Source organism: Amia ocellicauda, chromosome 15 (assembly GCF_036373705.1).
Source record: "Amia ocellicauda isolate fAmiCal2 chromosome 15, fAmiCal2.hap1, whole genome shotgun sequence".
Classification (NCBI taxonomy): Eukaryota; Metazoa; Chordata; class Actinopteri; order Amiiformes; family Amiidae; genus Amia; species Amia ocellicauda.
The window spans coordinates 4,294,643-4,358,770 of NC_089864.1; the positions used below are offsets into that span (position 1 = coordinate 4,294,643).

Consider the following 64,128-nt stretch of genomic DNA (forward strand, 5'->3'; position numbering starts at 1 on the left):
AGAGCCTCTCTGATGGGAAAACATATGAGTGTTTCTGTGAGGGAGAGGGGGTTCTGCAATATATTTTTCTCACTGTCGCAGGTAAGTTTCATATTTTTATTCCCCCATCTCAGGAAAATCTTACACAGTGCTGGTCACTGTGACAGGTAGGACAGGGGTCGGCTCTACTGGAGATCAGGGCTGTGATGAGAGACAGGACTCGGGCTGATGGTCTCCTGTTTCATCCTCTCAGCTCACAGAGACGCCCTCACCCTGCCGTCTGGAGCCTCGCTGTCTCTCCCGCTCTACTCTCCTGGGCCGGTGGAGGTGCTGTTTGCTGCTGCAGGAGAGGGGGCCTCTGTCTCAGTGTGCGCTGTGGAGAGGGGCGCAGCGAGCCGCCCTGGCCCCGGGTACGAGCACAGAGTGTCAGTGCAGAGCGGCTCTCTGACCCTGCGCTCATTCACAGCAGCTGACCAGGGAAACTACACACTGAGGGAGTCAGGGAACAACTGCACCATCAGCTCCGTCTCTGTGTCTGTCTCTGTGGGAGGTGAGAAGGACTTTGTGTTTTAGTGCTGCTGTAATAATGTTTCATTCTTTCAGGCTAATGAATCTAAACCTGATTTGATAATTAATTGTCAATATATCAAAACAACAGGGCTTGTTCAGTCTGAGAAATAAGGCTCTCAAATATGTTTAGGTTTTTTAGATACATTTTGAAACATTGATCCAGACTTGCAAGTAAAGAAACTCAAAACGCCATTCTTGGTCAGTTAATTGTGATGTTTCAATAAAAATGGCATTTAGTTATATATAATTAATGAGGTGTGTGACTGCATGAATGTCTCACTGCTTATGATATTGATAAGTCTTTCAGTGATGACTTGGTGGGTCAGCTTGGTTGATTTCTCAGCCCCTTCTCTCTTCTGGACCAGAGTCTGCACTGTCCACCGGTGCAGTGCTGTGATTGTAATGAATTAATACACATAGCTCTTTACTATAAATACAGCAGTAAGGTAAACTAAAGTAAATATTCAATTTGGCACTAAGAAACATAGTAAGATTTGATCAATAACATTACTGATGAAAAGGAGGAAGAGAACTCCTCATGAACAGATAGAAGGGATAGAAAAACTGCTGCCATCGCCCCTCAGTCCCTGACATGTCTGAATTGAATGACTCTCCAGCTCTACCTTCATAGGCTATCAGGGCTTCTGCTGTGGATAATCATCATTTTATATATTTACTAAGTGTTTATTTAAATTGTGTTTTATACCTCGACAAACAACCTTTCTAAGGAAATGGTCAATATACTGGAGACAACAAAGAGCAGGAACTCTGTGATACTGCTGGGCAAAAATACACGTCCTCTAAATGCAAAGAACAGATATTAAACACAAGCCCCAATGCTCTTCAATGGAAGAGGTACAGGGGGTGCAAAGAGCTGCCATTCATGTCTGCTGTGCAGTCAAGGACAATCGTCAGTTGTGTTGATGAGGAGTGCGCTGTAATGCAGGCTGGAGTTCACTGGACTTGACAGACTGACTATCTTTATTGGGCCACTATGTGGAGCCAGATGTTACTAAAATATACCTATCAGAGTCTAAGGATTCTCAGGGTGGGATCTCCAGATGTTCCACATGAACACTTTGTGAAGAGCAACACATGAGCCCCTGACCTCAGGACCATCTGACACCTGTGTCTGGTGTCACTGAGCAGTCAGGAAAATGTACACTTATCTGTTAAATAAATATAAATAATATGTACCCTGCAGCAGAGGTCAGGGCTCTGGAGAGGTGGGTGACACACTGCTGCTGTGCCTTGGAGCAAGACACTGCACCTGGATATCTACAGTAAAAGACAGCTGTATAAATAGGTTATTTAGGTTAATAGGTTAATGGTGTCTGACAAGAAAAATAATAAAATAATGACTTGAAGATTTAAAGAGAACAGATTTCACAAAGTCACAAAATCAGTGTGTTTAGATACAAGTGCAATGTGTTGTTTGTCAATAAAGACGTGACTGGCCAGTCTGACCTCCCTTTCAGTGATGCCTGTAGGTTTACTTTTTAAAGGGAGGGAGGTGGAGATGCTCTGAATTCATATTGATGGTTCACCACTGATTAAAATACCTGGGTGTCTATTACTGCAAACTGTGTTCATGAAAGCAAATGTGTATAAATAAAATACCATCACAAATCTGGCTAATCTTTGTGGTAATGTGAAAAAAGCAGGTAATTTTTTATTTTTGTTTTATCAATAAAGCATTAATACAGACACATCTCTCCTATATTCAAGCTCCATGTATTCCTAATACTGCAACTTCATTGAATACTTCTGCCTCCCTAGGTGCTCGTATTTGCAGACCAGTAGACGACCCACACACAGAAAACCACACTGAACATCCTGCACATCAACACAGCAAACAGCTCACACACAAAGTCAATCCAGCCACAACACAGACATATGAACACATAGATGTATGAACATACACACACACGCGCACACAAGAAACTTGCTGCTGTGTCCAGTGAACTGAAGGGTGTCCAGCCCTTCTCCACAGGTGTCTTCAGTCAGACTTTGATCCTCTACCCCGATTATCACACTGAGTGGATCAGTTGGGAAGAAAACAGCCGGAGACCCTGCTGTGCTGTGCTGTGCTGTACTGTTGATCTCTTGGACTCTGCATTATTACAGGATCCACTAGATGGTGCTGCAGTTGTAGTTTTAATATCATCTGTCACCTCTGCTGTACTGTATCTCTCCAGTACCAGGGCTGGAGTCCCCTTCAGTCACCTACAGCACAGGACAGACCTGAGTCCTGCCAGACAGTGTCACACTGAGTCACCCTGGACTGTCTCTGTGGGAGTGTGGCCCCTGGGGACAGACTGCACTGCTCCACACTGCTGATTAGAGACGACAGTAAAAGGGGCACTAGGGAGTCCACTGCAAATCTCTCTCTCCCAAAATAATTTTCATAATTAATCAAGTTGATCAATTATGAAAGGACATGCAGGCCCATCCAGCTCATTAACTCTTCTTTGAATCTGTACTGGTCAGCTAAGAATAAGGTTCTCTGTTCTGCATTTTTAGTATTAGTGTAGTGTAATGAGGCAGTTGTGGCATTTCTTGTAGGTGGGGTCCTCAGGGAACTCCTGATCTAGTACATTTCCCTGCAGTTTCAAAGTCAATATTATTAATTATTTTTAATCTAAAAGGCGATTAGTATTTTTTCAGTGAATATCCAGTAAGCATCGTTTACACTGCTGTGCTGTAGAAATATGAACACTTGGAAAATTACTCCCTTAATGAGTTAACAGATCAGAATCTAGGTGAGCAATTTATATTAGGATGTTTTATTCTGCTGCATAAAATTGCATGTTTGCTTTACTTTTGTCAGTCAATCAAGTGTGATCTGGATCCATGCTGTTCCACAATTAAACTGCATTGAACCTGAACTGGGATTACGCCTGAACTATTGATAACCCTACACGCTGTTCTGCACAAACACCAAAACTGTTGCACTGTGGTGTGAGTGCTTGGCATTCATATGACATTCCTTTTTCCTCAAAACATACCTATAAATAGTAAAACCAGAGTAATATAATTTTACAGTGGTCTCTTAATTTTTCCAGAGCTGTGTTTTGAGTAGAATTCCAGCTACTTAATGTAATTTAAAATACATCTGCATACATTTAACAGTTTGAATCAACTATCTGAGATGTAGAACCCTAATAATCTGTATTCATCTGAAAGAATATCATCATGATTATCATAATCATAATAATACATTCACAGATATAACAAATAAAACAGATGTTCCACAGTCTACAAGATATTGCATAGTGGGAGATTATATACTTACACGAAGTGTATCATAATGTTAATTAGTACGTGCTTAACTGAATTATTTTATAAAGGAAAATTAGACTAACTAGATTGCAGGTTTTAGAATTAATCTTATTGATTGTTTAAGGCTAGAACAAAACAAAAATAAAACAACTCAACAGTTTATTACAGCTACATTTATTTATGTATTTTGTGTCTATTCTTCAGTGTATTAAAGTGTAGGCCTATCAGACGCAGCCGCAGGAATGTAACACAATCTAGAAAGGTTTACTAAAAAGGTTGAATTTTTTTGGTGTTTTTAAGTGAAATTACTGACACCGTTGACATATAATTCCGCATTTGGTTTTAAGATATTTACAGCACGATTATCACAAAAGTCACGATAAGCAGCTGATCACAACAGAATATTGACGTTGAATCAAGTTCATGTCTACTTCTTTTTCTTTTTAAAATGTTGTACTGTTAACAATTATTATGTAACACTGTAAACATGTAAACCGATTAAGAAAAAATCAATTGTATTATAAATATTGTTAAACAATCTGTGAAGATGCTGTTAAGGATGATAGGTATCTGACTGAAGCGACAGTAATATTGATTGTGTTCACTGTTCAGTAAAATGTTATCCGGCAGTCGCAGTACTCACAGAGGAAGAGGAGCAGAGCCGCCCTGCTGTCCAGCCCGTCCATCTCAGCAGACACTGACTGCACTGGAGAGACTGGGGCTCTAGGGCGGATGAGCAGCTTCCGCACTGGGGGGTGAGAGATATTGTGGTTGGGGGTGAAGCATGCCTCTACCGTACTGTTAATTTAATTTAGTGTGAAGCAGCTTCATTAATCAATGATTTAGACCCAATGATTGGTTGAGAAATTTGTACACCAGAGGTGGTACCATTCTAAAAGGAACCTGCGTTGTCATTACGGCAGCTGCTTGATGAAGCGCTCGCCCTGTCTGTGAAGGGTAGTCCTTGTTGCTGCGAGTTTAACGCTATGGTCTCATTGTTTTAAAGTGTAGAGTTGCTGTTGCTGAAACGCCCCCCCTATAGGCTCCTGTCCCTGGTCCCTGTTTGCCATCTCCCCAGTCTGCGTGTCGGTACAGCGGCGCAGTCACAGAATGACTGAGAACTGTAACCCAAAGAGACACATCCTGTTGGTGTGTGCATTGGAGGGAATGACGTTTGCAACACTTTAGTTGTCTTTTGTCTTTTTTACTTAGGGGATCACAATCCAACAGAACTATTAAAGCCAATTGCAGTGCTCTTTAGCACCCCTGCCTGGAGAGTGGTGGTACTGCAGACACAAGCTGCATTCAGAATTGGCTAAAGAGCCAGAGCGTCTACACAAGAGTCAGTGGGTTCGGGCGGTGGCTCATGGTTCATGGGGTGTTTCAGAGCCTAAATATGTATCCCCTGTATTTGACAGTTTATTTTAATGGTTTTAACACTGTCCCACCGAGGATTTGAACCCACACTCGTCCAGTCATGAGTCCAGAGCCCTAACCAATACTACACTAATTACACACAGGGGCTAATGTCACAAACCTGGGAGGATATACAGTTACTCAGCTTTTAATTTGACCGTTGATATAGTCCTTCCTTGACCAGCACTTTTAGAAGCTTATTTATAACAAATACTACAAATCAACTGGAGATACAACTCCCGGATTAACCATATGGGCAATTGGGCAACTGCCCAGGGGCACCAAGACTTTAGGTTGACACCAACTTAATCACCAATACAAAATTCAAATTCTGTAAATTTACGTAAGCATTATTTCTTTAAGACTTGAATCACGCATCTGCGCCGAGTGACACGTTACAACGCGATTGCGCGAAAATTTGAATCTTGGGCAGGGCGCCAATATAGGTAATGGATAAGTGGCAGTGCCAAACGAAAAATAAAAAAAGATAAATAAAGAATACAGTTAGCAAATTTACAAACAAATCCTCAAAAATGTGGTTTCTTTACTCGTTCTAACACCGAGGCCGAGTACGAGCAGCCGGGGGGATGCACTGAAATCAAAATCGCTAGCAGCACTAACGATGGCACAAATATGAGCTCTGCTAAACAATCCAGTAGCAACAGTGATGATGACGCCTCTGAGCAGAGAAGCAGCAGTGCAACCAGAGGAGACAGTGCCAGTAAACCAATGGCTAGACTCGAGCTCCACCCAGGTGGGGTATGAAGGCGAGCATCAGTACATTGTTCCTGCTGACCCGGCTTTATGGGGGCCCATTACAGAGGCTATACAACGTGGGCCTGCAGCCTATCAGAACCGGGCTGCCAAATATCCAGCATCTGTACGAGACTCGGGAATCGGGGGAAGAACACGTTTAATAAAACAATTCAGTCAGAATAATAAGAAATGTAATGTTTTAAATATACAATTTTGATTGACAAAATGAAATTATAATTTTAAAATTGAAACTAAAACCGCCAGTAGGTGGCATTTTTTATTGTGTGCTGGGGGGTGGTTTTATTTTATTAGTTTTATTATTTTGCAGTCAGCATTTGTGTAGGAGTATATTACCAATTTTGGGATATCAGAGCTGACAGATCACGTCTACTGCCTGTCATGTATTCTCCACCGAATCCCCCATTGACTAATTAGTCTACTGTTAGACTAATATATTAGTAAATATACGCGTTTGTATGTATTAAAAAATGTAAACCACAGTAAACATTATTGACATTTAAATATACTATAAATACTGTATTAAAAGTGAGGTTTATTTTTAGTAACGATATATATATATATATATATATATATATATATATATATATATATATATATATATGATATAAACACCATAGTCACTTCAGCAGTAACTGAAGTAACAGTAACTCAGGCGCGTTTGACTTTGAATGTGAATTTACATAACCAAAGCTCAGCCTCCTCATCCAATCAGAAAGCCGGGCTGGCCCATTGATCTTATTAGCAGGGCTGGCTCCTGCACATATCAGCCAAATGCTCGTTATGAGAAAACCATATATATTTTTTCAACTTTTCGGCCCACCAAACTACAAAATAGTAATAGTAATCATTTGCCAGAATTGCCAGATGGCCAGACCGCCTCTGTCTTATACAATAGGCTCCTGTACTTAATGCCGCTATATAATCCATCCAATTTTTTGTTGCCTTTCAGTTGTTGTTGTTGTTGTTTCATCACATATATTCATCACTTTGAACAGTTTCTCAGGGCTGAATTTCTAGGTGCACCTGCATTAACACTTTGTGAAAATCAGACATATCTGCCCACATGATCAGCTGCAGTGTCAGTATCTGCAGTGAGGAGAGTGAGCGCCTCACACCTGGGCTCTGAGCAGCTCACACCTGTAGCAGCAGGGCTGTGTGTGTCAGAGCCATGGTTGAGGCTCACAGACAGGCGCTCTGCTCTCTCCTCGGAAGGTGTGAAGCTGCAGGTGCTGCGGAGACAGAATGGACATCAGCAGAGCAAACAGCTGCACACAGAGCCGGAGAGAGGAGTCGGGGGAGCGTCTCTGGACTGAAACAATGGGCTTCAATTGACAACATAATAATTAACATTTTCCAGTCAATAAAAAGATCATTGATTCCGTAAATATTTGCTTGTTTTCTCTTTAAAAAGCTGAAAGGATTGCTAAGAATGTTCGGGTCACACATTTTAAAACTATTTTTATTTAATTACTTTAAGGCTATATGCACACACATAAACCAATGCATTATCTCATCAGTGGTATTTTATTCTCTAAACAGATTTTAATTGAAGAACCGATTAACTATAAAAAAAACATATGTTCCAAGCATTTGAGAAAAAGTTATAATGTTCTGAATATTACATTTGAGGAAATAAGTGATGTATATATACTTTTTTATTGTTTTAATTATTCTTTTCAGAAATCGTTTCATTCAGACACAACTCTCCCCAATGGATGAACTACCACAACATTGGCACCACTGGACACTGAATAAACCCACAAAGGTCTAATATAGCAAAGCTGAATATAGTGGATGATTCTGGAGACCTCCGTGACCACAAGGACTGTGGACGTTTGACACCTTTAGATAGCTGCACGCCCCCAGAACCACAACGTACATCCTGCCAGTGAATACTGACGCACAATAGATCAAACACAAACACATTCTGAAACCACATTAGACTATGGTCAGGAAAGTGGGACAGACGCCCACAGCAGTGTGCTCACTGAAATACAGAGCTGCTGCACATGCACGCTGCTCCAGGAATACATCGATATGTATACAGTATGTATTAGAACTGTCTTTCTCTAGTCTGTCATATTAATCCCTATTCCTGTGGCCAATCAGACCAATATCACACATTTAATGAGGTGCCAGGGTGTGTGAATTAGTGATGGAATTATTAACTAGACTGTCACTGTAGGAAGGGACAATATAAAACATAATAAATAGTGGGTACATGTTCCACAGCCATTGAAATCCACACCAACAGAGAACACTGTGGTGAAAAGTTATTTTGGAGATTGTATTTTATGTATTCACCATAAATCAGTTTATACACACATAGACATACACATAAATGGTCAGGGAGCCCCAGTGCCTCAGACTCCACTGCTGTCTTGAGTCAGAGGCTGGAGACACTGATTATCACACTGACTGGATCAGTTGTGTTATTAACAGCTGGGCTGGGAAGAAAACAACTGGAGACCCTGCTGTACTGTGCTGTGGCTCCCCAGTCACACATAGGACAGTACAGTATAATCACCCTGTACAGGATCTGCGTCTCGTTGCCACTGCACAGTCTATACACAGCCCTCACCAGGACAAGGGTTCAATGATTTTATTACATAATAAAGTTCAGAGGTACAGAGGTCTTTCTTCAGGGTGGTGTAGTTCATCTCTCTGTCTGCCTCCTATGAGAACAAAGACAGGTGTTAGTGATTGTGAATTATACATGGTTCAGTACATCATTGACAGTCATCTGTCACTCCTCTGCTTTTCCAAAATCAGTATAATTCATTTATTCATATAATGAGATATTTTCTTGTTTTTCTTTGAAAGAGAAGATCCTGTAAGCATCATTCACGGTACAGTGCTGTAGAAATACAGTATAACCCCCATTCGCAAATCCTTAATCAGGACCTTGCTTTGCTCTGCAGGACTATGTTGCCTATGCTGTGAGTGTTGCCCAGTGCAGCCCTGCACACACTGCACTGTCCCTGAACTGGGATTACACCTAAGCTATTGTTAACCCTACACACTCTGTTCTGCACAAACAACAAAACTGTGTTGCACTGTAGTGTGAGTCATAAGAGACTGTGGTGTTCATCACAGAGACAAACTAACTGTGTGCTCCTCTCTCCACAGTGTGTTGAGCAGCTCCCCTGTGTGCTCCTCTCTCTACAGGACTGTACACAATACCTGCGCTGCTCCTTCACTCCTGCTCTGCCCTGGGCTCCTCTGCACCCCAACACACTGAATACCACCTGGACACAGAGACACAGAGACACAAACACAAAGTTAAGGGGTCATGCCCACTGAAGTCAGGACAGCAGAGTTCCTGACCACCTTCCAGTTATTACTCAAGAGACATATTTTCACATCAGACATGCATGTAGTAGCTCTGAGAGAGGACAGTCTCACCTCTCCTGCTCCAGAGGCAGCAGAGACAGCCGGAGAGCAGGAGGCAGCCTGCAGACACACAGCCCAGCAGCGCCCAGCTCAGCACACAGGGGGCAGGGGGAGAGGGAGAGGAAGAGAGAGAGGAGGAGGGAGAGGGAGATGGAGAGAGAGAGGAGGAGGAGGAAGAATTGAAGAGAGAGGCTGTTGGTGAGGATGAATGTATAGTGGAAGAGTTCTGATCACCTGTAAACATCAGGGTCAAACAAGTACAAACATCAGCAATTAATGTTTCAAGGTAGAGAAAAATAATCACAGTAAGTAGGCCTACTATGCATTTTTTAAACTGTTTTACTTATTAGCAATCAGGCCCGTTTCAAGGAAGAGATACAATGAGCAAGTACTATACAAATTGGTCTCATTAGGAGCTTAGTAGCAATGCAAAGGATTTCAAGTTTGGTAAGGATATACATTAATGTAGGCTAATTCATCATTTGAGATGGATAAATAAAATAACAATGGGCAGTTGAAATACAAAACATGAACATTTAAGATATTAACATATAGGATACACAATTTATACGTAGAATTCAGCGTTGATACACACCATTGATTCACATCCCTCACCTCCATATACAAGCCTGGTCGCATTTCCAAATACCAGCCGTGTACCATCTATTTCCATGCAGTAGTACAGCGCCAGGTCTGTGTCAGTGATGCTCTGGATCTTCAGGCTGATGGAGCTGCTGCTGTTGTTCCACAGCACAGAGAAGCGCTGATCGTCTGTCTCATCTGCAATAGCTTCATTGTGATTCCCAGCTCTTCTGCTGCCGGCGATCTTCTGAACCGGAGCCTCCTCGCCTCGCTGCACAAACCAGCGAGTTTTTTGACTGTGTTTGACACCGCAGTCCAGGGTGACGGTGTCCCCGGCTCTGACAGTCCGCCGCTCGGCCGCTTCACACAGACTCTCCCGCTGGACCAGAACTACAGCAGCGGGACACAGAGGAGCGGCTCAGGACAGACACCACTACAGCAGCGGGACACAGAGGAGCGGCTCAGGACAGACACCACTACAGCAGCGGGACACAGAGGAGCGGCTCAGGACAGACACCACTACAGCAGCGGGACACAGAGGAGCGGCTCAGGACAGACACCACTACAGCAGCGGGACACAGAGGAGCGGCTCAGGACAGACACCACTACAGCAGCGGGACACAGAGGAGCGGCTCAGGACAGACACCACTACGTGTAAGGGGTTAGAATAATCCACTTACTTTAATTTATGGTATTTCAAATAAATAATAACAATAATGTCTAATCACTATTAACCTCGGAAGGAGTGCTGGGCGCAGTGAAGGGTTCGAGAAGATGCGCAGATGAGCGCGGGCTGTGAAATTGTTGCGAGCGCATACAAATATTTTGTTTATCAAGAAAATTTGAGTAAACGTGTGTTTTGTGTGTGTTTGCAGGCGTGGAACGAGTTTCTGCTCTTGTAAATAGTGATACTAAAAATAATTTTAAAAACTTTTCACAATACGTTTTTGAGTTAACAGATATCCTGTGTTGGAAATAACCAGAGATTTTTGGAGGAATTTCGGTGAGAAGTCGTGGTCCAGGATGTGTGTTTTTGGAGGGGAGTTTGCGGGATCGGTCCACGGAGGCCGTCTTGTTCGCCACTGTTCTCTGTGGAAATTAATGGATCTATAACTTTATAGAGTAATGTGACTGACCCTGACTTTAAACACTGACATTGAGTTTTGTAACAAGCTTGCATTTAATGTCTGTATCATTTATCATTTTAAATGAATGTAAATAATTTAATTCACACAGTTAGGCGTATTCGTTTTTCTAAATAAGAATTCTTGCAGTTGTTGGCAGCCCGAGGGACGAAGGGAACTGGCAATGAAGAAAGATACACCTCCCCGCCATTTATTGCAAATCCACAACATAATTTGATTTAACACAAGTCTGAATTGAAATAATGTTGCACTGTGTTGATGTAAACACTTTAGATGGAAAACGATGAGATAATTATCTTATGTCAGTAGCATACACGTACAATAATAGCCTCTATCAGAAGTAGGCTCTATGTAAGAGTGGCGTCATGGCAAAATGATTTGCTTCTTCATGTTTTATATCAAACATGAAACATTTCAGTGAATATGATTTATCGTATGATGCCTCACCACTTCAACTATAATGTGCAATTTAGCGCCAGACCCTTAATCAGCGCTTTCGGGAAATTGTATTTTATATTTTTATTGTAGTTGTTTTTAGTTAATATGCGATATTCTTAAAACCATATTTAAGGAAATAAAAATATAGTCGTTGTTTTTTCTTTGCACTGTTTTATAAGGCAGTGACAGCATGTGTCTATAAACGTCTTTTTACAAAAATATTGGATTTAAGGAAATAGTTAATACATTCCATGTTTTTGTGTAACTGCGTGTTGTACAGCATAAATTGCTGTCAAACATTTTAATTTTGGTATTTAATTATTATTTAAGTTATTTTCAGACATTCAGTATTGGACTGAATAGTAAAAATATATCCAGCATATTTGCATATTTGTTCATAATCATTCATACCACAAACATTCAAATAGCCTATAATACAATTTGGATTGACATGTTTGCGATATGTAACACTGATCGTCTTAGTGTTTTATATTTGCATGTATATATAAATAAATAAATAAACAAATAAATAAATAAAAACCTCAATGTACACTTTTTTGTTTTTGTATAATAAGAACAGAGAAGTTAAATAGTGCCAAAAGACCGACTGTGAGGAGATGAATATATAAGAATGGGTCGGTCTCACACAACCAGTGTTAAATGTCTACCCTTACACTTTGTTTGGAACCAAGCGAAGACATTTTAACAGTAACTGATATCAGAAATACCAGTGGCTAGAATACAAGACAAACAGCGGAGCAATACTATTGTAGGCAGTACATTAATGTACACTTGCGTTTAAAATAACACAGGTTACCCTATAGTATAAACAGTACAAAGCATTAAATACCAACCATTTGTAACAATCGTAATTTGTCTTCCGACTCTGTCCCCCAAAACATTTAGCTGCATGACGAGGCTGGTAACGCAATGTACAAGTGTAACGTGAGACAGCCTGTGTATTGCCAAGAACAAGACAAGAACGATGATAGAAACATTTAGCCTGTGCTTTAAACCCCTTGCTATAAATAACCGATTCATAGCATTGCAACAAAATATTAAAAAACATGTTTTTAATTGGGATTTCACTGAAGATATAGGAAAAGTTAATATTGCCATGAAAATGGGCTGACAGAGTATGAAACCTGCGGCAGTCGCAGTACTCACAGAGGAAGAGGAGCAGAGCCGCCCTGCTGTCCAGCCCGTCCATCTCAGCAGACACTGACTGCACTGGAGAGACTGGGGCTCTCGGTCTGTCTTCCTGTGTGAGACTGTGCGCTCTTATCTACTGTCTGATTTGAATGTCACCAATGGGGAGCATCAGCATGACTGTGATTGTAATTTGTAGCAGCACACTTCATTTCACTTCATCAGACCACGAACCGTCCAAATATCTCTGTCTTCACTGGCCCTTCCTCAGAAATGAAGTGTGCTGCTACAAATTACAATCACAGTCATGCTGATGCTCCCCATTGGTGACATTCAAATCAGACAGTAGATAAGAGCGCACAGTCTCACACAGGAAGACAGACCGAGAGCCCCAGTCTCTCCAGTGCAGTCAGTGTCTGCTGAGATGGACGGGCTGGACAGCAGGGCGGCTCTGCTCCTCTTCCTCTGTGAGTACTGGGACTGCCGCAGGTTTCATACTCTGCCAGTCCGTCTAAATTGATTATTGATATCTTTAACACGTTGGAATGCATTGCATGCTATTTTCGATTTAGTCAGATACCCTCCCTCCTTAAAAAAAGCTACGAACAAGGCTACAACGTGCCCCTGTGAGAACTGACAATCAGCGTGCTGGAATAAACCAGTGGTAGGTAGTCATCAATGTTTTACATCAAGTTGAAATTGTCGTCGTCTCCTAAAAATAATATAGCCATACCTACACATAAGAACTAAAAATAAAGGAAACATTACTAAGGCACATCTATAAATCAGATTGTATGCTGAGAAGAAGCACTCCTGAAGTATAAGAACACATTATTCTGAGGTAAAAGATCAGTATACAGTAGCCTGCTTAACTGTACTTCTGTTGATTAAGATTTAACATTTGTTGTCATGTTTTCAGTTTAGGTAAAGAGTCGGCAGCTACATGTTGGTGTAAACCCTGGGTGAATATGGGCCAAAATTGGGTCTAAAATTAAATAAACTCACACATTATCCTAAAGTAACTGTGACAGTCAATGAGCTTTATTGAATGCAACCTTTAAAAGAATTCCGTTGTAGGATCATTGTTAAGCAATGGAGGCAACGGAAAGCTATTCTGCTTTCATCAGCCCTCGAAATACTATGCGATTAACTCCACAAATTAACCGTATGAAGCACAAAATGCAGAAAAACAATATCGTTTATTTTTTTCTTGAATAAACTTTAGTATTTATGTTGAAAATATTTTCAATGTAGCGTATTTGTTTAATGATACATTTTATACATATAATATAAATATAAATATAATGTAATTAACACAAGCTCCAGTAAAATGCGTCTGGTACTCAGACTAAATATTATACATATATACTTAAACATAATAATAATAATAATAATAATAATAATAATAATAATAATAATGTTGTAATAAATAAATATGGGGGGGGATTGGTGGACTAGCGTATATGAATGTTACTTATATAGAGAAAAAGGATATAGACGTTACAAAAACTCAGTTTCAGTTTTAAAGGAAAGGGTCACTCACATTACTTTATTTAAAATGCGACGACTCTGTGTCCCGCTGCTGTAGTGGTGTCTGTCCTGAGCCGCTCCTCTGTGTCCCGCTGCTGTAGTGGTGTCTGTCCTGAGCCGCTCCTCTGTGTCCCGCTGCTGTAGTGGTGTCTGTCCTGAGCCGCTCCTCTGTGTCCCGCTGCTGTAGTGGTGTCTGTCCTGAGCCGCTCCTCTGTGTCCCGCTGCTGTAGTGGTGTCTGTCCTGAGCCGCTCCTCTGTGTCCCGCTGCTGTAGTGGTGTCTGTCCTGAGCCGCTCCTCTGTGTCCCGCTGCTGTAGTGGTGTCTGTCCTGAGCCGCTCCTCTGTGTCCCGCTGCTGTAGTGGTGTCTGTCCTGAGCCGCTCCTCCGTGTCCCGCTGCTGTAGTGGTGTCTGTCCTGAGCCGCTCCTCTGTGTCCCGCTGCTGTAGTGGTGTCTGTCCTGAGCCGCTCCTCTGTGTCCCGCTGCTGTAGTGGTGTCTGTCCTGAGCCGCTCCTCTGTGTCCCGCTGCTGTAGTGGTGTCTGTCCTGAGCCGCTCCTCTGTGTCCCGCTGCTGTAGTGGTGTCTGTCCTGAGCCGCTCCTCTGTGTCCCGCTGCTGTAGTGCTGTCTGTCCTGAGCCGCTCCTCTGTGTCCCGCTGCTGTAGTGGTGTCTGTCCTGAGCCGCTCCTCTGTGTCCCGCTGCTGTAGTGGTGTCTGTCCTGAGCCGCTCCTCTGTGTCCCGCTGCTGTAGTGGTGTCTGTCCTGAGCCGCTCCTCTGTGTCCCGCTGCTGTAGTGGTGTCTGTCCTGAGCCGCTCCTCTGTGTCCCGCTGCTGTAGTGGTGTCTGTCCTGAGCCGCTCCTCTGTGTCCCGCTGCTGTAGTGGTGTCTGTCCTGAGCCGCTCCTCTGTGTCCCGCTGCTGTAGTGGTGTCTGTCCTGAGCCGCTCCTCTGTGTCCCGCTGCTGTAGTTCTGGTCCAGCGGGAGAGTCTGTGTGAAGCGGCCGAGCGGCGGACTGTCAGAGCCGGGGACACCGTCACCCTGGACTGCGGTGTCAAACACAGTCAAAAAACTCGCTGGTTTGTGCAGCGAGGCGAGGAGGCTCCGGTTCAGAAGATCGCCGGCAGCAGAAGAGCTGGGAATCACAATGAAGCTATTGCAGATGAGACAGACGATCAGCGCTTCTCTGTGCTGTGGAACAACAGCAGCAGCTCCATCAGCCTGAAGATCCAGAGCATCACTGACACAGACCTGGCGCTGTACTACTGCATGGAAATAGATGGTACACGGCTGGTATTTGGAAATGCGACCAGGCTTGTATATGGAGGTGAGGGATGTGAATCAATAGTGTGTATCAACGCTGAATTCTACGTATAAATTGTGTATCCTATATGTTAATATCTTAAATGTCTTAAATGTTCATGTTTTGTACTTCAACTGCCCATTGTTATTTATCCATCTCAAATGATGAATTAGCGTGCATTCATTTATATCTGTACCGAACTTGAAATCCTTTGCATTGCTAATAAGTAAAACAGTTTAAAAAATGCATAGTAGGCCTACTTACTGTGATTATTTTTCTCTACCTTGAAACATTAATTGCTGACGTTTGTACTTGTTTGACCCTGATGTTTACAGGTGATCAGAACTCTTCCACTATACATTCATCCTCACCAACAGCCTCTCTCTTCAATTCTTCCTCCTCCTCTCTCTCTCCATCTCCCTCTCCCTCCTCCTCTCTCTTTCCATCTCCCTCTCCCTGTGCCCCCTGTGTGCTGAGCTGGGCGCTGCTGGGCTGTGTGTCTGCAGGCTGCCTCCTGCTCTCCGGCTGTCTCTGCTGCCTCTGGAGCAGGAGAGGTGAGACTGTCCTCTCTCAGAGCTACTACAGTGTCATAGTGTTTCCATGACATTAATGGGTTATATCAAGTTGGGCCACTGATGTCTCTGTGTTTTCCTGACAAGAGATAAGTTCTCTTCCAGGGTGTATTGAGGCCTGTCCAAACCTCTTCCCAGTGGCAAAACGGCAGGGAAACATGCCACATATGCCACCCACCCAGCTTCTTATTCACTCTGTTGTGCACATTTACCATTACAAGTTGCATATTTAGCAATTGCTTTTATGAGTTAAATCACTTTGGGACCCTGATGTCTCTGTGGATTCTTCACCAGGGACAATTTCTCTACCAGGTACAAATGTATTTAGCCCGGCCCAATGTGGCTTTCATTGGCAAAACAGCAGGTAAAATGCCACATATGCCAACCTATTTATACAAGTCATTTATTTAGCAATTTAAGTAACGGGTTAATTTGCATTGGGCCACTGTTTTCTCTTGGAACAAATGGAAGCTGCGTGAATAAGAAGCTGCAAATAAGAAGCCAACTTCAGCTTTGTGTTAGTCCCGTACTTAGTCTCCTCTAGAGGCAGCAGCAGTGATTTTGGGGTTTGTTGCAATGGAGACACTGTTTATTTAATTCTGCTGAAGAAACTACAATATTATTATTATTATAGTTGTTTTGTGATCTACATATTAGACAGAAGTAGAGAATTTTGCTGTCTGACCCCTAACTCTGTCTCTCTCTGTGTTTCTCTGCGTCCAGGTGGTGTTCAGTGTGTCGGGGCGCAGAGGAGTCCAGGGCAGAGCAGGAGTGAAGGAGCAGCGCAGGTATTGTGTACAGTCCTGATGGACACACTGTAGAGAGAGGAGCACACAGGGGAGCCGCTCGACACACTGTAGAGAGAGGAGCACACAGGGGAGCCCCTCGACACACTGTAGAGAGAGGAGCACACAGGGGAGCCGCTCGACACACACTGTAGAGAGAGGAGCACACAGGGGAGCCGCTCGACACACACTGTAGAGAGAGGAGCACACAGGGGAAATGAATCCATCAGTTGTTTGTTAGCTCTGATGTCTAGCAAGTGTGAAGAATGTGTATTCATTGGGTCATTATCACTGAGCTGTAATGACAGTAAAGGAGTGTAATGTTTGCCATTTTAAATGTTCTATCCACTCAATGTTAAAACAACTTGAATTTCTGTGTAGACATTCAAATAAACATGTCATTCCAAAGGCTCTTGAGGGGGTGAAATTCAAGCTGCTGATATATCTCCATCCATCAGCCTTTATCAATCCACTACAGGATGAGGCTGGCGAGTGTCTCTCTCACACACACACAACTGCAGTATATACAGCTCTGGGAAAAATTATTTTTTTCCAGAGCTGTATGTGTGTGTGTGTGTGTGTGTGTGTGTATATATATATATATATATATATATATATATATATATATATATATACACTCACCTAAACGATTATTAGGAACACCTGTCCAATTTCTCATTAATGCAATTATCTAACCAACCAATCACATGGCAGTTGCTTCAATGCATTTAGGGGTGTGGTCCTGGTCAAGACAATCGCCTGAACTCCAAACTGAATGTCTGAATGGGAAAGAAAGGTGATTTAAGCAGTTTTGAGCGTGGCATGGTTGTTGGTGCCAGATGGGCCGGTCTGAGTATTTCACAATCTGCTCAGTTACTGGGATTTTCACGCACAACCATTTCTAGGGTTTACAAAGACAGGTGTGAAAAGGGAAAAACATCCAGTATGCGGCAGTCCTGTGGGCGAAAATGCCTTGTTGATGCTAGAGGTCAGAGGAGAATGGGCCGACTGATTCAAGCTGATAGAAGAGCAACTTTGACTGAAATAACCACTCGTTACAACCGAGGTATGCAGCAAAGCATTTGTGAAGCCACAACACGTACAACCTTAAGGCGGATGGGCTACAACAGCAGAAGACCCCACCGGGTACCACTCATCTCCACTACAAATAGGAAAAAGAGGCTACAATTTGCACAAGCTCACCAAAATTGGACAGTTGAAGACTGGAAAAATGTTGCCTGGTCTGATGAGTCTCGATTTCTGTTGACACATTCAGATGGTAGAGTCAGAATTTGGCGTAAACAGAATGAGAACATGGATCCATCATGCCTTGTTACCACTGTGCAGGCTGGTGGTGGTGGTGTAATGGTGTGGGGGATGTTTTCTTGGCCCCTTAGTGCCAATCGGGCATCGTTTAAATGCCACGGCCTACCTGAGCATTGTTTCTGACCATGTCCATCCCTTTATGACCACCATGTACCCATCCTCTGATGGCTACTTCCAGCAGGATAATGCACCATGTCACAAAGGTCGAATCATTTCAAATTGGTTTCTTGAACATGACAATGAGTTCACTGTACTAAACTGGCCCCCACAGTCACCAGATCTCAACCCAATTGAGCATCTTTGGGATGTGGTGGAACGGGAGCTTCGTGCCCTGGATGTGCATCCCACAAATCTCCATCAACTGCAAGATGCTATCCTATCAATATGGGCCAACATTTCAAAAGAATGCTTTCAGCACCTTGTTGAATCAATGCCACGTAGAATTAAGGCAGTTCTGAAGGCGAAAGGGGGTCAAACACAGTATTAGTATGGTGTTCCTAATAATCCTTTAGGTGAGTGTATACACACACACACAGACACGCACACACATATATATGTATATATTTAAAACAAAGACAAATATACAGCAAACAAGTGTGAATGTTTGATGTTAATTCTGTAATGAAGTTAATTCTTGTCACTGTCATTGTAGTGGGTTTCATTGTGTACATGAGCTAATTACATGTCTCATTACATGAGCTTGTTACAGTTACGCATTCTCTTTGAAGTCTGTGTGTGTGAATCTCACACATCAGCAGAAATGGTTTGTCACTCTGCTGGGTGGCGCTGTGTGTGGAGTGCTTGGAGCTGCACCTGAGAGATAGCATGGTATGAATTTGAACAGGGGACTGCACCGTCTACACCAAAGCAAAACAACATGTCCTTTAAGATACTGATATCTCCTAAAACTGTACCTGAGAAAATGCTTGTATATTGTTTTAAAATCAACACTTGATCTGTCTGGGTATTTATTTATCATATATACATAAACTATCTCTGTATTATATACACTACCATTCAAAAGTTTGGGGTCACTTTGAAATGTACTTGTTGTGTCCTTTACAATAACATCAAATTGATCAGAAATACAGTGTAGACATTGTTAATGTTGTAAATGACTATTGTAGCTGGAAATGGCTGATTTGTAATGGAATATCTACACAGGTGTACAGAGCCCCATTATCAGCAATCATCAGTCCTGTGTTCCAATGGCACGTTGTGTTTGCTAATCCAAGTTTATCATTTTAAAAGCCTAACATTAGAAAACCCATTTGCAATTATGTTAGCACAGCTGAAACTGTTGTGCTGATTAAAGAAGCAATAAAACTGGCTTTCATTACACTAGTTGAGTATCTGGAGCATCAGCAATTGTGGGTTCGATTACAGGTTCAAAATGGCCAGAAACAAAGACCTTTCTGCTGAAACTCATCAGTCTATTCTTGCTCTAATCAGAATAGAAAGAGGAGTGGAGGCCCCGGTGCACAACTGAGCAAGAGGACAAATACATTAGAGTGTCTAATTTGAGAAACAGATGCCTCACAGGTCTTCAACTGGCAGCTTCATTAAATAATGCCCGCAAAACACCAGTCTCAACGTCAACAGTGAAGAGGCGACTCCAGGATGATTAAAAATCATTATTTCTAACCTTGTCAAAGACTATATTTCCTATTAATTTTGTTATATGTCGTATTCAAACTCATTTCATGTATGTTTTCATGGAAAACAAGAACATTTCTATGTGACCCCAAACTTTTGAACGGTAGTGTCAAATGTGTCAGATTAACAGATATAGTCTTGTGGTTTTACAGAATAGTCCACACCAAATTGCTGCATGAAAGCAGTGGGAATGGGTGAGACTAGTGTTTGTATTTCTGTAGTGTTGTGATGATGATGTGTATAGGCCCTTATATTTCATAAGAATTCACATTTTTAAACTGCAAAAGGATGTGATTGACAACTGTGAAGTATGGACTTGTCATTTTTTATTGAAACCAACATTGTTTATTTATATTTATTTACCTCTCAGGTGGAAGACAGAGATGTGAATTATGCCTCTCTGGAGATCCGTACAGAGCCCCAACGCCCCAGGACTCGACCAGAGGAGAAGGAAGACCTCTGTACTTACTCTGACATTAATCACTGTAGGAGGACATGAAAGCCTTTGCCCTGGGGAATGCTGTGTGTATATGGTGCAGTGGCACACCTGTGTGGTGAGACTGAGCAGTGATGATGATGATGATGATGATTATTAATATTTATAATACATTTTAATAATTAGTACCTTTTTTCAAAGCAGCTCCTCCTAAAAATGGTAGCTTATTATTGTACATCATTATTATTATTATTATTATTAAACAACTGTACAGCACAGCAGGAGCTCTTGAGACAGAATTGGAGTTTACTCAGAGTAAGAGATCAATTTCAGTTCAAGTCTTGAATTAATAATGAATTGGAATTGAGAGACATGGAATTTCCATGTCCATTCCGCTAAACAACAGCAATAATATAGAACTATTATTATAATTTACATACATGTTTAAGGAATAGTATTTTCAGTTTAGTCTGGCTGAAAATTAAGCACATATGGACATAGGCGTAGTTTTAGAGGGTGACACGTCCCCCCCAATGTTGAGAGAACCTTAACTTGTGCCCCCCAACATTGTATGCCTGGCTCTATAGGCGTCTGGAACACATCCCCCCAATAATGACAGTGTCCTGTTCTGAAACTAAACCTACACCCCTGCATATGGATATAACATTAACAACAGGTGCCATCTGGTTTCCATGGGCCAGAGGAGCCTGAGCTGCTCCATGTGTTGCACCTATTGTTGTTAAATTGCCTGTTGTCATTTGAATCTGCTCTCTATTGAAAATCAATGTTAATGTGTATTTTAACTAATCAACTTGAATTGAATTGAAGGAATTGAAGGAATTCCTGTACAGGGGATTGAATTGGAGTTGAATTTGTAGAATTGCAATTCTATCTGAACTGAATGAATTAGTCTAGAGAGGGACGTGAACTGAACAAACTGATGTGGACAATGAACTGAATTAACATTGAATTCATGCACTGAGCCCAATCCTGACTGGAGAGCTCCAGTGCCACACAGTCAGAGCCCCCAGCCCTTTAATCAGGCCAGATGAACATGATCCCCTGCTAAACCTTTATACATTAAATCATTCCAATACACTTTGTAAAACAATGTGCCGTTATGCATAATGAGGGTGTCTGTTAATGTAGAGCATGTTTATTTTGTTTTGTATCATTTGATTGCTTTATAATAATTAGGTTGTTTATATGGCAGTTCAAGATAAACAACTTACAGGATATGACACTTGGTTTTCTAATTTTAACAGGATAGAACATACAACATTTAAATGAACTGTTCTGTATCTGTGTGTCTTTTATTGAGTCACTTGCATGTTAAACTTATAAGTATGATGTTAGATCATCTTTCTATATAAGCTAAAGGTTGCAGCATACACATTGTTTTTTCTGTTTTTTATAGGTGTTAAACATCTGCAGTGTACATGCAGGTATGCTAGTAGTTTGAATGTAGGAGTTGTATTTAACATTTTTTACAAAACATTGTAATGTATTTAAAGAAATGCATGCATTGAGCACTCTCTTATTGCATCTTATAGTCTTTAAAAGAGAAAACACTTTTCTCAAGAGATTGCAAAGCACTTTCCTTTATTATGTTCATTAGTGAAATAGAAAATGAAGTCCACTGTGTTAGTGCAACAGAGAGATACTCCTCTCCAGCTCTGTGGCTGCAGGCCATTGGCTGTCCTTCAGAGGAGAGAGCAGAGCGCCTGTCTGTGAGCCTCAGCCACGGCTCTGACACACACAGCCCTGCTGCTACAGGTGTGAGCTGCTCAGAGCCCAGGTGTGAGGCGCTCACTCTCCTCACTGCAGATACTGACACTGCAGCTGATCATGTGGGCAGATATGTGTTTGTACTTCTGCAGAAAGTTGCAGGTGCAGTTAATGAAGATGCAGCTGGAAATGCAGGCACAGAATAATAATACTGCCTGTTGACACACCCTTTTATTTTGGAAAGGGAGACAAAGATAGACATTTTGACAGTTTGATTGCGTAAATACTCTACATCAACTAAATATAGGTGCCTATTGCATGGAGGAGAAAAACAGAAAAGATGTATTTGTTTGATTTCTATAATTCAAAGCAAATAATATCGATAAATACAATTATAAAATTCCATATATACAGCTCTGGAAAAAATTAAGAAACCAGTCCAAGTTCAGAAATCAATGTTAAGTGGTCTCTTAATTTTTTCCAGAGCTGTATATATAATGCAGTTATGTAGTGTCTGCATTACTCTGCGTGCACACACCCAGACACACACAAAGATATATACACACACACACAGAATCACACACACATACTGAAAACAGACAGAAGAAAAGTTACTAAAAATAGAAAAGCAGTAGCAATACATTCAATTGCATGCATTTTTTTGAAGTTGCTGAGTTGTGATCATGACCAGCCCCCAACTTTAAGGAAGTCAGTTTCTCAAGTTTAAAACATGTAGTGTTTCTAAAGTTTTCAAAAAAAATAATTGAATAATGTAGCTTCATACATTTTGTTAAACTATATTTATAAAATATCTCTATTTCCTTTGTCTTCAGGATGTTGTTTTTATTATGAATTGTACTAACTAACTGTGGGACCGCCCAGAGACAGGTGTAGTTAACCTGAAGTCATGTGACACACCTTAATTGCACAGAGGTGGACTCCATTCACCTAATTACATGATTTCTAAAGACAATGGGTTTCACCACAGCTCACTCAGGTGTGTCATAGCAAAGGGGATGATTACTTATGCCTTCAATTATTTTTTGTTTTGCATTTGTAATTAATTTAGAACAATTTGCAGATTATATTTTTCACTTTGACATTATGGACATTTTCTGTGTTGATCAGTGGCAAAAACTGCTGATTAAATCCATTCTGATTTCATGTTGTAACACAATGAAATGTGGAAAAGTCCAAGGGGGGTGAATATATTGGAGAGCCACTGTATACTGAAATATTGCAAGATACAGCAAGTATATTAAAGTAATAATCAGAGAGACCTAAAGACCTAAAGTTTGACTTTCTCAAAATAATGTAATCACACCGGAAGCCTATTTACAGAACTTGAATTTGAAGTTAAATTAGGTGAAGGATACAGAGCATTTATTGTCAGAAGCCACTTTCTCTAAATTACAAATTAAAAGATTTCTGAAATGACTTTGGGAGATCTGTATTGGAAGATATTCTGGAATGCACTTTAAGATACTGTAAGATATTATACTAAATTTCCAGTAAGTCCACAGCAGTTAACGACCAATGCTTTTGCAACTTAATACGGGGAGTCAGGGGGAACTGCCTCTAATAAATGACAACACCTTTGTAATACAGTTGTAGTGTGAAATGTTGAGCTGCTCCATTGACTCATGTAGTGTAATAGTAGTGTTCACTGCACTAGACTAATCGATTATATACTTCTGATCTGAATATAGTGTAGAGAAGCAGCCCTGAATTTACATCCCCCCCCTCCCCGCTCAACCAACTGCAATCAAGAGTGTTAATGAGGTTCCATCAGTGTTCAGCAAACTCTGAAAAAACACGGTTTACAAATCTAGCTCAATCAGATGTTGGTTTTAAACGTGTGAAATGAGGTTTATGAAAATAAATGAGTCAAACTCATTTCTCTCTCATTCAGGGGGGTCAAACTTGGCTCTTGAGGGAAGGGGCGGGGGGGCTGGAAGGCATTGCCTCTAATAAATGACATCACCTTGTGGGGTTACTAAATTAATGGAGGTCAAAGGTCAGCACCGCTGCTGCAGGCTTGCTCTGGTCAGCCCTGTCCAGGACTCAATGTGTCCAGACCCCTCTTTTCTGTCCGGCTCTGCAATGTCGTTCTACTCTGCTGTTGGGGGGACAGAGCTGACGGGGTTAAACTCTCTCTTCTTCATGTAATACACAATGGCTCCGGCCAGCAGCACCAGCAGCACCAGCAGTGCGATCACCAGCCCGATCACCAGCCCTGTGGAGTCACGAGAGTCTGCAGACAACAATATTAATAATAACAGTTAATTTTAATTAGTAATAATAATTAGTAATACTGAGGCATGTTTTACACTGGTGGACATTGAAGGTAAAGGTAAAGTTAACTACAAATATATTAATTTAACAGTTATGTGATTTAATGGAAATATTAACACTGTATTAGTGACTGTCACTGCTGTCGGGGCGGCTGGCTGTGTCCCTCTCCGCAGCATACTGAGCTGATCATCATACAGCTCAGCCAAGTTAGAGGCAAATTTACACTGCGATTTCTGATCCGAATCAAGTGCATTGGTAGCATTTGATCAGGATCAGAAATGGCAGTGTAAACGCTCGGTGATCGGATCAAATGTACTTCGGTTGCAATGGTGCGTTGGTTTACAATGAGATAAAATTACAGTTTTTGATATAGCCGTGTTCTAAAGGGCTAATTTAATATATTCATATAATTAAGTTTGGACTTGCATGCTAGTGCTAGTTTTAAATTTAAGTCTTTTGTTAAGCCGACCCTGCACCAGGCTTAAATGGGAAAATCTCTTGCTATAGAAACTGACATGAAACCAACATGGCAGCACATATGCCAGGTCATTCTGAATGATTAAATTAAAGGGTATTTAATCGAGAGAGGATATTTAAGGACAGGCAAAACCGTTCTCATATAAATAATTCAGAAATAACACAGGAGAACGCAAAAGCTCTATAAAAATGTTTAAATGCTTAATTACATACAAAGTAATGGAAGTTTGACTAATAATGCTTGCAACTAATTTGACACCGAAATGTTTAATTTAATTAATAAAAACATTTAGGTGAACTAGTACAATACAAATTCAAATCTATTATCTAGTATCTATTATAAATAATGACAAATGAATTAACAACCAACAACTCTTAACAAATACAATAATAATTTTCTCCTTCACCTTTTAACTCGAATTGCCATTTTTAACTTTTATATTTTGATTTCTAGATAAAGTCTTTCCCTTCACAACAATATAGTTCCCTTCTGGAGTTACAAAAATTAAATGTAAAGGTCCTCACTTTGAACTTATTCTTTTTTTAGTTTGAATTGGGCCTACATCTTCAGAATCTGCAATTAAATAAGTAAATGTCCTGTTATGTAGTCGGTAAGACAGCTGTAAAAACAAGCAATGTACACCAATCAGCCATAACATTATGACCACCTGCCTAATATTGTGTAGATCCCCCTTTTGCCCCAAAACAGCCCTGACCCGTCGAGGCATGGACTCCACTAGACCTCTGAAGGTGTGCTGTGGTATCACCAAGATGTTAGCAGCAGATCCTTTAAGTCCTGTAAGTTGAGAGGTGGGGCCTCCATGGATCGGACTTGTTTGTCCAGCACATCCCACAGATGCTCGATTGGATTGAGATCTGGGGAATTTGGAGGCCAAGTCAACACCTTGACCTCCTGATTCATCAGACCAGGCCACCTTCCTCCATTGCTCCGTGGTCCAGTTCTGATTCTCACGTGCCCATTGTAGGCGCTTTCGGCAGTGGACAGGGGTCAGCATGGGCACCCTGACTGGTCTGCGGCTACGCAGCCCCATACGCAACAAACTGCGATGCACTGTGTGTTCAAACACCTTTCTATCAGAACCAGCATTCACTTTTTCAGCAATTTGAGCTACAGTAGCTCGTCTGTTGGATCGGACCACACGGGCCAGCCTTCGCTCCCCACGTGCATCAATGAGCCTTGGCCACCCATGACTCTGTGGCCGGTTCACCGCTTTTCCTTCCTTGCACCACTTTTGATAGGTACTGACCACTGCAGACCGGGAACACCCCACAAGAGCTGCAGTTTTGGAGATGCTCTGACCAAGTCGTCTAGCCATCACAATTTGGCCCTTTGTCAAAGTCCCTCAGATCCTTACGCTTGCCCATTTTTCCTGCTTCTAACACATCAACTTTGAGAACAAAATGTTCACTTGTTGCCTAATATATCCCACCCACTGACAGGTGCCATGATAACGAGATTATCAGTGTTATTCACTTCACCTCTCAGTGGTCATAATGTTATGGCTGATCGATGTTTATTAATAATTGTAACTATACAAATAGGCCTATGTCGCTGAGCACGCTGTCGCTTTTAAAGAAACCCTGCTGCAGTTGCACAGAATCGTCAGTATAGCACAGCGTGGTTTCCCTGCTCGTTTCTATAAAAATGTAGTATACACTTTCTGTTATTGATTGTACTGTATTCAAACTTAAGTAAAAATAAGTGGTTTAGAATACAAATTTAAAATTACACTGACAGCGCACACTACAGCGGGGTTGATGGCATTTGCGTTTTGTGTTATTTCATTTCAGGCTTATATTTTTGTATGGATTTTCCCACAGAATTACCAGTTTTCTTATGATTAGTTTTTCATCTTCGGTGCAATTGATATTTTTTTAACTTTATATGCTGCCATTTCTTTTTTTCCGTTCTTCACAAAAAAGACCAGACTTTGTTGCTTAGCAAGAACAGGTAAGCCAGGGCTAACACGGGACCTGCAAGGTTTTCTTTTGTGCAACGGTCTTATCGCGAGGTCTTACATAAGTCCAGTGTCACAGGACTTAGACTAAGGCTAAGACTTAAAGTAAGACCTTTTTAGTGCAACCAGCCCCAGATCTCCAGTAGAGCCCGGCCCCTGTCCTACCTGTCACAGTGACGTTCACAGTGCTGATGGTCTTTCTGCTCTGGGAGTCCAGCACTATGTAGGTGCCCTGGTCAGTGGAGGTCAGTGCAGACAGTGTGACCTCCTGCTCCTGCCCTGAGACTCGGGTCCCATAGGCAGGGTCAGGGGTCACGGTGCCGCCCTCTACAACACACACTGGGAGAGAGGCGCCAGCGCCCGCAGGGTTAAACCGCACTGTCACAGCTGCCCTGCTGTACAGACGGAGGCTCAGGGGCTGCCCATAGGAGACAGAGGTGTTCTCCTCACGGCCTGCGGAGGGAACAGGACACAGCTGTAAATGAAAGTGAGTTTACAGATTTTATTAGAATTAAAAGCTGACACTCTTGCCTATGACAAAGACGTAATAAATAGGAATTTTGGCAGGTAGCATAAATAGAGATATTTATGCACATCAATTAGGATTCTTGCAGCAGCAAAGAAAACAAAGAAACATGAACACATCACTCCAGTGTTGGCTTCTCTTCACTGGCTGCCCATGCGCTACAGGATAGATTTCAGAGTTCTCTTATTAGCATTGAAAGCACTAAAGGGACTGGCACCTCCCTACCTAAAAGATCTCCTTATAGAATACACTCCAGGAAAACAAAGGAGATCCCAGAAAACAAAAAATACACAAGAAAACCACAGGTGGCAGAGCATTTTGTTATAGGACCCTGAAACTGTGGAACGATCTTCCAGACTATGCAAGAGATGCCCCCTCTGTCTCAGCCTTTAAATCACTCCAGAAAACTCATCTCATCCTTTTAGTCTCTGTTTTTCTAGTCACCATAACCCATAGTGCCACCGTTGCACCATGGACATGCAATGTACAATGTATTCTGTCATCTCCTGCATTTTACTATTAGTAGCTGAACACAATTTCCTCTTTCTTGTCTTTCAGAAATAGCCCCCTCTGAGGGGCTGACGAGGCACCCTGTCCCCCACTCCAGAGTGCTGATGTGGCACCCACATCCCTGACCAGTCATCCCCACTGATGATGTTCCGAGACAGAGATTAGTTTTCTCTTATAACAGTCTGCAATCCTATAGGAGTTTGTTATTCTCTCCTGAATGCCTAATGACTTTTAATGTATTTTAATTGTTCATTGTTTATTTATTTGTTGATCTTGTTTTGTTTGTGTATCTGTGAAGCATTCTGTAGTTACCCTGCGAAGGGCACTAAACTAAATGAAAATTGAATGGTTATTTTAATAGACACATTTCAGACTCTTACCTGTGACAATAAGGTGAACACTTCCAATAACAATCAGTTGTTTTCTCTCTCCCTCACTGCGACACTCATACGTCCCTCCATCAGAGAACAGTGTGTGCTGGAGGTTCAGAGAGAAGTTTCCCTGTCTGATCCTCTCCAGGGGAACCTCAGTCCTGTTCTCAAACCCTAGGCCAGGAAACAGTTTACCTAAACTAAACTCACAGATACGCTGATTTACTGTCTCCCACTTGATGTAGATGTGATCTATAGGAGTCCCTCTGTAGGCTGATCCATCACAGGGCAGAGTGACAGAGTCCCCGACTCTCACTGAGACAGGAGCTGAGGAGACTGAGACACAGTGAAGAGACAGACTGAGACACTGCAACACAAATTCACTGCAGACATGTAAAATCTCAGGTTGAGACTTCTGTTTTGTTTTTTATACATCACAAAGATTTTATATATTAGGGAAAAATACACATTCTCAGTTTCCCGGCATCTCTATGTGATGCAGGTCATTATGGATTTCAAAGGAATTCAATCAATGTAAAGAAGCAAAAACTAGGAAAGGAAACAAGTGTCTCAGAGCCCCTACCTCCCACCAGTGTCACAGCCAGGAGCAGCCCAGGAATCCTGTGGACAGGAGAAACAGGTCACTGCACAGCACACAGCCTGCTGGGACTAGACATGTGACATTACCATAGATGTGGTGCAAAAGTGGGGCAAAATGGCAAACGATGACTTTGGGGTGTGTGCAATTCGTCCATGTCCTGACCTGATTGGTCAGGTAACCATATAAAGGCAGTAAGCAGATGGGGACAGAGACGGAGACACCTGGGAGTGAGCTGCAGCAAAGGAGAATTTGCATTTGTTTTATTTGGTTTGTGCCATCAGCAGGCTGTGCTCTCTGGCTTGTGTACAGAAGGTCACCTTTTGTCAGGTAGAGCTCCACACACAGAGGGAGAGAGAGAGGTTCCTTTGAGGAGAGTTGGATCTGAATCCATCCAAGGAGCCAAAATACAGTATTTTTTTATTTTTGTATTATATCACACTCTGTTGGTGTGATCCAGCAGTGATGGATGGAGCTCATGGGAGTGGCCCTTGTCACTCTGGCTGAACTGTGCTGCCAGGACATCAGTCAGCGCTTCATGTACACTACCGGTCAAATGTTTCAGAACACCTACTTACAGTTTTTATTTACATTTATGCAGTTTAATGTCTCAATGTGCTCTAAAATTAAATAAATTAAACAAATAAACAATTGGAGATAAAAAAATAAATGGAATTGTTTTGTTTAACAAAATGTAACCCCTTGAGCTGACAAACCCCTACGGTACCCTTAAAAGAGCACCAAATCCGTGTGCTTTTTTAATCCCATGTGTACTCTTCAGTGCTGTGTTGTTTGCCAAGTCTTTGGTATCCTATGAAAGCTGAGACTCTCAGTAGGAATACAAAATCTCAGAAAATATTGACAATTATGATAATTCTGGAACCAGACAGTCTACCGATCAAACCAATACCATCCATATTTTGGTAGAAACAACACACACCCATAGAGAGATGTCAAGATGGAAAACTCAGTTTACATTTTACATAATTGGATCTGAACTTCTCTGTGTTTGACAGACCATCAAATAATATATACTGGATTAATCGTTAGGTTGTTCTGAACAAACACTGAGTGATCTGTGACTGTCTGAATGAGAACCACGCCAGCAGACTGCGTGTTTACCCCCCGGGCTCTGAATGATGGCAGGCGACACAGAAACTGTAAATCGGATGTGTCTGAGAATGAAACACGCTGGTAGCCAAGATAATTAGCTTTGAAATGATGTGCGCATTGTAGGAATACAGTGTCATTTCTATACACAGGCAGTTTACCGCTTACCTTTGTACCATTTCAGGTTATTCACAGGACTTGAACTGCGTAGATTTCAATAAAAACTGGAAAGATGGGGTTGTTGTAAAGCTTTTGACTGGTAGTGTACACAGTTGCATACAGGATAATTATGTGTGGTCTTGTCATCCTGAGTGTTCCCCTCCTGGTATGTGTGCCTGCGTCTGTCCACCCTGTGACAATCAGTCACAGTCTGCTGACCCTTTCCACTGTGTTTCTGTGCCAAGCAGGGGCTGAGCCAGGGGGTCGGCCACAGGGGTACTGGCCCATGGTGAAATTTGATTGCCCCCCCCGAGTGCCCGCACCCCTGTCACTGCAAAATGTTCTTGCAATACATTGTGGTTTCCTGTGTCCCTATTCTGGACAATGTGATTCGTTAGTTTATTATCAAAGTTGTAAGTTTTGTGTGTGTACCGCCCGGCAAAAGTCAATGCGGGAGAGAGGAGTTATTATTTTTTTACAACATATGCGTTGCTGTCGATGCACTCTGCTCTTAGCGCATGCGCACAGCCACAGCCACAAAAGACGCTAGTTTCAAGAGTTTATGGAGACAACTACCATACCCAGAATGCACCACTCTGTCGGCGTGTTCATCTGGCGCACACTTTCCTTATTCTGCACAGTATCTGACCATTTAGCCCATGAAGACTCAGACTTTCCTCATTCTGTGCAGAATTTTGCAAGAAATCACAAGTGTACACTGAGTTTATACAAATAATTGCCATGCATTGAAAATGTACGACTATCACTGAATAGTCAAGGTCTCATTCAATAATTATTATTATTCACATAAATTAAAGCCTTATTGTGTCAATGCACAGCCCTTACCACCGGGTCTGGGAGGTTTATGGTGACTACTGTGAAATAGTCCTATCTTTCTTTTCATACGTGTTCCTACTTTTCAGTTTTCAGGCTTAAAACTATTGATTGGCTGCAGTAAATCGATTAATAAAAAAGGTGTGTATCGGATTTGATAGGCGAATATAAAGCTGTGGGTGTCAAGGAGACGGTGCACAGCACAGAGATTAATACTGAAACAAATGAAGAAACACTGCAGGATGTAAACCCTCCGCCACCAGTCAGGGGTAACAAACACAGCACATGAGGCAGACAGGAGGGACAATCAGTCTTCAAAATGAGCAAGAACTACATGTATCAGTCAGCGGAAGTGGAATTATTGGATTCATGGAGGATATTTTAATGTGGATAAGAAAGCGAAACCGAAACAAACTCCTGCCTAAAGAAATCCCTTAAACACGTCCTCCTGTGGGAAAATCGCAGCAACGAAAAACAGCTCGATGCTTCAGTCTGTGTGACTGTGTGGCAGACAGCCGTATAACAGGTATATTAGTCACTACGTACCACTGGATACACATGTGTCCGCCGCTGTCTCTCAGCACCGCTCGGACAGGCGCAGGACGTGGTCACGCTGGGTGACGTTGCACGTCGGATTGGACGTAAAGGGCAGAAGGGCTGGCATGAGTGCGACTCCGGAGTCTGGAGCCCGGAGAGTGGAGCTGGACTCGGGCTCCTCCGCTGCGGTACCGGGGGTCTCAGGTCATCAGAGCAGTTTAACACCAGTATCCAGGACATGTGAAACACAGGAGCGGATAGAGCTCACCTGCCTTTCTTCTGTTAAATCATCTTTTTATTACAATGATAGATCTATTTGTAGGACACTATACACTCACCTAAAGGATTATTAGGAACACCTGTTCAATTTCTTATTAATGCAATTATCTAACCAACCAATCACATGGCAGTTGCTTCAATGCATTTAGGGGTGTGGTCCTGGTCAAGACAATCTCCTGAACTCCAAACTGAATGTCTGAATGGGAAAGAAAGGTGATTTAAGCAATTTTGAGCGTGGCATGGTTGTTGGTGCCAGACGGGCCGGTCTGAGTATTTCACAATCTGCTCAGTTACTGGGATTTTCACGCACAACCATTTCTAGGGTTTACAAAGAATGGTGTGAAAAGGGAAAAACATCCAGTATGCGGCAGTCCTGTGCGCGAAAATGCCTTGTTGATGCTAGAGGTCAGAGGAGAATGGGCCGACTGATTCAAGCTGATAGAAGAGCAACTTTGACTGAAATAACCACTCGTTACAACCGAGGTATGCAGCAAAGCATTTGTGAAGCCACAACACGTACAACCTTGAGGCGGATGGGCTACAACAGCAGAAGACCCCACCGGGTACCACTCATCTCCACTACAAATAGGAAAAAGAGGCTACAATTTGCACAAGCTCACCAAAATTGGACAGTTGAAGACTGGAAAAATGTTGCCTGGTCTGATGAGTCTCGATTTCTGTTGAGACATTCAGATGGTAGAGTCAGAATTTGGCGTAAACAGAATGAGAACATGGATCCATCATGCCTTGTTACCACTGTGCAGGCTGGTGGTGGTGGTGTAATGGTGTGGGGGATGTTTTCTTGGCACACTTTAGGCCCCTTAGTGCCAATTGGGCATCGTTTAAATGCCACGGCCTACCTGAGCATTGTTTCTGACCATGTCCATCCCTTTATGACCACCATGTACCCATCCTCTGATGGCTACTTCCAGCAGGATAATGCACCATGTCACAAAGGTCGAATCATTTCAAATTGGTTTCTTGAACATGACAATGAGTTCACTGTACTAAACTGGCCCCCACAGTCACCAGATATCAACCCAATAGAGCATCTTTGGGATGTGGTGGAACGGGAGCTTCGTGCCCTGGATGTGCATCCCACAAATCTCCATCAACTGCAAGATGCTATCCTATCAATATGGGCCAACATTTCTAAAGAATGCTTTCAGCACCTTGTTGAATCAATGCCACGTAGAATTAAGGCAGTTCTGAAGGCAAAAGGGGGTCAAACACAGTATTAGTATGGTGTTCCTAATAATCCTTTAGGTGAGTTTACATTATGCCAGAGTATTTATAAAGACTTCATAAATGTAACATTTTTTAAGATATTTCATGAATTAAAAGCACACTAGTGTAGAAACAGACCTCAAGGGGTTAAAACTATAAAGGCCTTTGCCAGGAGAGCTAAACAACAACAACCACAAACTGCACAGGTTAAAAAACAAGTCACCATAAGTAAAAAAGAAACAAACAAAAACACCTTTCTGCACCACTTTCCTTTCCCCTCTTTTTGCCCTGTTGTCCCAATGTAGAGATGTTTTCTGCCCAAAGCTGACACTTTACTATGACTTTACAACATCTTTACTACAGTAGGTGGACAAAGTGTAAATGCCACATTAATAGAACAAGAATAAGAAATGTAATGCAGTACCTGAGTCTGAGGACAGATGAACACAACAGTGCGATGTGACCACAGGATCCAGGACAGCACTTCTCTTCAGCACTTCAAGTCAGTCCACTGCCAACAGCACACTGCGGAGTTCAGCTTGGGGGCGTGACAGGCTGACACTGCAACTCTGGAGACTGAAGCCGGGAGAATATGGTTCCTACTACTATCTAAACTAATTCAGATATTCCTGGAGATCAGTTCTACATTATTTTGGCCCTGAAGTGTAAAACACAATTGCAAAAAGAAAAAGAAAAAGAAAAAGAAAAACAGAATTGCAATTCCGCTTATATTTTGTAAGTCGCCCTGGATAATAAAAAATAATATGTATATAGTGTGTATATAATCGTTGTAGTTTATTTATATAAAAATCATGTTTCTACATTTATTTTCATTTTGTATTTATTTAGTTATATAATTATGTATTTCGAATTTTATTTATTTAGGTTTTAATTTTGTCACACATTATCCAGCTGGCATTCCAACTGGGACCTTCAAATCTGGGCTATCCTGCAAGATAAGCTATGCAATTTTCAGAAAATTGTCTGTATCAAATCACTATAAACACTTGGAATTCAGAGGGGGGGGCTCAATTTCTCTCGTTCCTTTCCTTTTTCTCTCTTTTCCCCCTTTTTTATTCTCTCTAGCCCTAGATCCGGTAAGCAAAGCTATTGTTAATTAATTTTTAGATTTCTGAAATGACTTTGGGAGATCTGTAAGTGTTTGAAGATATTGTGAAATACACTTTAAGATACTGTAAGATAATTTACTAAATTACAATTCATCTTCATGTAAGTCCACAGCAGCTAAAGAGTGATGCTTTCACGGCTTAATATAGTCACTCATGATGGGGCCCAGAAAGGCTTGACGGTTATGATTATTTCTGCTCTGTCACAGGGACAGTTGCTATCTGCTCTCACACTTCGTTCCCTGACACTCTGCTCTGCCATCTGCCATCCTCAGATAACACACACTGCCTCAGAGCTGTAAATCAGCCAGTGCTGCTGTGCTTAATACTACATATTAATAACATCATAACAATTATCATCAATAATATTATAATTTCTGTCTTCCCCTCCATTATGGCAGAACATTTTGAGATGGGTCAGGACAGGTAATCTTTGGTCCTACATTTACTTCTAGTAGTCATTCAATAATATATTTAACGAAGTCACCAAAATGCACAGAATAACCTAGATGCAGGGCCGGTGCTACCTATAGGCAGAGTAAGCAATTGCCTAGGGCCTCGGGCTCCCTATACGCGAGTGTAACAGGACTCATTCGTGTCATAATGAACCCGTTACAAAGTGACGTAACCATTGCCGCTGCAGTGCAGAGCGCCAGTGGTACGTGCCTCGAATCCCAGGCGAGGAGCCCCGACCCGCATCGGGCACACCAGTCCACCAATCAAGAGGGGCGCCTCCTACAAAAATGTTGCCTAGGGCCTCCAAATGTCTAGAACCGGCCCTGCCTAGATGAACAGCAGATATGGAAGAGACTGAATTAGTCAACGAAGAGGCAGACAGGGTGGCCAACAGACAAGGAGACACCCAGGTTCAAGTTCATTACATGTATTTAGAAAATCTGTACAATATATGTGTATTTGAAAAATTTCTCCCCCGCCTCTTCTAGTGGCTAAAGGGAGCAATCTTCCAACAAAGCTTGCCTTATAAGAATAGATTTGATCTATTCACATAGTTGTAGTGCGTTTCTTTTTCCTGAATGTGTTGACACTACACCGACAATGAAAAATGACTGACTTACCTTGATGAGAGATCCATCATCCTCGCCAAGGTAGAGGCAAAGTGCCTTGATGATCACTTCTCTTTTGAGATTGACATCTCGTCTGTACAGATTGATACAAATAATTGGATAGCAAATTTAACAACAGATTGACTTTAAACATAGAAGCACCAGTGTTCAGTGTTGGCATAACTAAGGAAATATTCACAGCAAATCCATTAAATAAAATCACAAATTTCAGAATATCTCTGTGACCAATGGTGCCCTGAAAACTTTAGTGATTTTGCTTTAGAAATTATGCTATATATATTTTACGTTTTCCTCTCTCTCTTTGAGAATATCATATTGTTGTTATGCATTGAAATTCAGCTCCTATCTGTTATACATAGATGAAAAAGACAATCGAAGACAAAAGCATATTGTCAAGAAAGCAGTCCCCCATCTCTCCCTTCTCCACTCATCCCCATCTCTCTCCTGCTTCTTCCCCCACACCCCCAGCTTAAGATCCCTCTCACCTTCGCACTTGACCTCTTAAGGAGAGCGTCAACAATAATACAACACTGTATACCCTGAGAGAGTGCAAAGGCCTGGGGTGGAAAAAGAAATAAAAAATCTAAGTATGATCTTACCTCATCTATTTGGAAAAGTGCAGGCCACCTGGTTTTGAAGTCTCCTAGCACTAGACTTACCAACTCTCTTCTTCTGTAGGAGAATGTTTTTGACATCTTCTATTTTAAGAGAGATGCACCATTTCGCTGTCTGACATCATTCAGTAGCTCAAGTCTCACCTTTTCTAAGCTTTCATCCATTTCTCCAGTAAGGTGGGCAGGACAATAGTTCACTTCAGCCTTTTTAGGTTTCTTCAAATTTTTGGCTGGGAGGTATTCATCACTTGACTTGTTATTCAAAGCATTAAGAGTCACTTCTGGACAATCAATGTTTTGCATTTGGAAAAAAAATTCAGCCAACTTTTGTAAGATGTCAGACTTCAGCCCTGGACTAACCCTCAGACTAGTGCCAATTTCCTTGAAGGTCTCATTTACGTTTAGGTGCCGAGAAAGATCCTATCATTACTTGTTACCACAATTTCAGGGAGCAGAGCTAAGTGTAGCAGTAGCTCAGAAACTGCAACATTGCTCAGAGACTGAGTTAACCCAACTGGGCTAGTAGCAGATTTCTTTCCTTTATGCTTTTTCTTGTACCTTGTTTTACTCTTACTCCACTTAGGATTTTCTTTCTTTTTTTTATTGTAAGCCTGGGTGTCTTGGGTTCCATCCTTGGGAGGTTCTTTCCTTCTTTGAATCTCTGTCCCCTCTAACTCCAGTGGAGAAATAGAGCACCTTGCCAGTACTTGGGTGCTTGAATCTTTACGATCAGAAGCGCTATTGTACTTGCTTTCCCAAGCTTTCTGTGCCATTTTACGAATTTCGGCTATGTTCATATATGTTGCGTCTGCATGTAATATGATCATTTCCTTAATCGTTGGGAACAAATTAGCAACAAACAACCCTTTAAAGCTCACCTCTTCCTTGGCCCCGGGTCGATCTTGACCCGCAAAATAGGTTTTCCTAAGCTTTTCATAGTAATCGCAGGGGGACTCATGCTTACCCTGTTTGATCTGGTGTGCGGCCGTCACTGCTGCCACTGGATCAATGAACCTGGAATAGTCCCTAATTAATGCTCTGCACAAGCGTTGAAAACTATCGCAGACCATGGACCCTTGCCTCCCCATCCAAGAATGGACTTGGCGAGAGGTAGTTTTGCGGATTAGGAGAACCTTTTCCTTCTCTGTAGCCTCAGGATAGAAACGCAAAGCATACTTAATGTCCTTAATATACGCTTCCACATTTCCTTCCTTGTCTGCTGGGTTAAAGGTTTCACAATCTTTAGCCAGTTCTCTCAACTGGCGCATGTTAACCTTTCGGTCAGGACTCTCGGGAGAGGAAGTTCGTCTGTGCAACGAGCTTCTTACCCTGAGTGGAGAAAGACTACAGGGAGGGGTACGATCAGGACGAGGCAACTCGGGGCCTAAATGTGGAGACGGTGTGCGACTCCGTGCATTGGGCGGTTCCAGCTGTTCCTTTTTGCTGTCAGGTGTCAGCTTTGCAGCCCACCGAGAGGCAGCTTGCAGGGCCCCTATTTGTTGCTTGAGACGCTCATTTTCAACTTCAGTTGATTTGAGTTCTCCCCTAAGCACCTGATTTACTCTCCTCATTTCTTCACTGTCCCTTTTTAAATGTATGACCTCGCCTTCGAGTATCTCAATTTTTACAGTGCCCAAATCTTTCTCCCTGACTGTTTTGCAAAGACGCATTTCCAAAACATCCCGGTCCTTCAAAACTATCCTTTCATTTTCAACCGCTTTACATCTGTCATTTTACAGACCTTTTACTTGGATCAGAGTTGTTTCCAATTCATCTTGACATTGTCTTAAATCATTTCCTAATTGCTCTCTCTGTTCAATTAAGTCCTCTTTTTCAGCATTCAACACAATGACTTGTTTTCCACAAGTATCTAGCTTTCCTTCAAATTCTAAATCCATTCCATGCAGTTTGTCTCTTTCTTCTTTCGCTTTCACATACTTTTCTCCTAGCTTTTTCAGTTTTTCAAACTTGCTTATGCTCCAGTTCACTAACCTTGAGCTCACAAGTGCTAAGCTAGCCATAACTTTCACCACCTCTATCGACTCTTTTTCGAGTTGCGTCGTAGTGTCGTTTAACAACTGTGTTCGACGCGACTCTACTTCAAAGTCCAAACTGCCTAGGCATCCAAGGAATTCAGGAATCTCTGTTCCTGGTACCTTTACAATCAATGCTTCACATGGGGACATTTGGGTAATCATTGTTTTGGCTATTCAACAACCCAACAGAACAGTACTCGATTAATCACCTAATGACTCTAATGCCAATGCACCATACACATACCACGTGGGCAGTTGTAGAGCGCCCTCTAGAGTACAAACAGTGTATCGTGCCTACAAAAGTTTTCTTGTTTCAAAACTTTGGATTCTGGATTTCTGGACAAAGCTATCCAATAACTATTACAGAAACTAGTTCTTTTCAGTCTAAGATCCCTCACACGAGGCACCAATTATGTAGCGTAAAGTACACTTATAAATTTCAAATTAAGAAGTGAATTTATAGTATCACCTTATCATGAATCCTGGAATCTTGTAGAACTCAATTTCTGTAATAATTGGACGCAGACACCAATTCCAAAGATATAAATTGTCAAATTTATTCAAAAATAAAGACTAAATGTAGCACTACACTAATTATACAAAAGGGAAAAACTAATTAAAATTCAACTCTAGATCAACAAATCAAAGACAAATCACTTCCGTGACCAAATCAAAGACCATGGGATCGCATATGATATCACACAAATCGTTAAACAAAAAAGGTTATAAACACATTGACTACAATACCGGTTAGTAAGACGAAGGTGAGTCTCTCATTAGTATTGTTAGTCAGACATTAAATAACTACGCAGGTTAGTATTTATGTCAGGTAACTTCTCGTTATATATATATATATATATATATATATATATATATATCAGTCTCATTTACGTTTAGGTGCCGAGAAAGATCCTATCATTACTTGTTACAACAATTTCCTTTAACTGATTATTATTCAATGATTAAGGATAGGCAGGGCCACCAATAATCTAATGTCTATTAATGTGTGTCAATTTCAGACTGTTTAAATTCAACAGTTAAACAGGAATGAGAAGATATCTCTCGGTGTTGACAGATTTTATTTCTAAAATTATCAACAAAACAGTTTAATGCAACACACATTTATATTTAAGAAAACTAAATGATATTACACATTCTAGAGTTATGAGTCACAGATTAACATTTCTAATTGATTTCTCAAATGTCATGAATCATGAACTCCAAACTGTTAAACTTATCTGAACTTCGTCGCAGAGAGGCCTCTCTGGCTTCGGGCTCAGATAACAGCACACGGCACGAGGTCCGTGTGGTTTGGAACAAAGGCAGTCCGGTTCGGCTTTGTCCAAGAACTTCCACTCAGTCGATGCACCTGGAAGTTGGGGTTTCGCGAATGTAGAGTCGTTTCCAAACAGATTTTCCACTGGTTTGAAGACTCCAAGGTTGTGCACAAAATCTTCTTTGTAAGCAGGGGTTCCACCGTAGTTACTTGAAGACAAAGTCTTTGAGGAAAGCAGGGCCCTGTTTGTTTCCAAGGGTCAAGTTTCTTAAGACTCAAATAGCTATTTAAATGACTGACACTTTCGTATACAGTCGACTTGTCAATTGTCCAGCTGTATTCACTCCACTGATCAGGTGGGCACAGGCGGGCAGCGCAGTCTGTAAAGTTCTTTATTTAATAAAGTCCTTTAAAAGAATTCTTCGTACGGCTCAATCTCCTTCTCCCAGTTTAACTCTTCTGTTGCCGGCAAAGACTTGGTTGGTTTCTGGTTCCGGTTCGGGCAACAGAGCTACAGGTTGAGCTGTGGCAGCAAGTTACTGGTTCAGGTGAGAGAGAGAAAGAGACCGTGCGCTGTTCTTTATACGTCTGTCAGATCAATAGGTGATTGGTTCTTGAGTTTTGAGATTGAATTTCGGTTTCAGCCCCCAGTGTCCTATTGGAGGGGGGTTTGATTTATGACTGATGTCAATCCATGCCATCTTTTGGAAATGCCGGTTGGCCCGGGTTCGTATATCTGTGTCTGGATTTCGGGTCTCGTCCATTTCAAAGAGTTTTTATTACCTACAGGCCCCCTTCCCCAGACATTTCACCGCAGGATTCCAAACTATTTGGCCTCTTCTCGGTGCCGTCCTCCCAGACTGTCACTTTGATGTCAACCAGTCCCACGCTTTAAGGAAATCTGATAACTTTGGGGGGAGAGGTCTTCTTTGGATCAGTGCTTCAGCTCAGAGCTAAAATGCTCTTATCAAAATAACCCATCATAACGCTACAACTGTATATGAAAGTCTCTATCAATTCCAAATGTTTTGCGAATTATATGGCACAACTCCTCAATAGTTTCTGGTATCCAGTCTTCTGAAGTCATCATCTTCAAACAATGACTTTGAGCTTCGCATGTTAAGAGACAGAATAAATATTATTAAATCAGTAGGTGGGAATGTTGCCATATTTTTTACAATGAACTGCAGAAGGGCAGGTACTGACAACCACACAGCTTGTTTTATAGTTGTCTTTAAAATACTACTCATTACCACCTCTCTCTTATTTTTTAATTGAGGAATACTCATTAAATAACCTGTTCAAGTAAGGACAATAGGAAAACAAAATGTTAATAATTATTGTGTGGTAGGCACTCCTTCCAACTTTCAACTTGAAGCATCTCAAAAGTCTTATGGTAGGCACAAATGTACATCTAATATTTTTAAAGTGCATCCAAACATACAGCACAAGAACAAAGCATGAATTATCATAACCCTACCTCTAGCTGTATGAATCTTTTAAGTGTCACCATTCGCCTGCCTCCAATCTTGTAATCAGCCAAGGGGTACTGGTCTACCAAGACATCAAGCTTAATGAGAGAAACTTGCAATGTAGGACACAACTCAAAAGCCCTGAAATGCTCCCTATACCATGCATATGAACAATATAAAAGGGGAGGCATTTGACTCAATGTCTTACAGACATATTTACAAATCTCTGGGATAAATTCTGAATCTAATGCAGTTCCAGGGAACAGTGCAGTGGATGTAGTTTTAACAAGTAGCATATAATTACTGAGTTTTTAACAAATTAAAATCGAGATTTCTAATGGTTTACATTCAAAGACACAGCACTTCTCTGAAATAGCTCTTAATATCACTTATGGGTCATTTGACTGACAAGTTAATTAACATAAGTAGCAGATTTTCATAAGCATAAGCATAATAATAATAATAATAATAATAATAGTAGGTTAAACTCCCTTCATGGTACAGGCCTCTGCAATAAGAAATGTCATTGAGTACCTGGGTGCCACTGAGCCGAGAGCCGCAGGATCCACGTCCATGTGTTGTTTTCATAATGGACAATAATTATATAATACAGAAACGGTTTGCGATCTGTCTTTTTTAATGTAGTCTACACTCAGTTCAAGGCAGTGTGTGTAACTTTTCTATAAATTGAAACTTTTCTTTGTCTAATTATGACAGATTTACCACCAAGGCCTGGTGAGGAAGTCGCCTTATCTCCACCTGTCCCAGCACAGATGTCACCGCAGGTTCCTGTTGTGTAATGCCTGCTGGTAGTTGACAAGAGACAAGTAGCGTTTGAGTAAACTGGAGACGGATATGAGGCTAGAGAAGGGGACTGGATAGCGGCTGAACGTCTTGTGTAGTGCGTGCAGTTACTTGTGGTAGGAAAAGTAAATGTGACCGAGGATTTCTTAAACGGCCGCCAGGATAACCTGGTGTCCTTCTATGCCTTTGTTGGAGGAGCCGCATGTGTCTTTATTATTATTATTATTTATTTCTTATCAGACGCCCTTATCCAGGGCGACTTACAAAATTTAAGCGCAATAAAAAGTGCAAAAATGCAGTGCAGTACAAGGCATAACATATTACAAATTCCAATTCACAAACTACAGTGCAATTCAAAGCATAATACATTACTTTACTGGTCTCCCATCATTAGGATGCAGTAGGTTTGTTTGTTTGTTTGTTTGTTTCTGTGGGGAGCAGGGAGGCGTGTATTGCATGCATATATACCTCACATTTATACAACTCCCCGCATGGTATCGCAATATCTATAATATCCTTTATGTAAAAAAAGGGCCCAGTCATTTAAAGAGGAAATGTCAAACCAAATCATATATATAACAAAATATTGGGTTATGGAAACAAGGAAAGGAACAAGAGCTTTACGGTGACTGATTTGCACTTACAGACTTGGCTTGAATTTGCAGATTTCGGACTGGATCGGTTGCTGGTCTGTTTGCATTACACGCTTAGAGAGGGACTCCTTGACCGTTTAGTGAGGCTCAAAGAGGAGTTGGGTTTATTTGGTGTTCGTATGCTTTCAAATTAACTGAGTTAGAGTTGTAATCCTTGCCCAAGGCTGGAGACAAAGTACAGTATGCATATGCATCACATATTGAGTAAATTAGTGTCATTGCAGCTAAACTCCACTAGATGACACTGTAGCTTAAGTTTTAATGCTTGTCAAACTTCTCTGTCCATTACAATACCATCCTCTTTGAATCATGTTTGTGTGTGTGATTGTGAGTGGATATTCCTGTTTGATTATGTCTAGATGTATGTGTGTCTGTCTGTATATGCTTTGCCCTGTATGGAAGGTGGTGGATATTTTAATAAAACTTAAATTAGGTAAGAAACGATTACATGTATTTTGTTAATCATTAGTTAACACAATCAGTTAATCCACATTTACTTTTCTAATGTTACCATTTACAATTAATTAATAAAAAAAGCCTTCTAGAAGGTGGATTTAAAACAAAAGTGTGATGTGAATATGGATATAAATCTAATCTTGTACAGCTGCATTAATGTGAAATAAATGCCACAGACAATAAAACATAGCATAGGAAACTTGTTGAGAAACAACTAACCAGAATAGAACAAAGAATAAAATGGGGAAACCACAGAAAACGTCCGGTGAGCACAGGCGACAAAGTGGGCACATCGATCACAAAAATCTCAGACCACACCCACTTGACCCCTAAACAAACATGTTAAATACAGCAGTCACCTTCTGTAGAGACACATTACAAGACACAGTTTCACAACAGATTGTAGCCAATAAATAACAATTAATACAAACGGTGCTGTGATAAAGACTGCAAAAAAAAAAACCTTGTTCTCCATCTGTGGTGGTTTTCAATCCAGTGGAAGCATGACAGTAATTTTCCTCAGTTTAAAAACAATTTATTTTTGCCCTTGACTGCTCTGTGATCTGGTGAAGATACACAGTTCTGTCTGTGGCGTAGGTGTGGCTTGTGTGAATCTGTATGTTGGCGTAATCTGACTCCACCTCTGCCCCCTGTAAAGGATGAACAACACAAACACTCAGGTTTACAATCATTCACGTTGTTTCTATAGTGATACCTGTCTGGGCCTAATAGTCCACCCAGGGCCAGCTCAAATCTCATCATCAAGGGAGAGTGGAGCCAATGCTGTCTATTAATAATAGTAATAGTAATAATATTATTATTATTATTATTATTATTATTAATAATAATAATAATAATAATAATATCTAGACTGTATGGCCCAGATTGGACTTCGACACCCCATCACTGACACAGCTGTCAGTTTATGAACAAGCAGCTGCCCTGAGCAGCAGGACTGTACAGAATACCTGCACTGCTCCTTTTCCTCTGCACTGCTCCCCTCCACACCGATCGCCACCTGGACACAGAGAAAGACAGGGGAAGATATTGCATACAATCATCATACCACCGTCATATTCTGAAACATGGTGTGATGCCACCATCCACTTTACTCTGTCACATATACAAGGCACCTTGAGATGTATAGGTTGCATAGGTGTAGGTTTAAGGGTGGGGGGGACGGACATTGAGAGAACGTTATATTGTCCATCACCAACATTGTATATGTTTGTGTGTGTGTGTGTGTGTGTGTGTGTGTGTGTGGTGTCTCTCTCAGGCTGTGTAACACTTTTGACAGAAATGCAAGTATGTCCCTCCTCCATTGGCCCATGCTATGATTTTACTGCATATCACAATGCATACCACAGGATGACTCTTCCTGTCAGTCAGTCCCATTGTGACTATATTGCTACTGTAGTAGCTCTGAGAGAGGACAGTCTCACCTCTCCTGCTCCAGAGGCAGCAGAGACAGCCGGAGAGCAGGAGGCAGCCTGCAGACACACAGCCCAGCAGCGCCCAGCTCAGCACACAGGGGGCTGGGTGCTGGTTACTGGTTTCTGTAAACACAATCATCCTGACCATTATAATCAAAATTATAACCGACACCTAAAGCACAGTCAGCATCGATCCAGATCACAGTTTAATATCATAAGAAAGTTCGAATAAAAGCCGAACAAATCAGTAGGCAACTATCACCAGAGCCCGGTTCTGTCCCCCACTGTAACGCTTTGTTGTGAACGTTATAATTAGAAACACAATGTCAATCATATCAATTGATCACATCAGTAACGAAAGACAGAAAGGCTGAATACAGGAGTCCTCTCTCACCGTAGACGAGCCGGGTCCCATTCCCCAACACAAGCCCTCCCTCTCCTCTCTCCACGCAGTAGTACAGCGCCAGGTCCGCCTCGGTGATGCTCTGGATGCGCAGACTGGCGGAGCCGCGGGGGTCTTTATCCGACTCCCACACCACAGTGAAGCGGGGGTCGTCGCCTCTGGAGAACCGTGAGAAGAGTTCGTCTACTGCCGTTTTTTTTGTTGCTAAAATGCTCAGGAATGGCGTCTCCGCGTCGCGCTGCCCAAACCACAGAGTCTCTTGCTTAAATCCGATGTCGCAGTCCAGGGTGACGGTGTCCCCGGCTCTGACAGTCCGCCGCTCGGCCGCTTCACACAGACTCTCCCGCTGGACCAGAACTACAGCAGCGGGACACAGAGGAGCGGCTCAGGACAGACACCACTACAGCAGCGGGACACAGAGGAGCGGCTCAGGACAGACACCACTACAGCAGCGGGACACAGAGGAGCGGCTCAGGACAGACACCACTACAGCAGCGGGACACAGAGGAGCGGCTCAGGACAGACACCACTACAGCAGCGGGACACAGAGGAGCGGCTCAGGACAGACACCACTACAGCAGCGGGACACAGAGGAGCGGCTCAGGACAGACACCACTACAGCAGCGGGACACAGAGGAGCGGCTCAGGACAGACACCACTACAGCAGCGGGACACAGAGGAGCGGCTCAGGACAGACACCACTACAGCAGCGGGACACAGAGGAGCGGCTCAGGACAGACACCACTACAGCAGCGGGACACAGAGGAGCGGCTCAGGACAGACACCACTACAGCAGCGGGACACAGAGGAGCGGCTCAGGACAGACACCACTACAGCAGCGGGACACAGAGGAGCGGCTCAGGACAGACACCACTACAGCAGCGGGACACAGAGGAGCGGCTCAGGACAGACACCACTACATCTTTACTAGGATAGTCTAATATGAAATTGTACCATGGTTAGCATCACTGAGTTTGTAGTCGATTGATTGATTGCTCAGTATTCTGCAGCCTGGAGCCACAGCCGAGTTCTTGCATCTCTTGCAGTCGCACACGGATGTGTTAAACCCAGTGTACCAGGACGATATACAATAATAACAATACTTCACCTGTAATGTTGAATAGGCGACATTTGCCTCCACCGTTCACCGGATCTGTACTATTTACCACTGCGCACTGTACGAGGATCCAATGGAACTATTCTTTATCAGATCATAAAACTTCATTTTGAACTGATAATGAAAGAAAAGCAAAGGTAAGTGTCTCAGGCGCCGCTAGTAATAGACAAGGTGAGAGACAGAGAGAGCAGCAGTGGAGTAAGTGCCGGTACTCACGGAGGAGGGAGAGGAGCAGCGGCGCTGCCATAGCGCTGTCCAGCAGCTCACTGGTGTGGAAACCAGGCTCTCTGTATGACCAGTAGGGCGAGGGGGTCTTTGCCTTACCTTTACAGAGAGGAAATGACTGATGGCAGAGAGCAACGCCCACAGCAGCCCCTTCATTGTGTAACACCTCAATCCGAAAACGAGGGCTATAGAAATCAAGTTATCTATACGTGTTCTAACACCAACCCATCAAAATAGTCTGTGACAGTGGGTTTGCAATTTCCTCACAATGAACCCAAGACACAAATACAGAAGCCTTCTTTATCGTTAAAAGTCACAACCATGCAAAAGGCTGGCGGTGTGGCTGTGCTCTCCCAAATAAATAAAACATACATCACACACAAAACCTCACAACTCAAAATAACCAAGTAAAACACAAGTCAGTAAATACACCTCAATAGTTATATGAATGAATTGTATAAACAAAGCAGCAATGCCAGCCCCCACCACTAAATAGGTGGATCTTTAGAGATAAATTAGGTTTAAAATAGTCTGTTGTGCTAAAAGTAGATATAAAAAAAGTGTATTAAAAATTCAAAAACAATTATCCTTATTACACTACGCAAATAACAGTAAATAATTCTTCAGGGAGACCGAGTGAGGAACTACGAGGACAGCGACATACAGACAGATAACAAACAGCTCTGCCGCCCTGCCGCGAATTGGTTAATCCAAGCACTTTACAAAATATAGTGATACGAAATGTAGTTTTCCACTAATGCTTCGTGCAAAATAGCAACTTAGATGGTTGGTCTTTCTACTTCAACCACCAGTACCGTTACCATATCATTCAGAAACGGAATCAATACTCGCACTTCCTTTGCACAAACGTCAGCTGATCCGCAGCCCGCTGGTCCTTGCCGGCCCTCTCTCCTGCACACATTGCAAAGCGCCCCGACCTGCTTCTCTCTCTGTAACACGGAACATAGAAACCAGAACCAAACAAAGAAATGAGCCCCTTAGTTGCCTGCATTCCTTCTGCAATTGTGAATAATTAGGAAGCAGAATACCATTCAGGTGTTGCAATTAATCAGTTTTAAAACTTTAGACAGCTATGGCATTCACATCAGTTTGACAGGCAGTTAATAAATTGTTAATACAATTGTTAATATATATTAAAAAAAAAAAAAAAACACATTCGCAGCTGGGCCCAGTGCACGCAGTTCAGGTTAAAACTGTATTAGTATCAGATTTCTGGCTGTATCAGATTTCTGACCCTGGTAATGTTCATGGTAGTCTTCCTCTGAAGAGGTGTGGGATCCAAAGAACGGATGTCTTCCTTTGATACACTAGGAAAGTTCCGATCCCATGGATCTTATTTAACAACTGTCAATCGCTCATTAACAAAAACAGTTACTGCCTATCTGGAGAAAAGATTAAGTCCATAGACTTTTAACAAAGAACTGTGGGCCCTCTCTCTCTCTCTGCAGTTTGATCTTTTCTTTTATTGACAGGAATGTCTAGAGGGGATGCCCTGAACAACTTGCAAAATGGTTGTTGCTACCATAATACATTTACTTTGCTTGGTCTGCATATTATTATTAATATAAAACATAATACAGTTTATATAAAACATTAATAATGGCTCTTCAGTACTGCTAATATAAATACATCAATTTCTGATATCAAATATTTGTTGCACATATTTTGATATAATCAATGCAGAGATTCTGCCGTCTAGGTGTGGTTTGCCTGGATGGGTGATTTCAGATGGTATTGCTTTCCCTCTGAGGTTTCCTCTCTCCAGCTGAAATGAAAGTGAAAATGTAATGTCAGTGTTAGTTTTTGTTTTGTTCTGATCAGAATCAAAATATATTTATAATTATTGGCTGTATTCAGGTCCTGCTCTGTTGGATTACAGTGTGTGCTGACAGACGTCCTGTTGTCCAGCTATCTCCTCTGCATCTCTTAGCACCCTAATGAGGAAGCTGAGACTACATGTGACATAAGAGTTGATTTTGAATTGAACGAACAGATAGTTAAGTCACACATGATAGAGGGGATAGTTAGAGAAACATGATGCGACACTGTGCTCATTGTTGTACAGGAAACCACAACATCCTGGCAGCTTGTTCTCAAGCAGTTTATATAATTAACGGCCTCACTGAGAAATAACATCAACAATAGACTGCAATGCAATGCAAGTGAATAATCAGAAACCACTTTCTAACATTTTTGATGTAAACCACGGCTGGCTACCAGTTTGCACTATTTGCACGATTAGTGAGTGGGTCAAAGTGTTTGAAATGGTTTAGTCCAATACCAGACTAACCTTGGTTGCCTACTTCAGTCTGACCCCAGTTTATTGTTGCTTGACATTGATTGATTCTGAATCTTTTTTCTCAACACACCCCAAGAAGCTCAAAGTATCTGTATGGCCAGGAAAGTTAAACCCGCTCGCTCACAGTTATAAGCTTTTTCCAGCTAATCACCCTTGCACCCCCTGCACCCTTGCACTGCATCTCATGGGGGTGGAGTCTCCTTCTGGAGATGAAACCATGTGCTACATCTTCTTGTCCTGTTGAACACAACATGGAAACTAAGTTAGCACCACCCCCCTCTGTGTTTGGGGGGGCTACAGAAAACATACACCGGAGGGCCGCAGTGTGGGACTGGCTGCCTGTAATAACCTGGCCAAGTTCATTCTGAGTACCGTTATGGGAATATTGCCTGATTAGTTATGTCTTTAGATTGAAATTCCATATAGGGAGGAAGAGCATAACAATTGTTAATAAATGCATCATTGGCCTATATATATACTGCATGGCGATTGAGCTGATGGGAAGTGGGTTTTGGTTTCCTTTGCACCAATCATATCTCCCTTACATTGATCAATAAGTGTGTAATGTTCATAGACACAGCACACTAGGTCCCAGACAAGCTTAAGATTGGACAGCACAGATTCACTGAGTCACAAAATTATCTTTATAGATGAGACAATCAGTCACCCGTTCTACAGGTGATCTGTAAGGCACTGTACTGTGTGAATCAAATGCACGGTAGTCTTGCACAAACTATAGATTGCAAAGAGAATATTAAAATACTGTTTGCTGACCAACCACCCTCCCTCTGTAGGAGAGCTGAGGACACATGTAGTGAGGGCAACAGGGTGTACAATTGTGTAGCCAACTACACCACCTTTAAGATTAATTCATTATTTTATTTTTATCTGGCACTGGAGTTATGGTAAAACAATGGAAGTTAATCTTTAACAAATCAAACACCAGGGAATAAAAGGACAAGGGATTGAAAATGAAAAAATATAAAAGATTCAAATATTAAAACTATTAAAATAAATTAAGTCAATTAAGTTTATTTTAGAATGTTTCAATGGAAAGGCTCAAACATTTAAAAAAAGTTGAATTTCTTCTTCTTCTTCTTCTTCTTCTTCTTCTTCTTCTTCTTCTTCTTCTATACAGCTCTGGAACAAATGAAGAGACCGCTTAACATTGCTGAACTTGGAGTGGTCTCTTCATTTTTTCCAGAGCTGTATGTATAAAATAAACCAGTGACTTAACATCATTAGACGTCTATTAGAAAGTGTTCTTATTTTTGTTTCAATTAATATTACAGCTGTAGTTAGACCCTCTCACTCGTAAAAAAAGAGAGAAACGAAACGTCATACAACATGCAAAGACATCCCCTGTCTTTGGGTGAAGATCTTAGTGACAGAGTTGAAGGTTGAAGTACAGGGGAGGAAAGGAATTTACTCATCATCGCCGGGTTTATGTATTTACTGTTACAGTTCATTGCATTTATATAAATTGTGCTTTTTAGACACAAGCAGCCAGACGAGGACCGAGACGTAGCGAATAGACAGACAGACAACGAAACTTGAGTCGCCGCTGTGAGTTATAAAGAAATAAAATAATAACTGTCTAAATTAATTCCCGTCATTGAAATGACTTAATGCTGTTGGTGTGATATAAATGAAAACAGCACATATTATAACTTATTTGGTACGCTTACACGTTTTTATCCGGTGTTTTATTGTGGTTTGCTGATGATACATTATTATGATTAATGGATTATTCTAAATAACTATTGTAATCATTTTATCCGTGGGACGCAGGAAGTGAGACGCTACCGTGTCGAGGTCGTCGGGTTCAATCGTTCATGTGTGTGTTTTGTGCAAAAAGATGTTTTCCTTAAACCATTATAGTCTATTGCTCTTTGACACAAATGCTCAATTCAATTTGCTTAACTAAAAGTCGCAATGTTTGAGCATAGCCTATAGAAACCAGAGACACCATTAAAACGGTGTCTAAAATGAGTGAATAAAATAATCTACATACACTGATTCTCTGAAGAGCAAAGGGAAATTAAAATAAAAAGGTAAGAAAGACAAAACGAAAGAAGAAATGTAATTACAGCTGGCACAATTAAGTTAAAAAGTAAATCTTTCGCAGAGTAAAAATGTTCATTAGAAAGACAGGAAGTGTGTAGGTGTATAGCTTTTTATTAATAGAGAAACACGATGCAATACCGAAAGTGCTTTGAAGTTTTGACATGTCGCGTCTTCCCTCTCGGGCGTGAGAAGCGTCTACTTGAATTGACCTTTATTAGGGGTATTTTCGGTTCAAGTAAGTCGTGTGATAGAAACATAAGTTTAATTAATTAACTGATGTATCATTTCAGATGTCTTCAATAAGTTATTATTGAGCCAAGGCACTGTTGTGAGATGAACAAAGAAGGCAAGGGCATCTGCGGTCAGTCACTCTCCTGGCTCACTTACTCCCTCTACTGATGGCAGGCGGAATGACTTATTCAATTCCCCCCCGGGGGGGCAGAGTTCGTTTTGTTAATGCTGTAGCTCTTAATCCTGGTCTTGGGGGCTTAACCGTATTAACGATGAGTTTAGTGGGGTAATTAGGGAATGGAGACCTCGGTGTGGACCAAGACAGTGTCCCCCAGCACCAGGGTGGAGAAGCCCTGAATACACTATTTCTCTGCTGTGGCTCTGGCAGAGAGGGGGTTAATGACGCCTCTTCAGAAACTCCACATTTCAGGTTGTAGTGTTTCCACCTGATGAAGGTGGGATCAGACATTCTCATTCTCACTGTTCTCCATTCTCCCACAGAGCTCCCAGCACAATGGCCCAGTGTGTTGTCCTGGTCTGGATTCTCACAGTGTGGCTTGATAGTACAGGTAGGTGCTCTCTAGGTGCTTCTTTCTTTCTTTATTTGTGTGTTTGGTTGTTTTTGTAAAACATTTCCTCTGTTCTATGAGAAAGCAAGAGAAAAGGGAAACTGTGTCTCTCAGTCTCCGCAGCTCGTGTCTCAGTGTCAGTTGGAGACTCTGTCACTCTGCCCTGTAATGGGTCAGCCTGCAGAGAAATTCCTGAGGAGCAGCTATACATTGTGTGGGAGACAGAAAAACAGCAAGTCTGTGAGGTCAGTGGAGGGAGACTCAACACCAGCATCGGCTTTGAGAACAGAGCTGAGATTCCCTTGGAGAGGATCAGACAGGGGGACTTCTCCCTGACCATTAACCACACACTGTTCACTGATGAAGAGATGTATGAGTGTCGCTGTCTGGGAGAGAAGAAAAATATGTTTTTCATTGGAAATGTTCATCTCATCATCACAAGTAAGAGTCTGAACTTTTAATATTAGTAAAGCAATCTTTAAACTTCCTGTCATTTACAGCCTCGTCCTATTCCCTCCCTCCGCAGGCCATGAGGAGAGCAGCTCTGTCTCCTATGGGCAGCCCCTGAGCCTCCGTCTGTACAGCAGGGCAGCTGTGACAGTGTGGTTTAACCCTGCGGGCGCTGGAGCCTCTCTCCCAGTGTGTGCTGTAGAGGGCGGCACCGTGACCCCTGACCCTGCCTATGTGCCTCGAGTCTCAGGGCAGGAGCAGGAGGTCACACTGTCTGCACTGAACTTCACTGACCAGGGCTCCTACACAGTGCTGGACTCCCAGAGCAGGACCATCAGCACTGTGAACGTCACTGTGACAGGTAGGACAGGGGCCGGGCTCTACTGGAGATCAGGGCTGTGATGAGAGACAGGACTCGGGCTGATGTTCTCCTGTTTCATCCTCTCAGCTCACAGAGACGCCCTCACCCTGCCGTCTGGAGCCTCGCTGTCTCTCCCGCTCTACTCTCCTGGGCCGGTGGAGGTGCTGTTTGCTGCTGCAGAAGAGGGAGCCTGTGTCTCAGTGTGCTCTGTGGAGAGGGGCGCAGCGAGCCGCCCTGGCCCCGGGTACGAGCACAGAGTGTCGGTGCAGAACGGCTCTCTGACCCTGCGATCACTCACAGCAGCTGACCAGGGAAACTACACAGTGAGGGAGTCTGGGAACAACCGCACCATCAGCACCATCTCTGTGTCTGCAGAGGGTAAGTGTCCCTATAATAACACTGTTATACACTGTATGGGTGTGTCTCAACTCTGGTCCTTGGGGCACACTGACCTGATTTTAGTTCCAACCAAACTCTCACTTAATTGAACTTTTTACATTATTTTTTGGACAGTTCAATATAAAATGATAAGACTTAAATTCACCAACATTTTGTAAGTTGAGCAAATGTAATGGTCAACTTATTCAATTAAGAGCCAGCAGGACCATGCGTCCCTGGGGCCAGGGTTCATTAGTGTCCCTGATCCAAAGCACCAAGACCGTAGCCAGTGTTCAAAGAAAATAAAAATGAAAGGAATTAGAGTAATTGGGTAATTTGAGATCTTGGATGGAACAAACAGCAGCAGGACTGTGAGCCCCAGACCCGGTCTGAGAAGAACTGCACTGTGTGACCAAACAACACTGGGACTGGAGTCCAGACTGAGGGCCCTGACATCAGTGCAGAAATGTGCTGAATGGACCTCTGTGCTGCTGTCCCACTGAGAGACCTCTACTGCAATACCCACAAGTGACCAAATTCATTTTACTGCTTTGTTGTTTCTCTTCTAGAATCAGTGTTCCTGGTTGGCCTGGTCGCAGGGATCTTAGTACCGATCTTAGTGCTGATCTCAGTGCTGGGACTCGCTCTGCTCTTCTGGCACAGACGGCGGCATCACAATAAAGACCTGGCCCAGGAGGGCACAGAGAGCTCCCCATGATATGGAGCGGACACACCTCGTCAATAGCCAATGGGAACGGGAGTGTGATGGGGAGGGAACGCACAGTGTAGATTATGTTTGTGCCGTGTGTGTGTATTTCCCCATACGGAAATGAAATATATTGCAATATATTATATACACTCACCTAAAGGATTATTAGGAACACCTGTTCAATTTCTCATTAATGCAATTATCTAACCAACCAATCACATGGCAGTTGCTTCAATGCATTTAGGGGTGTGGTCCTGGTCAAGACAATCTCCTGAACTCCAAACTGAATGTCTGAATGGGAAAGAAAGGTGATTTAAGCAATTTTGAGCGTGGCATGGTTGTTGGTGCCAGACAGGCCGGTCTGAGTATTTCACAATCTGCTCAGTTACTGGGATTTTCACGCACAACCATTTCTAGGGTTTACAAAGAATGGTGTGAAAAGGGAAAAACATCCAGTATGCGGCAGTCCTGTGGGCGAAAATGCCTTGTTGATGCTAGAGGTCAGAGGAGAATGGGCCGACTGATTCAAGCTGATAGAAGAGCAACTTTGACTGAAATAACCACTCGTTACAACCGAGGTATGCAGCAAAGCATTTGTGAAGCCACAACACGTACAACCTTGAGGCGGATGGGCTACAACAGCAGAAGACCCCACCGGGTACCACTCATCTCCACTACAAATAGGAAAAAGAGGCTACAATTTGCACAAGCTCACCAAAATTGGAAAGTTGAAGACTGGAAAAATGTTGCCTGGTCTGATGAGTCTCGATTTCTGTTGAGACATTCAGATGGTAGAGTCAGAATTTGGCGTAAACAGAATGAGAACATGGATCCATCATGCCTTGTTACCACTGTGCAGGCTGGTGGTGGTGGTGTAATGGTGTGGGGGATGTTTTCTTGGCACACTTTAGGCCCCTTAGTGCCAATTGGGCATCGTTTAAATGCCATGGCCTACCTGAGCATTGTTTCTGACCATGTCCATCCCTTTAGGACCACCATGTACCCATCCTCTGATGGCTACTTCCAGCAGGATAATGCACCATGTCACAAAGGTGGAATCATTTCAAATTGGTTTCTTGAACATGACAATGAGTTCACTGTACTAAACTGGCCCCCACAGTCACCAGATCTCAACCCAATAGAGCATCTTTGGGATGTGGTGGAACGGGAGCTTCGTGCCCTGGATGTGCATCCCACAAATCTCCATCAACTGCAAGATGCTATCCTATCAATATGGGCCAACATTTCTAAAGAATGCTTTCAGCACCTTGTTGAATCAATGCCACGTAGAATTAAGGCAGTTCTGAAGGCGAAAGGGGGTCAAACACAGTATTAGTATGGTGTTCCTAATAATCCTTTAGGTGAGTGTAAATATGTGGACATATCATTGAATATAATGTAAAATATATTCAGTTCAAAATACATTTGCCTAAATTATATCTAAAATACATTTAAGAAAATATTTACATTAATATATTTCACCTAATGTATTATTTCCAATTTCAATAATACATATCTAACATTGCATTGTACAGTGAAATGCCTGAGTCTCAAACTCAGTTGTTGGAGGTATGTATCACATAACTCAAAAGATTTCATATGTAACTACCCTAGTTAGGCTGGGCTCAACTAGGCTTGGGCTTTAGACAGGGGTTGCCAATATCTGCAACTCTACAGACCTGTATCTGTCTTAACTCAGTCCAATCAACTGGAATATTCACTACTGCTCTCTAGTCTAGGCTCAATCAATTTGAAATAATACAACACATTTTAAACTAAATTAGTGAATAATGCTTAAATTAAGGATGCCAAAACTTCAGTCTCTCCTGTATATATACCAGTATATATTTTTAATCTAATAACATTTTTACATTATTAAAATGTTACATATTCCTAATATATGACACCTGTCTATCTACCCAACTGTACATCTATTTATCTATCTATAATGAGTTTCAGTCGTACAGGCACTGATTTGACGTGATATGCTCTGCTGTGAATCAAGTGTGAAACACTTGACACTCGGATCTGATTGGAGGAGAGATGGGAGCGGGGTGTGTGACGCAAGACGGAGGCGGAGAGACGGTCTTAATGAGGTGCGCTGGGAATTGGAGATTGGGACACAAACAGTGCAATGTTTCCTTTTTGATTTGTGGCAGTTGGTCTAAAAGAAGAGATTTCAGATGGACAAAAATGAAAAAACTTGTTGCTGACGTGGGATTTTGGGATTGAATGCCGGCGCCAGTTGTTTCGGGACCAGCGTTTCCACTGAAACCATAGAAAGACGCCGATGGAGACTCGAACAGGTATGAGACATGAAATCCAGTGTTTCCTATGTGTGTGTAACTCGGGACTGTTTTTGTTTTGCGCTTACAGTTATTCTTGTACAGGTGATCAAATAGCTTCTGATGAAGAAACCATGTCTATCCAACATTAGCTTTTTTTATTTTTTCCTCCCTAGTGATTTGTCTGTGAACCAAATCAGGGTAAAAAGCAAAGTTTTGATTTGTCTAGTGCAGGGGTATTTAACCGGTCCTGGAGTACCCCCTGCCATTGCTTTGTTTGCTCAATCAAGGATTCAATTAAACAATTAAGACCTCAGTTGGAACAAAAACCAGCAGGGCAGTGGGTTCTCCAGGACCGGTTTGAAAACCCCTGGTCTAGTGCAAGTGTCAATATTTGATTTGTGTAAACATCACATACATTATTTTGATCGGTCACCGTGAACCCTAGGGCTTAGTTTCTGTTAAGAATTTAATTCTCTCCTTACTAATTTATTTTCATAGAAGCGACCAAAGAAATGTCTGGGGACTAAACAAGGGGACATCAGGAAGGCTCAACGGAAAAATCAATGACCTTTGTCACCTGCTGAAGGAGAAAGAGAGGACACAGCCCTTCATCTGACACTGTATTTCAGTGTAAATGGCCCCGGGCAGAGGCGCTCATGTGCCGCTTTTTACAATTGCATATGTTTAGAGTTTCCACTGGACTGTGTGTGTCTAGAAGTCCTCTGTATATTGCAGAAATCCATTCGCCTTTTACAAGTATATAAATAATTTTATATTTTTGCTCGATTTAGTTGTCCTTGTTAAGTTGTAGTTTTTAGCAAAAGCTATATAGTGCTGTGACGAGATACATTCAGAAAACAGTGCTGAATACAAGGCAGTGAAGACGTCTGTGCAGCCAGATCCATCACAATGCCGCGCAGCTGACCCTGAAGCACAGGGGTCTCCAACCCTGGTCCTGGAGAGCCCCTATCCAGCAGGTTTTAGAGGTCACCCTTCTATTGCCATTTTATAAACACCTTGAAGTATTTCAGTCTGATCAGTGATGCTTTGGTTTGGTAAATTTAGTAGTTTAGAAACCATTGAAGCAATTATCTCCTTCCTCCAGAGCCGCTCCTTCTCATCCCTGGCAACTAAATGGTGGAACGACCTGCCCACTGAAGATGCATCTCTTCTGACAGTACTTGTAATATTAGTCCTTTTATCACTGCTAGATAGCACTTTACAGTTTTATTATGCTTCTCGCGTTCTTGATTGTTTTCCTCCTTGCTCCCTTTCCCGTAGCCCTAGTCTGTAACCCTACATCTTGACAGCACTTAGCTTTCACCGTCCAGGATGTAGGAAGTCACTTACTGTACTTGTGTAAATTGTAAATTGGAATTTGTAAAATGTATTATTTTGAATTGCTGTTTTAGCTAAATTGAATTTATAATGATTGATGCCTTGTACTTCACTGTATTTTTGCACTTTGTTCGCACTTATGTTGTAAGTTGCCCTGGATAAGGGCGTCTGCCAAGAAATAAAAATAATAATAATAATCAGAATACCTGCAGCCTCTTAGCAAGAGCTCCCTTGGTTGATGTGCTTAATTGATTAATAAATCACATGTGTTCCTAGTATTGTAACATGTTAAAATATATTTTGAAGTTTTTATAATATATTTATAATCATATATTTTGAAAAATATATCAATATACAAAAATGTATTTGACATATTTTAAAATACATTGCAATATATTACAAGATATTGTAATATATTTTCCAGGAAGATATTGTAACAGATATTTTAATATATTTTTTCCAATAACATTTATAATATTAAAAAAATGTATTAGCAGAATTAAAAACAAACAAATCACCTGGGCCAGATAGTATATTTCCAACAGTACTTAAAGAAATAAGGGAAATTATTTCTAGGCCGCTAACTAAATATTCCAAATGACACATAGAACAGGGGATGTGCCAACTGACTGGAAGACAGCAAATGTCAAACCAATCCACAAGAAAGGGGACAAAACTGAGCCAGGAAATTACAGACCAATCAGTCTCACCTGCATCACCTGTAATAGAGGAGGAAAATAGAGGAGCATCTTAATGAAAACCATATTCTTGGAGACCGTTAACATGGGTTTAGACGAGGCAGATCATGTCTTACTAATTTATTCGAATTTTTTGAACATGCAACTGCAGCTGTAGATCAAGTGAAAGCATGATATGATATACTTAGATTTACAAAAAGCTTTAGATAAGGTTCCACACCAAAGACTGATCCTCAAATTGGAAGCTGTAGGCATTCAGGGTAATGTAAGTAGATGGATTATGAACTGGTTGATGTCTAGGAAACAGGGTGTCGATTAGAGGAGTCACTTCTAACTGGAGTGAGGTTGCTAGTGGAGTTCCACAGGGATCAGTACTAGGGCCTGTGCTTTTTCTAATCTATATTCATGATCTGGACTCTGGGATAGTTAGCAAACTTGTCAAATATGCAGATGATACTAAAATTGCTCAGCAGATACAATCTTGGCAGCACAGGCTATTCAGAGGGACTTAGATGATATTCAGTTGTGGGCCGACACCTGGCAAATGAAATTCAATGTGGACAAGTAGAAGGTATTACATGCAGGTAACAAAAATGTCCACTATAATTACACTATGGGAGGAATAGAACTAGATGAAGTAACGCATGAGAAAGACCTAGGAGTCTATGTGGACTCCTCACTTCCTCCATCCAAACAATGTGGGGAAGCAATAAAAAGGCAAACACAATGTTAGGGTATATTGTCAAAAGAACAAGGGCAGTGATGTTCAGACTGTACAATGCACTAGTTAGAGCTCATCTGGATACTGTGGACAGTTCTGGGCTCCACACTTCAAGAAAGATATCGCTGCTCTAGAGGCAGTTCAGAGGAGAGCAACCAGACTTATTCCAGGTCTGAAGGGAATGTCCTACTGAGAGACTGAGGAACTGAAGCTTTTCACCCTGGAACAGAGGAGACTACGTGGGGACTTGATTCAAATCTTCAAAATCATGAAAGGCATCGGCCACATCAAACCAGAGGAGCTTTTCCAGATCAGCAGGAACACACAGACCTGGGGACACAAATGGAAATTGGGCTTCAAGGCATTCAAGACAGAAAACAGGAGACACTTCTTCACACAGAGAGGCGTCACAATCTGGAACGAACTCCACAGCGATGTGGTACAAGCTGAAGATTTGGGAACATTGTCAGGCTGGGTAGGATTCTTGGAAACCAAACAAGCATGATGGGTCGAATGCCCTCCTATCATTTGTAAACTTTCTTATGTTCTTATGTTTTAATGTATTCTGGATATATTTTATTTCCGTAAGGGTCTTCATGCTGCTAGTGGTGTTGATTGGAAGAGTCATTATTTTCTTGTATTTTGCAAGATCAATGTGGCACCTTGGTTATATTTCTATATCTTGAATCATCTGTACACTTTTATTTTTAAAATCACTACAATTGTACATATTGTTTTTAAATATATCCACACTACAACTGTAACCAGTTTCTCTAGGGCTGACTCCTTGGTGGTTTCAGCTCCTGAGACCCACTGCAGGACTGTGGGGATGTAAATATGTTCACTTTGTCAACTACATGAATTTCTGCCACTTCCTGTTTTTGTCAAATAAAATGTAGTTTGTTCCGTTTTTTTGTGTTGATGACCTCATTCCACATACACGTATTAATTCCCTGATTGCTCATTATGAGGTTCACGTCTGTGCGCCGCGTTTTTCTGACACGTTTCTTGCTCGATCATGTTTGTTAATTCATAACGTTTACTCGCATATTTCGGCGGTTGTAATAATACTGCTAAACTATTGTTTATATAAAAAAGCATGAATCTCAGTTAATGTTTTTTAAAAGACAATTATCAAGCATGGATTCTATGAAATTCTAACGAAATCATGTTAGCACGCATGCGCCGTTGCTGCTGCTGTGTATTGATTACTGCAGTGAAGCGCATGTTCAGTTTCTTCAATATGGTTGGAGTTGCAACTGAAACACATCTAGTCCGACACTCAGATTCGGGTGAAGAGTGAAATTCATACGGCAGTTCTGACCGCGATTCCTTTGAAAACAAGCAACATTTTATGGAAGTTAACCGCATTCGTATGTGTTGTTAGGTTATAGGAAGACGGTTTTCATCGTAATAAATACTTAAGAGAAATGACATGTTAATATACAGCATTTTAATGATAACATTTCAATCTCTAACACACACACGAGATTATTAAACAGTATGACATCATATGTTTTCTTTTCACAGTGAAAACACTGATTCCGCAGCATCGAAACGTCCATCCAATCGTGTAGAGGGTCTGGGGCTCACAGGACACTTCACACAGGCACATTGCTGGACTCATGTCTCCCAACTCCGCCAGTCCTGCCCACCACAGAGCCAGTGTTGCCAGGTCATCTCCTTGATTTCACCCAAACTGGTCCTAAAAATCCCCTAAATCAGAACCTTTCCCCCAGGCTTTCACTCACAGCAGCTGACCAGGGAAACTACACAGTGAGGGACTCCAGCACCGTCTCTGTGTCTGTCACTGTGGGAGGTGAGATTATCTTTCTAGACTAATATTGCTGTAATTAGATTTAAGGCCTGGACATCGGCAGATAAATGCTACACAATACTTATAAGGAAATACACATACAGTACATCTATTATGTTTCAACATTGTGTAGTGTGTCAGGGGGTATCCCTCCTCCTCTAGTGTTACATGCGTTGTTATAGGGAAAACTGTACATGATTAGTTCTGTTGGGAACTAATTCCTCTTGCATTTCATCAGGAATACCTTGAGGTTCCCTGCTAAATTTAATTCTTATCATACTTTTATGTCTTGGCTTATTTGGTTGTTGTGGGTGATCATGTAGTGTGAACATGTGGGCATAGGTGGACCTGCATGGTGCATCACACATAGTGGGGTTCATAAGGGTTGGTGCAGAAGTTCGGTGTTAATAAGATAAGACTACATAAGACTGGAGCTGCCTCCCTGTTGCTTTAAGTGTTCTGTGGCTCCCACAAGGCCATAATAAACCCCCCTTTAATAGATAAAGAGTCAAGTATTTTATTCACATAGCATTATAGTATACTATCCAGTTGACCTTTGATTAAATAATTAACTATTATATGTACTTTTTGGAAGTGTCCAAGTTTAATTTAATCATAAGAAGATTAAAGAATGAAAGGAAAAGGGGGGGGTTCTAATTGAAATGATGTGCTTTCATTCAGCTGTGAGCCAGGGCAAACAATCAGGTAGGGTAGGGAGTGAGAACCAATGGGAGTGGAGAGTAATGAAAGAGGTGCACATGGTGACTTGGAATGTTAATTAGGTGATTGAGGAAAGACAGAGGCCGACTTCAGTATTCAGGGGATGCCCTTCTCTGGAGGTCTCCTGTGGTGGAGAGAGGAGAAGTGAGGGAAGGTGTGAGAGGAGATGTGACAGTACCCCCTGTCCCAGGGACGGCACCAGCCAAAACAGAGCAGCGACGGGAGCGAGGAAGGAGCATCAGGATGGGCACTATGAACGTCCTATCAGGGTAGTGTCTTAAGATATCGACTGCAAATTCCCACGAACACTCCTCAGGACCATAGCCTTCCCAATCAACGAGGTACTGCAGGTGGCCTCGGTGGTGACGGGACTGGCCATCATAAGCAAGACCATCACTGAGATCCAGAGGAGGAGGAGGAGGAGGAGGAGGGGGGTGAGGAGACTGATCAGCAACAGTCAGAGCAGCGGGAGTTGAGGGATCCGAGACCACCAGCTTCAGGAGGGAGATCTGAAAGGAGAGAGATATTCGGTAGTGAGGCAACTGTAATCTGTACGTGACTGGATTGACTTGATGCAAGATGGGGAAAGGGCCGATGAAACGGGGACTCAGTTTTCATGACAGAAGTTTTAATTTAAATGTTCCTGGTGGATAACCAAACCAGCTGTCCTGGGCAATACTGAAGAGCTGGTCGCCTGTGACGGTCAGCCTGGGTCTTTGGTTGGGCTATGGCTCGTTTGTAGGCGGACATGAGCAGCATTCCAGACCTCTATGCTGCAATTAAACCAGTCGTCCACTGCAGGGATATTGGTAGATTCTTCATCCTAGGGAAAGAGAGGTGGATGGTATCCAAGAATAAACTGGAAAGGTGTGATGCCAGAGAAAGAACTTGTTAATGAGTTATGGGCGTATTCTGCCCAGTGTAGAAACCGACTCCAGTCTGTTTGTGAGGTGCTACAATACAAACGTAGGAATCTGCCGATCTCTTGATTTAAGCGTTCAGTCTGTCCATTAGACTGAGGGTGATATCCCAAAGTCAAACAGATGATAATATTCAAGGCTTTGAAGAAAGCTGCCCATACACGTGAGGTGAACTGAGGACCCCAATCATAGACTTATGTCTTCTGGCAACCCATAAATACAAAACGGGTTCCTGCTGTCTCCAGAGCTGTGGGAAGCCCCTTCAATGGTACCAGCCGACATGTCTTAGAGAACCGATCAATGGCAACCAGAATGGTAGTGTGACCATGGGAGTTGGGGAGATCAGTAACTAAGTCTATGGAGATATGGGACCATGGCCGGTGTGGGATTGGAAGTGGTTTCAGGAGACTAGCGGGACGAAGTTGGGAAAATTTAGCTTGAGCACATGTGGTACAGGCATTGACAAAATCGAGTTACATCCTGTCTACACCAGAATTGTCTTTGCACCAGAGCAATAGTGTGGTGAATCCCTGGATGTCCAGAGGAGAGGGAGGAATGTAACCACCTCAAAAGTGAGGAACTCACAGATGAAGGGACATAGGTTTTGTCAGATGGGCAGCTGGAAGGAGCTGGGTCTGAGGCAAGTCCTATTCTAATCCTTTCCCAGATATTCCATTGAATTGGATCTACAACACAAGTAGGTGATATGATTGGTTCTGTTGTTGGAGGAGTATGCAGAGAATCAAACTGGCAAGAGAGTGAATCAGCCTTGACATTTTTAGATACCGGGCGATAGGTCAGAGTGAAAATAAAGCAAGTAAAGAACAATGCCCAGCCAGCTCATCGAGGGTTGAGACGCTTTGCAACTTGTATGTACTCCAAGTTCCTGTCATCAGTTAAGACCAGAAAGGGGTGTTTGGAGCCCTCCAACCAATGTCTCCATTCTTTGAATGCCAGTTTGACTGCCAGGCACTCATGGTTTCCGATGTCATAGTTGCATTCTGCAGGTGAGAGTTTGCGGGAAAAGAAGGCACATGGATGGAGCTTGGCTGACTTTCCTTGTCGTTGTGAGAGCACGGCCCCTACTCAAGTTTCTGATCCACCTCCACAATGAAGGGCAGATTAGGGTCCAGATGTGTCAAGATGGGGGCAGTAGTAAACACAGTTTTCAGTTTAGTGGAAGCCTCACTAGCAGTACCAGGCGCAATACCTCATGGCGCAATACCAGGGATGGTGTGGAGGAAGATGTGAAGCTTGTGTCTTGCTAAACACAACTGCCAGATCCCTGTATTCAGAAGGAAACATGGGAGGGGTAGACAGGAGTGGGCTTTCCACATGGGTTGCCCTGCAGGGTAAGAAAAGACAGGAGGAAAAGCATGTCGAACCCCACAAGATTATGTCCCTATTGGTCCAGGAAATGATCAGGTTATGCTGCATGAGCCAGGGAAGTCCAAGTATAAAATCAGCTCCAGGAGAATCGATCACCAATAAAGACAATTGTTCGGTGTGCAGCAGGCCAATGTACATGGTTATGGGGTGAGTTCTCTGGGACACTGGACCGGAACGATGGGTTGATTGTTGACTGCCCAAAGGCATAGAAGAGGTAAGCAAGGGATATTCAGACGGTTTACCACTCGTCTCTCTATAAAATTCCCCGTGGACCCCGAATCCAATAAAGCAGACAAAAATACATGAGTTGACCCCGAGCTGGATCCGTGCTTGAACAAGACACTGATCAGGGGTCATCAGAGGACAGATGATTGCTGTAGTGTGAAGGGTGATGGAGAGGCTGTGGACGTTTTCCTCTGGTTCTGAGAAGGTTGTCCAGGTGGACCGCGAGCTGAATAAGTGCTTCCAAGTTGAGTGATTCATCTTTACACGCCAGTTCAGTTTGTAGGTCCCTGTGTAGACCGTGATGACAGTGATCAGTGCTGGCTCATCCCATCCACTGTTCTCAGCCAGGGTTCGAAACTTTAGGTCGTATTCAGAAGTGGTGGAGGTACCGTGATGTAGTGTGAGCAGCTGTTCCCCTTCATCTCATCCTGCTGCCGGATGATTGATTACATCCTTGAAATACTTCAGGAAGGTAGCTAGGGATTTGGTGACTTCTCCCTGATGAGTCCAAACAGCTGAAGCCCTCTGAAGTGCCTTACCAGTAAGTAAAGTAATAAAAGCAATTTTTGCTTTGTCTGATGGAAAGATTACGGGAAGATGGGCAAAGTACAGGGAACATTGAGGAACCGAACCCTCACAGAGATCCAGAGAGCAGTCATTTTTTGGGGACAGCTAGCTGCACGGGATGGACTGAAGCTGCCGGTAGCTCTGGTGCAGGGGAGGCTGCTTGGGAGAGAGCAATCTGGGGTTGTGGTCTGACACTGGGGGGCTCTTGAGCAGCATGTCCAGCGTGGTCTTAATTTGTCATAACATCCACTCATGTTCTCCCAGCAGGATTCCCTGTTGGGTCAAAGCAGTGGTCACATTGGTGGAGGCTGCTAGGTCCATAGTAATGGCAAAGTTTTTGTCACACTTACCAGGGCAGGGCAAGGGGGACCCAAGCACAGACTCAATCACAGCTGTGAGCCAGGGCAAACAATCCAAAAGGGGCAAATCCAGAAGTGCTGCCAAAATAGTAGCAGAGGAGCAGGGCAAGATGGAGAGGGATAGAGCTGGAAATGACATGTCTCACAGTTGTAGAAAAATAGTAGGACAAACAAACAACACCAAGTCATGATCACTAACTCCATCGCTCCCTCTCTCCACATCTGTCCCCTCTTGTTCATTTCTGTCAAACAACTTTTTAATATACAGTCTTGGGAAAGGCACCAAAAGATCTGTGTATACTTTATGTAATTATTTATAACTTTAATTGGCGTTGTTTCTT

At 42.2% G+C, this 64,128-nt stretch overlaps 5 protein-coding genes and 1 long non-coding RNA gene across 8 annotated transcripts; 3 read left to right on the top strand and 3 right to left on the bottom strand.

The window, feature by feature from the left end:
* Positions 1 to 7,511: 7,511 nt before the first annotated feature.
* LOC136711100 (uncharacterized) lies at positions 7,512 to 12,846 on the bottom strand. Of its 2 annotated transcripts, none has more exons than XM_066687101.1 (5): positions 12,750 to 12,846; positions 10,033 to 10,389; positions 9,430 to 9,651; positions 9,208 to 9,272; positions 7,512 to 8,699 (listed from the first exon to the last, which is right to left on the bottom strand). In XM_066687101.1, exons 1-5 carry the CDS (start codon positions 12,790 to 12,792, stop codon positions 8,589 to 8,591), a joined length of 798 nt encoding a protein of 265 aa, XP_066543198.1. In that variant the 5' UTR covers positions 12,793 to 12,846; the 3' UTR covers positions 7,512 to 8,588. The 2 variants fall into 2 exon arrangements, with proteins under 2 accessions (XP_066543198.1, XP_066543197.1); XM_066687100.1 differs by lacking the exon at positions 12,750 to 12,846 and adding an exon at positions 12,437 to 12,720.
* A 108-nt stretch (positions 12,847 to 12,954) lies between these two features.
* LOC136711101 (uncharacterized) lies at positions 12,955 to 21,631 on the top strand. Its single transcript, XM_066687102.1, has 5 exons — positions 12,955 to 13,198; positions 15,223 to 15,579; positions 15,891 to 16,109; positions 16,851 to 16,915; positions 20,265 to 21,631. The coding sequence occupies exons 1-5, from the start codon at positions 13,156 to 13,158 to the stop codon at positions 20,391 to 20,393; spliced, it is 813 nt and encodes a 270-aa protein (XP_066543199.1). The 5' UTR covers positions 12,955 to 13,155; the 3' UTR covers positions 20,394 to 21,631.
* Positions 21,632 to 21,915: 284 nt separating this feature from the next.
* On the bottom strand, positions 21,916 to 35,565 carry LOC136711102 (uncharacterized). Its single transcript, XM_066687103.1, has 7 exons — positions 35,164 to 35,565; positions 33,385 to 33,536; positions 31,464 to 31,653; positions 28,800 to 28,837; positions 28,226 to 28,552; positions 26,975 to 27,262; positions 21,916 to 24,312 (listed from the first exon to the last, which is right to left on the bottom strand). The coding sequence occupies exons 3-7, from the start codon at positions 31,475 to 31,477 to the stop codon at positions 24,170 to 24,172; spliced, it is 810 nt and encodes a 269-aa protein (XP_066543200.1). The 5' UTR covers positions 31,478 to 31,653; positions 33,385 to 33,536; positions 35,164 to 35,565; the 3' UTR covers positions 21,916 to 24,169.
* Positions 35,566 to 42,668: 7,103 nt separating this feature from the next.
* On the bottom strand, positions 42,669 to 46,183 carry LOC136771809 (uncharacterized). Its single transcript, XM_066724336.1, has 5 exons — positions 45,653 to 46,183; positions 44,311 to 44,676; positions 43,926 to 44,039; positions 43,452 to 43,501; positions 42,669 to 43,133 (listed from the first exon to the last, which is right to left on the bottom strand). Exons 1-5 carry the CDS (start codon positions 45,681 to 45,683, stop codon positions 43,008 to 43,010), a joined length of 687 nt encoding a protein of 228 aa, XP_066580433.1. The 5' UTR covers positions 45,684 to 46,183; the 3' UTR covers positions 42,669 to 43,007.
* Positions 46,184 to 49,372: 3,189 nt separating this feature from the next.
* Positions 49,373 to 53,149, top strand: LOC136771735 (uncharacterized). 2 transcript variants are annotated; one of them, XM_066724228.1, is made up of 6 exons: positions 49,373 to 50,035; positions 50,781 to 50,848; positions 50,963 to 51,289; positions 51,375 to 51,659; positions 51,747 to 52,037; positions 52,607 to 53,149. In XM_066724228.1, the coding sequence occupies exons 2-6, from the start codon at positions 50,794 to 50,796 to the stop codon at positions 52,753 to 52,755; spliced, it is 1,107 nt and encodes a 368-aa protein (XP_066580325.1). In that variant the 5' UTR covers positions 49,373 to 50,035; positions 50,781 to 50,793; the 3' UTR covers positions 52,756 to 53,149. The 2 variants fall into 2 exon arrangements, with proteins under 2 accessions (XP_066580325.1, XP_066580323.1); XM_066724226.1 differs by having other exon boundaries at positions 49,373 to 49,547.
* A 109-nt stretch (positions 53,150 to 53,258) lies between these two features.
* LOC136771736 (uncharacterized) lies at positions 53,259 to 56,575 on the top strand. Its single transcript, XR_010822366.1, has 2 exons — positions 53,259 to 55,052; positions 55,533 to 56,575. It is a non-coding gene; the product is annotated as an uncharacterized LOC136771736 (long non-coding RNA).
* The last annotated feature ends 7,553 nt before the right edge of the window (positions 56,576 to 64,128 follow it).

What these genes read in the sequence shown, in the direction of transcription:
- LOC136711100 (XM_066687100.1), bottom strand. Translation starts at nt 12,701, where the DNA reads ATGGCAATATTAACTTTTCCTATATCTTCAGTGAAATCCCAATTAAAA. An exon ending in GACCAGGCTTGTATATGGAG is followed by an intron (nt 9,652 to 10,032) that starts GTGAGGGATGTG and finishes TGATGTTTACAG; the next exon opens with GTGATCAGAACTCTTCCACT. An exon ending in GGAGTGAAGGAGCAGCGCAG is followed by an intron (nt 8,700 to 9,207) that starts GTATTGTGTACA and finishes TTGTTCTCATAG; the next exon opens with GAGGCAGACAGAGAGATGAA.
- LOC136711101 (XM_066687102.1), top strand. Translation starts at nt 13,156, where the DNA reads ATGGACGGGCTGGACAGCAGGGCGGCTCTGCTCCTCTTCCTCT. An exon ending in GGCTCTGCTCCTCTTCCTCT is followed by an intron (nt 13,199 to 15,222) that starts GTGAGTACTGGG and finishes CCGCTGCTGTAG; the next exon opens with TTCTGGTCCAGCGGGAGAGT. An exon ending in GGAGTGAAGGAGCAGCGCAG is followed by an intron (nt 16,916 to 20,264) that starts GTATTGTGTACA and finishes TTTACCTCTCAG; the next exon opens with GTGGAAGACAGAGATGTGAA.
- LOC136711102 (XM_066687103.1), bottom strand. An exon ending in TGTTCACCTTATTGTCACAG is followed by an intron (nt 27,263 to 28,225) that starts GTAAGAGTCTGA and finishes TTCCCTCCGCAG; the next exon opens with GCCGTGAGGAGAACACCTCT. An exon ending in TGTGAACGTCACTGTGACAG is followed by an intron (nt 24,313 to 26,974) that starts GTAGGACAGGGG and finishes TGTTGTCTGCAG; the next exon opens with ACTCTCGTGACTCCACAGGG.
- LOC136771809 (XM_066724336.1), bottom strand. Translation starts at nt 45,683, where the DNA reads ATGGCAGCGCCGCTGCTCCTCTCCCTCCTCC. An exon ending in CTGCCTCTGGAGCAGGAGAG is followed by an intron (nt 43,502 to 43,925) that starts GTGAGACTGTCC and finishes CTCTGTGTCCAG; the next exon opens with GTGGCGATCGGTGTGGAGGG. An exon ending in GAGGAAAAGGAGCAGTGCAG is followed by an intron (nt 43,134 to 43,451) that starts GTATTCTGTACA and finishes CATCCTTTACAG; the next exon opens with GGGGCAGAGGTGGAGTCAGA.
- LOC136771735 (XM_066724228.1), top strand. Translation starts at nt 50,794, where the DNA reads ATGGCCCAGTGTGTTGTCCTGGTCTGGATTCTCACAGTGTGGCTTGAT. An exon ending in AGTGTGGCTTGATAGTACAG is followed by an intron (nt 50,849 to 50,962) that starts GTAGGTGCTCTC and finishes TGTGTCTCTCAG; the next exon opens with TCTCCGCAGCTCGTGTCTCA. An exon ending in TGTGAACGTCACTGTGACAG is followed by an intron (nt 51,660 to 51,746) that starts GTAGGACAGGGG and finishes TCATCCTCTCAG; the next exon opens with CTCACAGAGACGCCCTCACC.